We start from the raw sequence: 55,797 nt of genomic DNA, 5'->3' as shown, positions 1-55,797 counted from the left end.
AAAGTGATGAGTGTGCTCAATCTATCTTGTTTTTTTTGTGGGACAAAGTAAATCAGCTGTTCTTTGAAAACTTTGAAAGTATTTTTCAATATATTTTTGCAAATGGCTGGCTAATTGGCATATTGCCAACATCAACATGCCTGTCTGTCTGTCTGTCTATCTATCTATTTATCTATCTATCTATCTATCTACACGGTATCTGCCAATCCTTAAAAAATCAGAAAAAGTCTTAAATACAATTGTTAGAGGCTTTATTCTTTCACAGTGCAATGACAGGTTTCTTTGCGCTGCATGTCCACTCTTAGATTAATACAGAACAGGGTTAGTAGCACAATATGGAAAACATGTTATTTTTATGGTCAAGTCAAATCCAAGTTTCTTTGTGTAACCCTTAATCACAGTTACAGTCTCATAGGGCTTCACAACGCCCACATCCTGGAACAATAAATGGAAACGACACATCCCATCCTTATACCACCAATGAGAGCGAGGAAAAACTCCCACGAACACTTCTTTCGGGACAAAAAATGAAAGAAGACTTGGGCAGGGCCTACCAGGCGTGCAGTGGGTTCCAAGAGTGAGCAAACAAAGATTAAATGAAGCTTAGCGTCAGTTCAATCAGGATGAGCACTTCATTCACAAATCTCCTCTGCTCTTTCATTCACTCCTCCCGCCTAATCAGTTGTTTTTTGGCCCATTTGTGGAGTTCTTCTCCCAGTAATCGAGCATTAGCTTCAAATGGAGTCGAGGCAGGGGCAGAACAGCATTAATTCCCAGTTACCTGTCAAAACAACATCAGCGTTTAGCTGAAATTTGGTGTAATTATTTACCAATTCACATTACATTAATTCACAAGTCATGTGAGTGCACCAATCTAAATCTGTCCTATTGTAGATTTCACCTTTGCAAATTTCTCAGTAACTCTATTGATAAAGGTTATCAGAGTGAATTAGCACTGGAAAATAGTATATGATTCTTCATAATGAATGATATGCTTATTCAATTTATGAGTGACTTTTACCAATATTACTACATTCCAAGGGATTCTCTACATTGTTGGCCGTGGGTGCCCGGTACCCACAGCACCCATTCAGATTCTGCTTATGAGTCTATGCCGAAGTTTTGATCAATGTTTGATCCAATAAATGAATTCGTAAACATAGTCTCTCCCGTTTGAAATGGTAACAAAATAAACCCAAACAAAATAAACAGAATATGAACGCTGGGGTGAACGCAGGGGGCATCGACGCCAACTCGGTCACCATCGTCACTGTCGTCATCAAGGTCATCATATGAACGACACCCGGTGCAGACGGAGATAGGAGACGCACCCACACACACACACACACACACACACACACAGCAGACGAACTCAGTCACTTACTCACACAAACAGACATGCACCAACATGATTGAGCAGGTGCACCCAGACTTGGAAAGAAAGACACGCAAACTAAATTCCCATCAGCAAGAACCTGAATTCATGCTAAGAAACTCGTCTAACCTTACTGTACAAAGAGACTGAGTCACTCCCGGTAATTGCTGGCCAATTGATAGTGAAAATGAAGAGGTGTTAAGCTTGGATTTAAAGATAATAAGTTAGCAGAAGCACATTGAAGTCACACCTGGCATGAATTGGGAGGCAGTGTAGGGCGGAAATGATAGGTGTTATGTGGTCAAATTTTCTATCTATCTGTGTATGCAATGCAAGGTTACCCCTTGTACTTTTGTGTGTGTGTGTGTGTGTGTGTGTGCGTGTGTCTACCCATTCAGCAGAGCATCACTAAATTGAAACACACGACAGTTGTTCATTATTGAACAAGGAGACTGTGTGTGAGTTAAAGCGACATACTTTTAATGAACCATGTGTTCACACTAATAGAATATTGATGAATCGGTAAAAGATTGATAAGAGTTTCACATTTATTGACATAGCTTTTACTCACTCACTGTCCGGCCCTTTCTATCTAATAATAGTGTATTCAAGTCAATGAGGTGTCGCTGGCATGTCTTCGCTCACTTCAGTCATGTAATATTTACAAAAGTAAAAATAAAACGTAGATTACCATTCTCACATTCACACCTGAGTGCCTCTGTCTTTGCCATTAGCAAGAGTGCATTTATGTTACACAGTGAATCACATTTGCGAGTTGTACATTTTTTACACTGTATTGTAGATTGGGCGTTCGCATAGTGTTATTCATTCTTCTCTTCTCTTCTCTTCTCTTCTCTTCTCTTCTCTTCTCTTCTCTTCTCTTCTCTTCTCTTCTCTTCTCTTCCCCAGGCTCAGCGAACTCCTCCCAGACCACCACGAGCCCAGCAGCAGCAGCAGCAGCAGGACGTCCGAGTGTCCTCCCAGTCCCGACCGGTCCAGCCCCCCAGACCCACACGTCCCCTCCCGGCTTCCCAGCCTTTGGCGGGGCGTCCCGGGGGAGGCCGGCCCCTCAACCAGCCGGGGAACAAAGTGCTGGATAACGCCTCATCTCCCTCCAGACCGCCGCCCAGACCGGCCCCTCCGCTGGCTGCAGCTGGGGCTGCGGGTGTGGGTGTGGGTGTGGGTGGGGCCGGGAGGAATCAGGCTGAGGTCTCCTCCAGCCAGCACAGCTCCCCCTACAGGCAGCCTCAGGGATTGCAGTGGAAGGGGAGAGCCGGCCAGCCGCAGAGCCAGCCTCCCTACCCAAAACCCCAGGCCTCGTTTCTCCACGTACACTCCCAGCTCCACCCTCAGTCCCAACCTACCTCCTCCCAGAACCAGAGGGCCACGCAGGCCCAGCACAGCGCCAGGCAGGGCTCAGGTGCTGCGGTCGGGGCAGGGGAAGCGCCCGGGCAGGAGGAGGGCAGGACTCAGTTCAGTTTCTCCTTTGGCCGGCTGTACAGCCTCAAGGGCCTGAAGGACAAGATGAGCAAACCCCCGCCGCAGAGCAAGAGGAGCAGCGGCAACTCTCCAGCACAGGGACGCAAGAGCACAGGCTAGTCTGCTGCCTCAGTGACCATCTGAACTCTGACCAATGAACCATGACTTGTGGGATTGTCTCATCTAAAGTAGGGTGCACTGTTTTCAACATGGGAATTTGCAGTTTTCTGGATTAAACCAATATGTTTTTGCTCATGGCTGGCCAAAACAAATTGTGCCTGGATTAGTGTATGACTGTAAAACCAATCATCTTTATCTATTTTATCGACCAGGACACATTAGACTGATATGTGACTGCACAGTCAATATCTTGTCACATAACCACTGGTCCTGAAATGGAGCTGACTTGAAAGAAGGAAGCCCTAGATAGGAGGTGAGGTTTCTTTCTCCTAACTTAAAAATGCATGACTTTCTCTTGACTCAAGACTTATTTCTTTAAGACTTAAGGCCCTCAGCCATACATAAGAATATGAATAGACTGGGAACTCTTTCACACAGAATTACCAGGTGCCTGTATGACCTATCCTAAAGGCCAAAGCTTTCAGGATAGGTTACCTCTGATGTCATCAAAGGCCTGGACATCTGGAGTCAAACCCTACACGCCTCTCATAAACCATTTCAGTAAGTTTACTAAGGATACACATGAACCATCAGCATGTGCAGCTAATTGGCTTTGTCAATGTCTGTTTGTGATTCTCACAATTTTGCATTCTGTTGACAGTCAAAACAGCAACATAAGTAAAAGTTCACATGGCTCAACATCATGAAAGGCAGGCAAAAATACAAAAAATAAATGTTTATATTTGGTTCACATGGATTGAATGGGAGTGTTTACCCCGCTGTTGTATTATGTCATGTTTTTTCCTCCTCTGTGAGCATCTATGCAATGAAAAAAAAAGTGGTTTCGGTACTAATGAGAATGTAACAATGTTCTTCCAGTTTTTGTGACGCAATAGATCTTTTGTCTGATGGGTGGGCTTTGTGTTATTTTGTATTCTCCCATTGTTTGCTGTATATCGGAAGACTAAGGGAGTCCAGTTATTGATTTATTCTTTGTTTACACAAAATCCCATTTAGATTCAAAATGCCTACTCAGTTTTACCTGGAAGACAAAGTCACAGCGACTATGCCCCCAAACCAAAGCATACGTTATCTGCAAAGTAGCACAATAAACAGAATTGTTGCTGTAAAGACAGATACAAATGTCCTGGAGATTGTAATAAGGGTGTGCAACAGTGTATGAGATGATGCCCTTGTTTTCCTCTGAAGAAAAAGGGGGAATATGCACCGACTTGCCATTTGCAGGACAAATAAACTCATCAGTGAGATCAATGAAATGAATGCTAATCTGTTACAGTGAAAGTTGAGCCTAGGACAGAATTCACATGTGATTCCTATGATGGTGGACAATAAAATCAACATTTATGAATGTAAACAACTCTCTCACAAAACTACAAAGTAATTGCTGGTTCTGTGATTTTGTTTTAGGGTAGATTTCCCCCCCCTCTCTTCCCAGGAGATTTATTTTGATGTTTAAGCTGTTTATTTCAGCAAAGTAGGATCCGTGTCATTCAATTCAAAGACCCAAATTCTCTTCATAAAACATAGATTATGAATGATGAATCGTTGCCCCTTTGGAGTTGTGAACGGCTGCTGTGCATGCTAACTAGCGCACTTGCAACCCGACGCCACCCGGCCCTCGGAGCACCGCCCGAAACGAGACGGAGCGCTAAACATCTGATAGATTTATCTCGGTGTATTTCATGTAGTGTCTCTCCTGTCTAGAAAACGGAGAGACGGAGAGAGAGAGAGAGAGACGAGCGCAGATCCGGTACGGTCCCGCGGCGCTCCTTGCGGTTCCGCGAGCTCCGGTTAGCGTTCAAAACACGTCGCGAACGTGCAAATATCAGCCGTGATCCGTGTCAGACATGGTTGTGAATTGTGACCGAAAAGTTCTACCTTTTTTGGTGGCGATGTATTTCCAACAGTAAACAGCACATCCAAAATGAACCCAAAGGAGGTTTTTCCTCAGATGTTGACGTCGGTATTCAAACACTGAGCAGATGGAGTCGTTCTTTCTGAATACGGGAAAGAAAATCATTTTAGAGTCAATCCTGCTCATGAAAGAACTGACATGATTTCAATGAAATTATTTCCTCAAGTGCAGTAAACCATGATGTTTGGTAGCGACTGACTGACTGACCCGAATTTGCATCTTTATCTTGATGCAACAAGGGGAAGAGAGAACGGAATGAGAGATTTCTCATTAACGCTGAAATAGGCAATAAAGGAGTAAAGGACTGCAGGGTAGGAGGGTGTACAAACACACACACACACACTAAACCACACATGCTGCCTTAGCTTCATCATCTTTCTCATTCTCCCCTCTTGCATTGCCCAGTGACAGTAGCTTACTGCCTCAGTGAAGAAAAACAGCAGTGAAGCACTGTGTGACCTATTTAAAGGGAATCTTTGACATTTTTCAATAGAAATCTGATCATTTTCTCCACCAAACACTTGCTACAATGTGAGGAAAATAGTTTTCTGTGTTAGCGCGTCAGGTAACCAAACAACAGCGTCATTGTTAGCATTCCCTGGTGACTAGCGATAGCATCAGCTACAAACTAGGCTTCCCACGTTTTGATAAGACCTTTGTGTTGAAGGAATAACCATTAACCAAGTATGTAACGATTAATACTCAATGATGCAAAACCTGTGAGTCAAACACCAAGAATATGTCATGGTTTGACGGCCTAATTTTGGGGACAAATGTTCATTAAAACCTCCAAATGCTACTTCGTGAAACCAAACAACGAAATTGTAGATATGACTATAGTGACAGATGGAAAGACTAATTCATGAACACAAATTCATATAGTCATATAGATGCCAGATGAGAAATGGTTTCTGAATAGTTTTCTGGGTCACGCACCCAAATTTAGCATGAGTCAGACACTGTCAAACGTACACACACACACACATACACACAACAAGGAAAGGATGGGGAGAGGGAGAGATGAAGCAGTGATTGAGATGCAGAAAGCAGAGAGACGGAGAGAAAGCGAGAAACAGAAAATCCATTCTTCTTATCTGAAGTGACTGAGAGGCAAAAGGCAGGGAGCAGAAAGTAGGGGAGGAAAGAAGTAAGACGGAGAGAGAGATATAGAGAGACAGAGATATACAGCGAGAGACCCAGGGACATAAAATCTGCCAGAGCACTCGCTGCAGAAACGGAGTAAGGCTGATTGGTACAAACAAAAGGACAAACTAGTAAAATTCTTCACACGCTGGTGATTGGTCGATTCACCTGTGAATTTTTCATTTGAACGATACTTTAAAGTGAATAAGTCAAATTGGTTTGCCAATGGAACTGAATCGAAATTTCAAAGACAGTTATCTGCCTGGGTTGGTAATGACTTAAATGGTGGTAGGCTGCTCTCTCAAAATGGACGTAATCAACCACTAAAACTCCTTTTTCATTCGTTCATTGACATCATTACGTGACACCCAATCAGCACACTACTCCAGTTGCTAGCGTACGGGTTAGCAGCTCAGTTAGCAGCTCAGTTGGACTGAAGGAACCGGAGTTGTTGGCTACAAAACAGTCATTTTTACAAAGAATAATCAAACGAACCACTCCTGAATCGATTCACTACTGTTGGAAAGCCCAAAAGAATCGAGTTAGTTAAAGGAATCGGTCGTCCCACTTCTGTCGTACACCAGGCACCAGTGCGTGATCGTCTGCAAATGGTTGAAAATATCACATGCCTTGTAGGAAAATGTCTCCATTTCCTTTTCCGGTTACTTGAAGGCAACCTGACTTTTTGGAGCAAATCTGGGCATTTGTGGTTCAGTCAGGTAGCTGGAGAAAACTGGCCCGCTCCGGACAGCATTAGTATTATTAGAGGCCTGGAAATGTAATTTATACTGGAGTGATTCAGTGATTTCTGTCCTGTTCCCGATCAGCTTATTTGTGATTATTACAGAGCGTGCGTCACCGCTGGTGTAGTAGTTACCAAGCAAAACACCTATACTGTTTTTCAGTGAACTCCTAGATCCTCTGCCAAATCGATGTATGTGGTTCATAAATTACAAATGCTTTGCGCAGTTGTTCGACTGTGGTTCAATTTTGGGCAAGTTTGCCTTCGTTGTAAGTATACCACCACCAAGAGAGAGACAGAGAGAGAGAGAGAGAAAGAGAGACAGTCTACATCTGCATTGTGAAAGTGGGCCAGTCTAACACAGACAGAGACACCTGTTCTGTCAAACCTGTACAGAACGTGAGTCATGTAATATTTCTTCAGCCCGAACTCAGCAGAAAACACACAGGAGGAGACTTCATTAGTACTTCTCTGCTCAATATCTGCATACGCACACACACACACACACACTTAATGCAAATCTCCCATCCAGTGAAACGCACCCACACACACACATAGCCTTCATGGAAGTCTTTATTTGGAAGTGTGAAGGAAGTCTGATGGCTTTATTTTTGTGGATGATTAGACTGTAGGATAGTGGTGGCTCTGTCTCAGAATAGCACACCACACACACACACACACACACAGACACAAATTTAAATAGAAACTATCTCTTCTCCCTTAGGCCATTTATATGGAGATGAGAGACTTGGGTACCAGGCGGGGACACACACACACACACACACACACACACACACAGAGTGCCACCAGGGCTCATCGTAACATCATCCATTCAGCTGAGCCCTCCAAGCTCATCATAAATGATAATGCCAGACTTCCAGTCAGCCTCAGGGGTAGCAATAGAGACAAGGATGACACAATGGGCCCACTAAAGCAGCCTGGCGCACACACACACACACACACACACACACACAACACACACACACACAAAGCGGTGACTCAGCCCTCTTCTGGGTCTCTTCTGATCCGTGGACAGCCCTTTGGGTACCTCAACTGCCTACCAGCTCACACACACACACACACACAGATAGACAGGGACCCTGCAGATACACAGATATGGAGAAAGGAGACAGAAGAAGAGAGCTGTGGGTGACAGGCAGTATAGAGAGACAGATATTGCAAACAGGGTGAGAGAGAAGGTGTCTGCGTGTGTGTGTGTGTGTGACGTGGGGGCGGGGGTTAGACAAGACATCCTCTGATGTCAACAACTTCTGACACATGACGTGAGCCGTTCCTTAATTAGAGCGTTTTCATGCTAAGTCGGGAACTGCGCTGTTAGCCCGCGTGGCGCCGATGAAAGAACACACGTGTCTGTTGACATTTTCTTCATGTGACACCGGCTGACGATGAACGGCGATGATATTAACTTTCATTTTCACTCGCTTCTGTACTTGTCTTCTCTGTAACGTCCGTGCAGCAGCTTAATCTGCCTCTGCTGTGATAAAGTGTGGCTGAATTGGCGTATTGTAGCGCAAAGCTGGTGTCCTTTAAACAGCTGGAGACCGGCTTCTGATGGCTAAAAATAAAATAAAACTATGAACAGTTCCTTTCAGCAATAGAGCAATAGTGGAAAACTAGTGCACTTTTCCATGGAGTGAATGCAGTGGGAATTCATCAGTTGTCACAGCAAGAAGCATGTGGGTTTGTGTCCCGGGAGTGGAGGGGGAGCAAACTTGTCACATCCATGTCTGATGTCTTCTTTATTTAGTTTGTTTTTTGTAAACTGGGACAGCAGTTCATTTCAAGCTAGGTTTGTATTTCAAAAATGCTGAAATAATGCACATAACCTCCAAAAGAGGCTGAAAATACATAACATAAAGAGAGAGACTAGAGACTTGCCATGTAGTTGATTGTTTCTGTATTAAAGGGTAAGTTTGGTGATTTTGGACCTATATATAATCTGTCTCTTACATACCTGTAGTACTTGGACCCACAGAGAATATTGGCTCCAGAGTCAGCTGTCGGTTGAAAGCTCCTTTGGGTTTGTCAAAATATCTCCGAACAAGCCATCTGCTGGGTCCACAGGGGAGTTGAGAGTAAACATGACACAGTTCCGCCATTATGCACACTTTCTTGTTTTTTTGGGAGATATTTTGACAAACCCCATTTGGAATCATTGTTAGCAGCAAGAAGCAACGGGGCTCGCAGTTTCAACCGACAGCTGACTCTGGAGCCAATATTCTCTGTGGGTCCAAGTACTACAGGTATATAAGAGAGAGATTATATATAGGCCCAAAATTGCCAAATTTATTGAAATTTATGCCAACATTTCGGTCTGCAGACCTTCTTCAGGATGTACAGAATACTATAGTGAGTGTCATTAAATATCCATGTGACAGGGAGTGATACATTGAAATCACCATAACATCAACTACACATGGGGTGGTTCCTCTATGAATAAATCTCTAAATTCAAGTAGACGTATGTACAAATGCATTCACATAGATAATTCCTACACTGTTCTACCAAATATCCCATGAGAATTAAAACATCCCTGTTCTCATTAAATAGGGTAACTGCACAATCAATTATCAATAGATTTTCGATTCAGAAAAATTCAAAAAGTGACAGATACCGTCAACTACATGGCAAGTCTCGAGTGTTTTTCTTTATTTCATGTATTTGTAAAGCAACAAAAAACGACTCGATCTTTTTTCTTTTTTTTTTTTTCCTGGACCAGGGGAAAGGCCGCTGAAACTAAAGCGCTAAAACTCGGGGCGGCAGTGTGTTTGTTCACCGGCAGCAGGAACACAGGTTCTCCTCACCTGGCTGCACACTCTTGTCTGCTCTCCCCCGGGAGTAAAATGTACAAAGCGCATGTAGATTCAAATGCTGACTACTACACAGCGGCTCCTGCAGCGCAACACACAACACACCCGTGGTCTTGTATACACTCGAGGCCCCCACGGTTCATAATTCTACCTGACAGAGTGTCCAATAAACTTTAGAGGGAGAATACAAATGCGGCGCAGGAGCAGACTCCCTGTTCGGGTGGGAAAAAAAAAAAAAAAAGAGCACAATCCCTGCTGTAGTAAATAAAATGGATTGGGAAAAACACAGTGAGGGAGCAGAGAAAAGGGTGTGAAAGGTGCTTTGCATATTTCACAGGTCAATCGGATGCGTGCAGGCTTGCAGCGGCTTCTAATTGAGGGAGTTCGGTGCCAGCTTCAAATGTCAAACGTCTTATCTGATGTACGATATAATTGTTATCTGTTGCGTTTGCTGTTTTTTGAGGCAGGAGGGAAATTCCAATGAACTCTGTTGCTGACACAGGCAAAGTATTGAACCTGGGAATGAATCTTGTTTTTGAGATCTGTCTTTTCTACAATACAGCCGGAATTGGATCGTTTTCCCTTCGACTCCATTCAGAGAGTGGATTCCGTCAAAATCAAAGAACACAAAATACATATGTTTTTGTATTTATTCAACTTAAGTTCTTAGCTCTTCAGCAAATTATTGAGAATTAACTGTCTTGTCGGGATTAAGGAAATGTCGTTTTTTTTATTTTAGTCGTTTCATTCTGTATTGACTGAGTTCAAGGGGAATAAACGTCATCCAGGGTGAAAAAAAGAGGTCACAATACTTAAAACACATAAAGACTAACAACGATAAAAGGAGATAATAGTCTGATTGTGGGGAATAAAGATGAGAGATTCACCATTATGTTGAAATATTGAACTACTGGTGACATAAGCATATAAAACTCCAAAACCTCCTATATCATTTCATCCCCTTCATACCATTATTCACAATAGAGTGTTAGGCTGGATTGCACCAATATGGCTTTACTTTGATCTAAGATTAGTGACAATCACTATTATTTTTAGTAAAATGGGGTTTAACACAAGTAAACATACATTTAAGATTAATTGAAGCTGTATTGCACAATTTAAATTCATCCTAGTAAAATAAATCAAAGAATTGTTTCAACCTAAATCTAAATGATATGAACCAAGATAGTGGGTTATTATTATCCACCCTACACTACTTTGTGCTATTAAATTTGAATACCTTTTTTTATACTGTTTGATCACTTCAGTTCAGTTTTGGAGGACAAGAAAACAGACAACACGCCGTCAACAACAAGGATGATGTGTGGCTTCAGCTGGCAGACGACTTTAATGGATCAGCAGGAGTGGAGGAGAGGAGAGGCAGAGAGAGTTCTATCTCTGTCGGAGGAAGATGAAAGCAGAGGCATTTTCATAAAACTCAGCCGGGTTGAGTCTCTCAGTTTCCTCCATCCACTTCAAAAATGCTGCCGTCTTGAAAGTTACACCACCAGAAGTTAGCCCCTGCTCAAAGTTAATCTAGGTTTAACATCAAAACTAAACTGAGATTTAAAAGAAGGTTTTGGTGCAATAGAATTTACTGATAAAACATGATTTAATCCAGTTTCAAATGAATCTTTGTTGGTGGAACCCAGCTGTCTTTCTGCACAGTATTGCCTCTTGAATCCTTTTAACTCAATAGGGTGACTGGCCTCTCAGCCCCCGGCTAACATTGTACTGGCACTTTGTAAACTGGGTTACACCTGACTTTAGACCGTGGATAGTAAACTCTGCTCTGACATATAGAGACCGGCCCTGGGCTAACTGGCCCAGCTTGAAAAGCTTATGATTTATTGTCTTTGTTTTATTGCAAATCTAGGGAGCAAAGATGATCTTTCAAAGCTCAAGTGCTTTGAGGAAACCCAGTCCCAAGTCAGCAAGGATCCTATCAGCACTCACTGCAACCAGACAGACAGACAGAGAGACAGAGACAGACAGAGAGAGAGAGAGAGACAGACAGACAGACAGACAGACAGACAGAGAGAGAGACAGAGACAGACAGAGAGAGAGAGAGAGAGAGACAGACAGACAGGCAGACAGACAGACAGAGAGAGAGACAGAGAAAAAGAAAGAAACAGATCCACAGACAGAGATAAAAACAGAGACAGAGAGAGAGCCACGATTTAGATCTGTTCAGACAGAGCAGCAGGGAGGGACTTGGAAAGGAGAACTTAAGGCCAACACACACACACACACACACACACACACACACACACACACACAAACGCAGCCTCGTGTATGCACACATGCAAGGTTAGGCACACACACAAATGCATGGTGACACACGTACACGTATACACATAAATGCACACATAATATACAACATATGCACGCGCGAGGAGTATGCCTGCAACGTGTATGGACACACACACACACACACACACACACCAGTCTCAGCCCCACACCCTCCTCTGGCATGCAGCTGATTGTTGGAGTGGCATTTAATTAATCCTGTCAGAAAAGGTTAAGAAAAAGCAGAGAGAAGGGAGGGAACAAAATTAAGGACATAGAGGAAGGGAGAGACTTTGTGCGGCAACTGAAAAACAATTAAGTTCCCAGTGGTGTTCACTAAAGCATCGCATTGCACACAGTGTACTTCTCTATACACAACACAACTCACGAAGTTTTTGCATGCAAAATGTGTAATGTGACGCATATGAAGGCTGGTGTGGGTGAGTGATGATGATATAATAAGCTTGACATATGATCTAATTCATAGTGTGGTGGATATTGTAGATGTATTACAATATTTTCTAATCATTTTAAGTGTTTATTTTCACTTGAATGTACTATACTGACATTTCAGTCTCTGGCTGTATGTGGGTTAGGGTTGAACCTGGGTGGGGAAAGTGAATGGCAATCCACTCCCTTTGCAACTGTTATCAAGCCCTTGAGCAAGGTATTTAACCCCTAACTGCTCCAGCAGAGTGGATCAGTTGCCAACAGGAGAAGACTTGTTGCACTGGTGTGTGTGTATGTGTGTAACAGGGTGTTGCAGGAAAAAGAACATGCCTGCTCAGTCAGTCCTCCATGGATGAATGAGGGTTTAGAAAATGTCTTTGCATGTGAGGTCTGACATGCAAGTAAATCATTGGCTTACAGGACAATATAATGAACTGATCCCTGCACAGTGAAAAACATCCCCACCCCCTGATTCTCAGTTTGACTGGGACTGTGATGGGTGGAGACAGACACCTTTTTTTTTTCCGTGTTTTCTGTGTCCACAGGAGCTCAGACACCTGGATTTGGTGCTGAGGTCACTGGAGGGACACTTTAAAAGGGCAATAGGTAAGAATTTGACTGGCCCAGAAGTTTAAACAATGTTGTTGCAATTCCTGCTGGTTGCCAATAGAGGTCGATAAAAGCAATATAAGCTTCATGCCCCTTTAAAGGAATAGTTCACCCCAAAATGAAAATTCAGTCATTTTATGCTCATCCCATGTCAGTTGAAACTTTTGAAACATTGAAGTTTGTAGGACGACCAAACACAGAGCCAGTTTTAGAGCATGGTTCCATCTCGGCCTTCTCCCAAACTATTGAAGTTAATGGGGCCATCTGTTTTCAGCTCCAAAAAAGGCAGAAGATTTCAGTCAGATTTCTCCAAGCAGCTCATGCAGCATAATCCAAGTGTTTTGCAGCCAAACGATTGCACTGTACAATCTGTACAACCTACAGTGACAAGCAGAGGACTGTAGGGTATAGGACCAGGGCACTGTCAGTGAGGACAATATCAGAGAAAATGAGGCCAATATTAGACTTTTGGACCCTCAGTGCAAACGTTTGGCTACAAAACACTTGGATTATGCTGCACAAGCTGTTTGGAGAAAATTCATGGACATTTTATACTTTTTTTTTGGAGCTCTAACAAGATCTCCCTTTAACTTCAATAGTTTGGGATAAGGCTGAGATGGAACTACATGTGCTAACTCATTGTGTGTTTGATGGTTCAACGAACTTCAATGGAGTTTCAACTGACATGGGGGTGAGAAAATAATGACTGCATTTTCATTTTGGGGTGAACTATTCCTTTAAGATCATTTGTAATAAGAAACGCTTCCAGTCTCTCTTCATGTCCGTTAGCATTGCAGAGTTACAAATTACAAACTACAAGTTGACATGGTTAATACTGATGATGGATATACATATACATATTTGAGGTGCAGGTGTCCGAGAGATGACCTTCATTGTAATGTGTTTGTGGCGGTCAGGAGTCAATGATAGTGAGTGAGTGAGTGCAGAGCGGAGCAGCGGAGACAAAGACAGGACACACAACAATGACCGGTGCTTTCCTGTGGAACAATACTACCCTTCCTAACAACTGCTCAGGGCCACTAAATCACTGTACACACACACACACACACAAAGACACACACTTCCCCTCACTCTGAAACGTCTCGATACTCACTACTTAGACTCTATCGCCATCTGCAGGCCTTCAAGTGTCATGGACTCTTAGACCCAGTAGTGAACATCTGGGTTTTCTGAAATTGCAAAAACACAACTTTACTTATACAGCACTTACCTAAAAGTAGTGTAAAGAAGGGAATCTAAAAAAAAAAGTAAAATACACAATGGGGAGATAAAAATAGGAAACACAATGAAAAGATAATAGGATAAAAGAAGAATAAATAAATATGTAAAATGAAACGAGATTAATAAAACAAACAAGACAACAATACAAAATTAAAAGTGGGCAAGAAAATAGAAAGATAGCAAGGTATAAGAAGCAATTTAAAAGGATACTGAATCAGCTAGTTCTTTAGGCAGGGCATAGTACTAATACTCATACTAATAATCAGATTTGGATATACAGTGATGAAGTATGAAGCAGCATTCATATAGATTCAGTAAGTTTGATACTGATAGATGTTCTTGATGCAAACGATGTGACATTAGGGCAGAATTCATTCTATTTGTGATAGAACCTGTTGGAAAAAGATCTATATGTATAATTACTGTTGTGCAAAAAATAAGATATGAAGTAAATAAGTTGTTATCTTCCATCAGGGCAACAATGGACATGTGTTTTAACTAACACTTTATTGTGCTATGCTCTAGGGTGAAATATAAATAATATTTTTTTTCCCACATTAAATCAAAATCAAAGAGTCCTGAAATAAAGGACAATTTTAAAGATACACAAACAGCATAATGTAACCTATGTTTTTCTTCTCTATCAAGATGTTTTCTCTCTATTTCCTGGTGGCCAAGAGACACACAAAGGTAAAAGAGAAGAGTCACACTTCTAACTAAAAACAGAAGCACCAGGTTCTCAATCTCGGTTTCTAAAGTCATTTTGCACAGCAGCCTCCCTCAGAGGAACACAGACAGGAACATTTGGTATCCGTCTTCCATGTTGGCTCTTAGGGGATCGGATCGCATAGTCTGGCTTGCAGGAGCAGTGGATGATGCTCTTCTCTTCTGGGGGAAAACATTGACAAGGATGTTCAGATATCAAGGGACAACAGACAGTCACACAGTCAGTCACCAGAGAGACACTTCACTACATTTCAAAACACTGAAAAGTTTTTTTTTTTTCCACATTTCTCTGAATTTTGACTCTTAGACTTTGACTAAAAAGAACAATTAATCACTGAGAGTCTTCCTTTTCCGGTTCATTTGTTTACACTGTTGTTGGCATAATTAAAACTGCCTATGTAGTTTATGTATGTAGTGTATTTTGTGCATTGCATATTCTGTTCATGCATATTAGCAGCAGCAGCAGCAGCAGGGATCTGATGCAGGACAAACCCACCTAAACTCAGTAAATACCTAAATCTTTATTACATAAATTCATAGTACACTTTTTACTAAATAGTACCAAATAGATGTCAGTTACATAAAAATACATTATTTTAAGGAAAAAAGCATAAAATAGCCTAATGTTTTTCTGAAAATATAATTGATTTTTGTTTGTCTTATGATGATTACCCACTGGATCTGTTTCTACAAGTATCCCCGAGGGATAGCTAGATCAAAAAAGACAAAGTGTTGTGTTTCCCTTGAGAGATGTACGGAGGATTCGTTCATTAGGAAAGGAACAGATGAGCGGAGAAAGTCGGGCACTAAACTCATCAGAAACCTGATTAAATGGGAAAACTTTAAGCTGAGTGGGTGTTTAGGATGTACTGCAGCTAAGGCAATTGAAAAGCCACAATTTTGGCACTGACAAAAAAACAATCCTGTCTCTTCAAAGTGGTTGAATGGCATTAAGAAACTCTCTAACCTTGGATTACTTTTCTGCAGGAGGGAGAGGAATCTGTATAAGATGATATATTTTGAGTCAGTATAAGATGTGAAGAGGTTTGAGAGACTTAGAATGCACAAAAAAATGTGTAATAAAATGTGTAATATAGTGTAATAACACAATAATAACACGTTAAACCCCATCTGCAGCTTGTATTCAGTTGCATTCAGATGTAGAGGCTCGTGTGATATTTCAGTTATTACGACTTTTTAATGCATCAGTTTTACCAGTCATTAAAATATTTATGCTAATCACCACCCATTAACTGTAATGAGTCTTTTTTTTTTGTATTTAAGTATTTAAGAAGAGAAATCTCAGCTACTTTATTAGTTGACAACTGCCTCCTCTGGCACACATTCAAGTAGATTTTGCAGAGGATTTTCACACTCAAAGAAGGCATCTCTCTCTCTCTTATACACACACACACACACACACACACACACACACACACACACACACACTCCTTGAGCAGCTGGCTGGTCAACCACAGAATCAGTGTCTGGCTTCTATGCTCGTAATTTAGCCAGCCACTGTGAGTCACAAACGGTGTCAGAGGAAGAGTGACATCCACAGAGCGACAGTCTGACACTCTTGACTAGTCTCGTTTCTTTTTTCTCACACTGGTTCGGACTTTTCTTTTCAGGTCAGCACTTTGAATCACAAAGCGCTCGGTGCCCATTTCCTCTTCATTGCGTATTCTGCTCTGTCTGTGCCCTAAATGCATGTCCTTGAGCTCTAATAGACCAGTTTGCCTTCTCAAGTCATTTACTCTAGTATTTGGTCTTAAAAACTTCATTTTCTTCAAACAAGTCAAAAACTCACGCCCCAATGCGGTGACTTTTTTTTCCCACTTGTTTCCAGTGCAAATCACCTTTTTTCAGGAATTCTCTCGAATCTGGTGACATCATGATTCCAGTGCTCTGCCTTGTTTCAAGATATTGGATAGTGTTATACTGTGTAAGATGCTGTCTGAGCTGCATCCACAATCTTGTCAAGTCAAAGTCAAAAAAATCTTTATTATCCCAGTTGTGAAATTTGGTTTGCAGCTACGATCACATAAAACACACTGAGGACATTAAAAAACGTTTAACAAAGAACATTTGAAGGACACCCTACGCCTCTCTGAGGAAGCTGCCTCTATAATCTTGGTTGATGTAGCTGTGATATCTGCTTGTCATGATGCAGGACCTGAAGGCCCAGTCTGGGCAGCCATCTACTCATAACAAAGATCCTCAAGGAAGTCCAGAGGTTGGGAAAGGAATTTAGGACAATGAATATAGTAGCTGTGAATGAAACTCAACATCTAATACCAGTGTAAGGCACCGGAATGAGTTTCCGGCTCAGGTAAATTGGGGTGGCTACAGCCAATAGACAGGAGAAGAGTAGAAAAGCAGGATTGTGTCTGTAAAGTTGCAGTGGCAGTGAACGAGTGGCACTCTCTCCTTTCTCAACAGCCAGTGTCAGTGTATATTCAGCAAGGCACTCAATCCACAAGTGTTCCAGAGGAGCTGCTCCCATGTGTGAAGCTGTATGAGTGTGAGGCAGGGCAATGTTACAGAAGTCATACTGCCAATTAACAGACGACTTTGAGGAACTCTCTTCTATATCTAGGGTCTGATAGTTCCCAAAAGCAGTTTCTCATCACAATCACAAAGCAATAAACCACGAGAAAACACTGGAAACACTGTACCTTTTATAGATCATTTATTTATTTATAATCAGTGCTGAAAATAAATACAAAACATTTTTGGAACACATCTGGTACGGTGACAAAGACCTGCTTCAGTCAAGTTCTGATAGCCAGATAAAGTTTCACTATTTACTATTCCAGCTTTAGTTGCAGCTGCAGTTAGTAACTTTGCATCTCCAACATCTGTATCTGTATCACATGGCCTGTTATCCAAGTGTCTGTCGATCAAGGATTTTCCAAATGATTAAGGACCAGCTTCCACTCCTAACCTTACAGCAGAGCTGCAAGGACATTTTAATAAGCAATATTTGTGTTTAAACATGGACACATGGTGCTACCGCAAATTTCTAATTTAAAAAGATTCAATCGTCTTTCGCAAAAAAAAAAAGTTAATTTATGCATTTCTTCAATCCAGAGTCCTCCAGCTGGAAGGGACGTGCTTGTGGCACGAATATTTATATGAAGAGGCCTTGACAAAAGCCTTGGTTTGCTATGCACTTTCACTGCTGGAATATGCACATGATGTTATACAGATGACCAATGAATACATATTCCACAAGTGCAGTACCACACTACAGATAGAGGGAACACTTTGTCTTCACTTTGTTTTTGTTTGAGTGGAAATTTCAGCATGAAACTTCAAATTAACGCATTGCTTCTGAATGACATTTTTCATGTGTTCATTTCAGTCCAACTTCAGCAATAAGAGATGAAATGGCAGCTCTGGCCCCAGATCAGCATCTATGGGCACGTCTATGGCAACTACGCAGACATATGGCCGGCCGGTAGGACTATAAACTAACGAGCACTACACAGCACAGTGGCTTAAATATCAGTAGCACATTTCAGACACAGCGTAAAGAAACAAGAGTATTGACACAGGCTTGGACTCTCCCTCACGTTAAGACCCTGTATATGCACATGCAGGTGCACACGGAAGCACACACACATATACATGAACATGCACTCTCACAAACTCAACCCGAGTTAAATAGCCGGGAACCCGCATATATCTGGATTAATTACTAGCGCCACTATGAGTTAGTTATGTTAGCTGAGACACAGTTGTGTATAGGAGTGGGGAAGGCCTGTGTGTATGTGTGTGTGTGTGTGTGTGTGTGTGTAGAAGGCACTGGCTCTCTTTTATAGTACAATCTCCTTTACTAATGCATCAGAAAAAGACATTCATCTGCACATCCTGTTCTAACATATAGATTTAATGTCAACATGAACCATTCTATGGAAACACAATGTACTCAGACACTAAATGACCTCTCTACATAACTTGTAAAAAAATATAGACGAGATGGAGAGGTAAGTAAAGAAGAGAGAGAGGGTTTTATATTGATTGGAGGAGAGGGCAGTCATTGGCTTTTTAGTCTGGAGGGGAAGGGGTCTGGATAGGTGGGCAGTAGTCCATTCAGGTCCATTGAGGACACAGGTAGATCAGTGTGTGTGTGTCTGTGTGTGTATTCAGTCACGTTTTATACTAAGCTACAAGTTTATCTTGTGTGTGTGTGTGAGTGTGGGTGTGTGTTTTCAGTCATCTTCTATGTTAAGCTACAATCATAGGAAAGGGTTAGTATTTAAATTTCTTCAGACATCCACCCTTACATTGTGATACAAGTAGGACATGGATATTGGTGTGTGTGTGTGTGTGTGTGTGTGTTCATGAAGTCATCCACTAAACTGCAAAACCCGTAGCACAAGTCGATTGGCATGTAAGCTTCTGTGTGTATGTGTGTTGGTTCAGTCATCCACCACTATGCTGCGGAAGAGTTATGACAAGGCAATTGGCGTGTACGTTTCAGTGTGTGTGTGTGTATGTGTGTGTGTGTGTGTGAGGACTCGTTCAGTCATCCACTCCTATGTTGCGGAACAGGTAGGACATGGACTCTCCGTTGTGGATGCGGCGGATTGCCTCAGAGAGGATCATGCTGATGTCAACCGTCTTGATCTTTGGACACTGCAGCTTCTGCAGCTCGTGGGGAATGGTGTTGGTCACCACCACCTGGGAGACGGAGGGAGGGAAGAGAGGGAGAGAGAGAGAGAGAGAGGAAAGATGAGAGTGAAGGGGGGAGATGACAGCAATGAGGGGAGGGTGAGGAAGGAGGAGACAAAGAGTCAGGAAGAGGGGGAGAGGGAGGAAAGATGTAAGGAGAGAGAGAGGGAGGACGAGGAGAGGCATGTTGATGAGGAAGCGAGAAAGGGGGAGGGAGAAAAGGGAGGAGTGGGGCGATGGTGGGTAAAGAAGGAGAGAAAAGAAAGATAAGGAAAGAGGGATAAAAAGAGATGGAGAGAAAGCATGAGCCGGACATTAGAATGCTGTTAATGTTACAAAATATTTAAAAGTATACACACACACACACACACACACACACACTCCTACCTCATCAATAGCGGACTCCTCTATGAACCTGGGGGCGTCGGAGGAGAGGATGCCGTGCGTTGCCATGACGAAGATCTTGTACGCTCCCCTCTCCTTCAGCGTCTCTGCTGCCGCCACGAAGCTGTCTACATCATCGATGATGTCATCCTGCAGGACGAACACAGACCCGTCTAAAGCACACTTATCATCTTCAGGGGCCCAGACAGTAAAGGGAGCATGGCGCCCTCTAGTGACACCTTGTCACCCCAGACACTGATTATGATTTTGTCATTAATCCACTGAAGAGATGTGTGCGTAGCTTTCTCTCACCACTATGATAGCGATGCGGCCTCCTACATCTCCTACCACAGTGATGGGGGGCTTCTCTTTAGGGATCAACACTGGAATAAAGAAGAGAGAGAGTGAGAGAGAGAAAGAGAGAGAGAGAGAGCGAGAGAGAGAAGCTCAGATAATGCATTTTCATGTTTTCACTGAACCTCTGGGGGTCACTGAGTCATAATATTGGGCTGTGAAAATTCCCCACTACTGCCTCTAGGTGGCAGCGTCATCATAACTGATGCAATGGGCTAAAATTAAAGCTGAACCAGGATTTATGGTCTGATTCATGATTCGTTTTTCTAGCTGGATGTGCAGCTTTAGTGAGGAGCAGCTGCTCAAACAATATAAGGGAAACACCACTGTATTCCATGTATTATTAGTAATACATGTATTATTAGTAATACATGGAATCAGTTATTATTAGCTCCGGTAGAATCAAAAAAGTCTGTATATTCACATTACATACATGACATGTTGCATGACAACCAACCATTTGCACTGGTTTCATTGCATATCTTAGGATCTGTGTGTGTGTGCGTGTGCGTGTGCGTGTGTGTGTGTGTGTACGCTCAATACGGCCAGTTAATGGATTTTTCCATTTGTCAGCAGTTGAGGACTACTTTTGCAGAGTCTTATTAAATTTAGGAAATTGTTGATTGATTTTAAATATGTGGACTATGATAATGTGCAGCTTAACTACATTGTATCTCAGTGCCGATGTGTGTCGGTCACATGGTATGTCTTTGCTGGTGTGTGTGTGTGTGTGTGTGTGTGTCTATACATTACATGGTATCTCCATGCTGGGGTGAATGGCTCCGGTGGTCTTGACGGTGGGCGGGGAGTGTCGGCCGTCCACCATGTCCGACTCGGCGTCCTGAGCCTCGCCGTGGATCACCGCTATGCCCAGACGCAGGCGCTCTGCAAACGACTGGGCCCTGCACACACAGACAGAGAGACTCGTAGAAAACTGCAAGTACAGTGGCTGAGTAAAAAAAGAAGAGAAGGATCCTAGTTTTTGTCTTTACGTTGAGAGGGTGTCACTTTCTCAAAACCCACATCTTTGGAAAACAAAGACCAAAATGATTATTTTCCATCACTTTTAAAAGGGTAAAGTTAGGTGTAAGGTCCCAGTGAGATAGGGAGGAAGAGTAGAGAGGAAGGAAGGGAAGGATGGGAAAGGACAGAGTGGTGAGAGTAGGGGAAAAAAGAGAAACAGGGGGAGAGAGAGATTAGGGTTAAGTTTAGGTTCATCATTCAATTATTACTTGAACTTTATGAGTTACAGCTTTGCAGCTCAGCAAAGCAACAACCAGCTGAAAGTAATTATATTATATACAGTGTATGTACTGTATATAAATTAGTATATACAGTGAGTGAGAGCCTACCTTTTGGCAGACGCTGGGGATTTGGCCACGATCACAGCATTTCTATAGTCAGGGATCTGGAGGTTCATGGAAAAGAAAACAACAAATGAATAGACAGATTCACTTCCAATTTAATGTGTGGTAGTAGAGGAGGTGTATGCACAACTGTAGTTGTGCTCCCAACCTGAATTTAAGACATAGAGGTGGATTACCAAGATGATCACTACAAAGTACTGCTCTGTTGATGTTCCAAAAGCACAGATTTGTGTGTACAAATTGTGTTTGTGTATGTGTCTAGGGTCAGAGAGATAACCGGACACCAATATAATCTGACAGATTCATGCATCGACCTAATATTGCTGATTATGATAAATCCATGACTAAAACTACTAATTTTAATTTGTATGCTGTTTAAAGGAAAAAATTGCTCTCAGATACTCTAGCCCTTCCTTTTTAATTCAAAGAAGCTGACACCAAAACCTGAAAAACTCCACTGTAATTGCGCTGGAAATGTCCTGACACAACGTCACATCATCTACATTTGGTCAGTTATCCGGGGGAATAAGAACAATGTTAATGTTTTAGGGTGGATATTTCCTTCAAGTACAAAAGAACATAACAACCAATCCAGTCATCTGGATTTTACTTTGAAAATTTAACTATGTGAGCAAGCAAAGGCTAGGAAGCAGATGTTGAAATCCTTTCTTGTGTGGGTCCTATTTGTGTGTGTGTGTGTGTGTGTGTGTGTGTGTGTGTGTGTGTGTGTGTGTGTGTGTGTGTGTGTACCTCCTCCTGTATGTACTGAAGCAGGAAGGGCGAGGCTCTCAGATTGTCCACTGGGATGTTGAAGAAGCCTTGGATCTCCTTCTGATGGAGGTCCATGGTGATCAGATGGGTCAGACCTACACAAACATGTTGTGTTGGACTGAATTAATGCAGGCAGTTACCAAGGCTGCATGGTTACATTTGCCTTCATACCTTCACTAGCTACCATGGCATAGTTACCATGATGGACACACACACTTTTCAGATTAGCCCTGCGATCATGTCGTCCTATTTCACCAATTCACATTCCTTGTATGCTTAACACTTTGTGAATAAAACTTCTGCGACTTTGTAAACAAACGAGACCATGGGGAAGACTAGCCTGTCTCTCATGCCAGTGGTATTGTTAGTGCTGGTGTTTTGGAAAATTAAGACCACATTGCCCATAAATCCTGTTGCTTCCTGTTGCAGAGGATCTTTGCTTCTTCAGTCAAAGGTTTTCTTTCACTTTACTGAAGAGGGAAAACATGTCACCCCCCCTTACCAGCTTTGGCACATCATGGAGGCGATGAGCTTGGAGACAATGGAGCCCCTCTTCCTCATCTTACACTGCTTGCTGTAGGGGAAGTAGGGGAGGACGCCCGTGATGCTCCTGGCACATGAAGTCCTGCACGCATACACCATGATCAGCATCTCCATTATGGTGGTGTTCACATCCCTGGTACAGAGGGAGGGATGGAGAGGGGAGAGAGAGAGAGAGAGAGGTAGGAGAACAGGGAGGGGAGGAAAGATAGCAGAGAGAAGAGGAGGGAGAGAAAGAGGGAGCAACGGGAGAGATAAGAGGGAAGGAAAAAAGGGGAAGTGAAGGGATGAGCAGAGGGAGGGAAAAGATGGAGAGAAGGAGTAGAGAAGGGAAGGAAAAGAGAGGAGAAGAGGGAGAGAAGGGGATTAACACGAGGAGTGAGATAAGTCACAAGTGTCAGGGGAGAATTGTGTGTTGATTATTTGAAATTTTCAATTGTGTGTGTGTGTGTGTGTGTGTGTGTGTGTGTGTGTTCTTTCGTACTTGGACACAGTCTGGATGACAAAGACATCTTTGCCTCGTACCGACTCTTGGATCTGTACCCGCGTTTCTATGGAAACAAAGAGGACGTGAGAACCTGAGAGAAGCAAGCAAAAACACACACACACACACACACACACACACTCAAACGCACATGCACACACCCCTACCACACAACAAAGCCTGCAAAGCCTGTCAGCTTCATTAGTGGGCTATCTAAACCCTTTATGCCTCTGACACCAGCAAACCCATGCGTGCACAGACACACACACACACACATGCACACACACATGCACACACACAGTGAAACTGTAGAAACTGGCATTCCAAAAATGTGCCTCCCACATAAAAGAGTGATTATAAAACAAAATGCTTCCCAGCAGAGCCAAATATACAGCAGAAACACAGAGAGGGAACAACAGAGACAGACAGGACTGCTGTCAACCCCGGTGTTTGTTGTGAAAACCTGTCCAGGTCTCATGGGTATGTTCTCAACTAGGCCGTGTAAAACTTTGTTTCAACCCAACGACCCCACATTTCACGGTTCATCTTATTGGTTTTCTTTTCCCTTTAATCATTTGTGAAGCGTAACATACTACATAATCCATGACTACATACTGTGCATATTTTGTAATGTGTGTGTGTGTGTGTGTGTGTGTGTGTGTGTGTGTTTGTGTGTGTGTGTGTGTGTGTGTGTGTGTGTGGGGGGGGGGGGGGGGGGGGGCGCAGTGGGAATCAAACCCATAACCCTGGCAGTGTTAGTGTCAGGCTCTATCCATACAGAACCAACCACACAGTGTAAAACTGCTTTGAAAAGAGCATGAGAAATATTTGCATTAGCATTATCATTTACTAAAGGTGCTTGCAGACAGCAGGCGCAATCCCACAGGCTCAGCTACATGTACATTTGTGTGGTATCCTAGGAACGAAACCAAAACGGAGACAGGGAAGAGGCTCTCTCACAAATTGTAAACAAAAATGAACACCCAATTTTTTTTCTTATTTAGGTCTTGGTACACCGGTATAGAGGCGTCATACAATTCAGGGTATTGAGTTTTGCCTCGAACTCGATGGCTTCTGCTAGTGAGGTAAATGAAAAGACCATCAGATAATTGAAATCCAGCCTCCCTCTGATAACAAAAAAAAAAAAGTGATGCTGGTCTAACGCTGGAGGTTAAAGGTCAGGAGTCATCTTACCTCTGTTAGGTTCCTGGTACACCTGCACCTTGCCAAGCTCCACCCCTAACCGCCTGAGGGAGGGAGGGAGGGGGGCAGAGAGAGAGCTTCAGATAAGTTAACATGCTGTGCTTTCTCTCTCTCTCTCTCTCACACACACACACACACACACACACATACATACATACACAGAGCCTGGAAACCTCTGTACCTCTGTCTGAGAAGCAAGGCCAAATACTCTCTTTGTTCTATAAACATTCACAGATTATAAACATCCACTGACTCCAATGTCCTTGAAGAGTCCAGGACCATACCATGTTCAGTTCCAGCAGGTTTTGCAGTTTAACAATGTACAAAGTTAGATATTACATCATGAAACTTGGACAATGCTGTATCTAATTGCAACTATATATATTTATTTTTGGGAGGGCTGAGCAGTGATGAATTTTCATTGTATTCGCCTTTTTCTAGCTGTGGGTGCAATTTTCAGACATGGGGCCCCAACATGGTTAAACAGATGTAAAGGAAACATATCATTGCTGTCACATGAGACTTTGTTTGTCTAAAATGTCAAACTTTCAGGAGCTACGAAAAGTCTTTTTGAGTTTATCCAAAGGAGTTTGAAAGGGTTTTATAATCTCAAGGAAAGTAGAATTTTCGAAACTCCAACAAATCAATAAAACTGGAGGTTTTCACATGAGCAGCGATATATTGGTTCTCAGAATGCACAGCAGTCACACTTCATACTTACATTAATAAATAACAATTATACTTATTTTACGCTTATTCTGAATGGTATAATTTCAACAACATAATTGTTCCCCTTGGAAAAAAATCTTTTTCTAATTCTTTGCATTGTATTGTTGCGCATTTTCATTATTACTAAGCTACTTGCAGTCACAGTGATTCATGAATGTCCACTTGTTTGCACTTATCACGAGTCACTCTGTCTAAGAATGTTAAACGTACATATATATATGAAAAGTAAATGAAATCCTCAGGTTGGTAACAGTTTTCTGCAGGAATAAAGATTGGCTGTCAGGAAGCACACAGCATAGTAGCCAAGTTTGGTGTGTTCTGTAAATTATTCCCTTTCTCTGCATTTTACTGGTGTTCTACTTCAAAATGCCTACTAAATAGTATGCATTTCCAAGTGTGAGAAACAACCAGTGTGGAGCTCAGCTGTTTGCACTCCTTTCCTTACTGAGATAAGAGGAGGTGGCATGTGGGTTTGTTTACTCCAAAATAACCAGTTGTGCGTGTGTGTCTTTGTCTGTGCGTGTTAGTTTCTCAGTAACTGGGTCCAGTATTCATTCTACTCCTCTTGCCAAGCTCTCATTGTGTTACCTAGTGTGTGTGTGTGTGTGTGTGTGTGTAACATGTCCATCCACGCCTCCTGTACTCACTCGGCGATCCTCTTGCCCAGCTCGCGGCTGGAGGGGTGTGAGTTGGCGGTGAAGATGACCAGGCCTCCCTTAGTGTGGTTCATGTCTGTGGGGTCTCTGCCGCTGCTCTCCCCACACTCAGGCAGTGGATCCCGGGGCACCCACGCTGCGCTGAGCCCTTCCTGCAGTGGAGGCAAAGGGGCAGAGACAGATTGACTGATCCTATTCTTGACTGATTCTATTTCTGTGAAAACCAAGGAGATGGACCCACTTCAGCTTATTTTAGTTCCTTAGAAACCAATGTGTCAACTATTTGGCTTGCTGAGGCATCCCTATGGCAGCGGAAGTGAAGATCAAACAGGAAACACAACATTTTTTCTTAGTTCTTGAGAACAACTGATAATAATAAAATGGTGAAGGAGAATCCAGAAAATTCATCAGCCATACTTAAAAGAATAGGGGTGAATGAGGTGAGCCCTCACTATCGCAGTGTGGGGGGTGGGGGTGTTAATAATAATAAATAAAATAGGTTATATAGGTTCCCCTAGTGAATGAAAATGGACAATTAAGAAGAACTCAAAGATGAAAGTCTGCAGCTAGCACAAATACCCACAAACTACAAAGACCTGTCTGGTAAAAGCACCATGTTTCGCTATGTGTCCTAACTGTGAGCGTAATGAAAGTGAGAACACACCAAGTGCTTTGCCTGAAATGGCAGTTTACATCCACACTGATAACAAGCCACAAGCCTGTTCAAGCCGCTGTGTTTCAACCGCTCTCAGTCCTTCTTGGCAGTGTTGGAAAGCAGCACAAACTGCTGTAAAATGCTCTTTAAAACAATCAGTGTCTGAGTCGTCAATTATTTGAGAGAATAGATGGCATTCCCACTATGACAAATATATTATGCATTCAGCTTGTTAACTATGAAACCTACTGGTGAGCGAGTGGGAAAAAACACTACATCCCCAGTCCCAATCACTTTCAAACTATTTACCATTCACTTCAAACAACTGGTGCACAGCCTTCTGTCACCCTCTCTATGAAAACCATAACAGTCTCTCATTCCACGTGGATATTTTGCACCTATTTAGCTTAGGATTGTTACTCATTTCAATGTGATTTTATCTGCCAATGATGACCCTGGTAACAGATGACCAGAGTGGGAAACTGACACCAGCCACCCTGTCAAATGCTGGTTGATTTTAGCTGTGGCTGGTAAATACCAGTAACGTTGGCAAGTAACCAAAACTTGACTGGAGAGTCGTTTTCATTCTAAAAAGTCATATCTGATATAGTGAAAGTGGGTTTTCAATTGTGAATTTAAAATTTCAGTCAGGTGGATAAAAAAAGTGTGTCTTCTGACTGCAGATGACATCGACCTAGTTTTCTCTTTGTTGTAAGAAAGGCTTAGGTAGCAGTACTGCAAAGCACTGTGTGTGTGTGTGTGTGTGTGTGTGTGTGGTGTGTGTGTGTTTTGCTAGAAAGGGGAGGGGTTGACGAACATAACACAAGCAGCAACAACAAAACGGGCTGTACTACGATACCACATGCAACCATATGCAAAGCTGAAGATAACGTGCTGCTTGAAACAATAAAGAAATGGTTTGTGGAAAGAATAGATACCGTACTTACTACTGAGTAAGGCATTTATTAGGTTTCACATTTTCTTTTAGGTGGCCATAAAACGTCTTGGTGGGCCGCCTATGTTTTTAAATGGGTTGGGGAAATACAGCATCATAACTCAGTGCTGAACAGTCACGACGTTAGCTTCCCAGCGTTGCTAGGCTAGCTGCACTACATGGGATTATGCCGTTACGATGCTCAGATATTATCCGTGCATGGTGAACAAATTTGTCAGGAAGTTAAACTGTGTGAAGAAATTGTGGTTTTAAATATTTATTATACAAATAACCGAACCACTATCAATTGAAATTAACGTTAACCATTTATAACATCATGATATTAACAGACGAGTGCTAGCGTTAGCTTGCAAGAAATAACGTTACCATGGCTCATGGATGCGCGAACTGATTTATCTTGCCTAGAAAAACAAGTTTCTCTTTGAACCCAGGGGAAAAACATTTCGCGAGTACAGAATAAAATATATTACAATAAAACTCCTCACCAGTTTGCGTTTTGGGTCCGGTTACAACCTGCAACCAACGGTATTTGAATATACTAGCTCCCAGCCCTCCTCAACCTGTTCCTCTCACTCCGACTGTCTGCAATGTACAAATTTAATGGACGTACAGCTTGACCAATCAAAGATCAGAGAATAGATGCGCGGAAAAGAGGGAGGGTCTTATGTTGCATTCGGGTGCTTCTTCTAGACTTGTACACAAGTCAACTTATTGGGACGAGCATTTACTGATTACATTTTTATCATGCCAGAAAAGGGACAACTGAGATTCAAGGTTACAAGTTTGATTATAAATGTAAAACCTTATTTCTTCAGATTTTTTACGAAACCACATATACACCTATTATCTTGTTGAGTTTGTCTCAGGTTATGCATGAACAAGAAAACTGTGTTTGTAGTTCCTCAGAACCTTTTTTAGAGTTGTAAAAGAGTTCAGTCATTTAGTCAGGTATCATGGAACCTGCCTGGATTTACCATTTGCATACAACTTGGCTTAAGGTAAAACCTCCCAGTGGGAAAGTTGGAGGTTACAGAGTTTACTAATTCTCGAGGATTACTTGAACGCAGCCTTTACAGTAATTCTGATTCATTCAAAGGTGACTCGGTGCTGTTTTGTGTACTTGCACTTTTTGGAGTATTTTCTTACCAGTAATTTTACTTTGGTATGTTTTGACCTCAGTATTGTACTTAAATCACATCCATTACATTGTTTGCAGGCTTGCCATAACAGCCATTTCAAATAAACAGACCCTGATGTATAATCCTGTCAGGTTTGAATAGTGTTCTCATATTCAGAACATCTGTATCAGCAGCTGCTACCTAGTCTATCCTGCCTTCCTGTCTTGTGTTTGTGTGTCAGTACGTGTGTGTGTGTGTGTGTGTGTGTGTTTGTGTTAGAAATGGTTTGTAAGTGTCTCAAGATATTTCTCACCCATGATTTCCCTCAACAAAGACTAAATAGAAGTGCTCATTTTTGAGACAGACCATCCATTTGACCTTTGTAAGAACTGAGCCTTGACAGATAAAATGACCATGACCTAGGTTATGTTGATAAGATGATGCTCCTGATATTTATACAGCTTTGGACACATTCACAAACTGGCTGTATCTTTAAAATATCAACTTTTCAGGAACTAAGAAGAACAACCTTGTTTTTAGCTTGAGCACCATGCATTTTTCAGATTTCCAATGGGTTTTGAAAGTCTTATAAGCACCAAGAGCCATAGAATGTATCCAACCCATAAAGCAGCATATAAGTTAAAACAGGAAAATCAGCAAAGTTGGAGGTTATAGTTTTCACATGATGCTAGCTGTACTACATGGAATTAGAAGGTTTTCACATGATAAGAACACGCAATTCCTCTGTAGTAGTTTCTTCATTTTAGAAAGAAAACAGAAGGGTCATCTTAACTGTTACTCTGTTCTTCTCATTAGAAACCCACTAGCTTCATGATCGATTCAACCTGTATGAGTCTCAGTCTCACCGCTCCCTGAGAGATTTCTTGCCCCGCTCCACCAGCAAGTCAGTCAAGTCCTCGGCTATCAGCTCAGATGGGACCTGGTTTTGTTGCTGAAGCCTCAGCAACTGCACCATCAGTTTTTTCTACAACAGAATGGATAACATCAGATGTCCTCATCTAATCTATAAGCATAAGAGACTACCAGAATTTATCAGGTGTTTTGGGCTTGAAACAAAAGTGGTTCTTACTTGTGAAAGATAATACTTCCTCTCCCAGCAGAGCTGTACAGTCTGTTCATATATCGGCACATAGAACAATGCCTTCGAAGGAAATGAAACAATGTCACTCAAAAGCTTCTTATGCTACATTTTAATTACAGCTCAAAATCTTCACAATTTAACTTCAATAAACAATGCTCACATACCTCGATGGGTCTATAGATGACCCTTTCTCCTTCAATCCAGTCCATGGATATTTTGTTACTGGATGACAAATCAAAGGTGCAGAAACAACGACACGATAAAACCAACTACCAAACGCACAACTACAGAGTAGACGCAAAAGCACTCAAACACAGTTGATACTGGTGGCTGAAATTCAGGCTCAGGGTGTTCAGGGAACAAGTTCACTGTGTGTTTCTGTGGGAGACGGAATGGACTTATTGTTGAGTCACTGAGAGTAGAATTCAGCTCTTTATTACTCACAGATTTTGTTATGGGTCAGCTGTTAAGGCAGAGATGACCAGGGAAAATAAATAAATATATAATATATAATATATGGTATCTAATGTATATATATATGTATGGGCAAAATTGACCAAGAAGTAGCCACAGCATTGTTAATTCAATAATCTGACTCCTGCTAATGTCAATTCATGCTGTATGTTCCTGTCAGTTAATAAAATAGGTAAGAAAGAAACAGATGAAACTTTAATGATCCCTGTGGGATAATTGGGTCGTTGCAGCAGCAAATATTAACAGGATGCAGCAGGGGAATTAGAATAGAAACAACAATATAGCAAACGCAGGTACAATAAACATACACAACTGATAATTTCAGTGTTAGAAAATGTTCAGTAAATGTATTTAGAAGTATGGGCAATGCATTAGAGCATTATTAGGGTGTACAAAATAGACAGCAGTACAACTTATTGAGGCAAGGAGAAAATGAGAGCAAAATATGTAGCCTACAATATAAAAACACATCAAAAATATGAAATGTATGCTGTAGAATATGCCAAGAAATGTGATATGCCATTAAAAAAATATCATATGCATGCCATATACATAAACTACCAAAATGTGGACACGTTGGATGCATTTTTCTTCATTTTTACTATTTTAGAATCATAGTAAAGACATCAAAACTATGAAATAACACAAATTGAATTATGCAGTGACCAAAAAAATGTTGAACAAATCAAAACTACCTTATATTTTAGATTCTTTAAAGTAGCCACCCTTTGCCTTGATGGAAAGGCAAAGGCTTTGGAAAGAAATTCATACATAGGCATCAACTCTAATATTTATATATATATTATAACTGCTGTGCAACCAAATCAAACATGGCTAACGGTTTGATTTATCAGGGATTTTGTTCTTTTGCTGATCTTCTGTCTGAAGATAGGAAGCAGCCGCCCTATGATAAACTTGCATTATTCTACATCTTATAATAATACTCAGTACATACATCAAACTTCTCAAAACAAAGGTGCTTAACCTAATTACTATCATCATCTCAGTATAGTAACATGTTAATGGGTTTATTGGCTTGCTAGAAAGTAGATTACATTAAATGACAGTAATTGGCAAGTATTTTCACTCAGATTTTCATATTTTAGTTAACAATTTGGAAGCATTTTATAATGAGGCTTACAACCCAAACACATCAAACTATATCCATGTCAGACAGAAGCCAAAACTTGGTATACAGAAATGTCCTGAGAGGTGTATGTCCTGTAAGTGGCCACATGGGGGCAGTGTGGTGCTGTAGCTGCATCACAGCATCCTTACTTGACTCCTTGTCAAAGGGGAATACCACTGAGTTTCAAGATTCAAATATGTGGTTCCACTACCTCTAAGAAATGTTAATTTGTATTTCTGAATTTCTGCACAGTAGAGTGAATTCCTATAACTGAAAACAGAAAGAGAATAGGTCATGCTAAAACCTAATCTATGATATCACACTAGTGTACAACACCAGTGAGGATGACTTTCACGGGAAAGTGACACATTTATGGCTTGAAATAGAAAGGCATATATCTCATTTAGTTATAAAAACACAAAAATCTGAATCTTATTCATTGCCTATCAATTGCCTATTGTTCAATACCACATCATTTTTTGGGTGGAAATGATGCGGCAACAGTATTTATAGAAATATCATTGAATTGTATGTTTATACCTCCATTCGTTAAATATGCATCTGGGGAGTTCTTCTTCTTGTTCTTCTTTTTGTTGTTGTTGTTCTTTCCTCTGCTTCTAAAGATAGAAGGTGCACTTGTCCTTTAAAACACCTTCAATGTTATGATGTTTACTTTACCTTAAACTATGCCTGTTTGTTTGTGTGTGTGTGTGTGTGTGTGTGTTTGGTTGTGTGTGTGTGTGTGTGTGTGTGTGTGTGTGTGTGTGTGTGTGTGTGCAAATTGCCCACGTCTCTTTGAACCAAAAAAAAGTGGCACAAGTCTGTGTTTGGCGAGGAATCTCACTGTAAAATACTCCCCTCCCTCCCCCACCGCACACACACACACACACACACACACACACACTCACACACAAAGAGGATTCTCTTTTAGTGTAATAGATACTGCAAAGTGGCTCTTTGAATCTACAGTTTCCTCCTCTGGCCATAGATTGAGTCCTGTCTCGACCTCGCTGTTCCCGTCTATACAAACAATGCAAGGAGAGAGGGAGAGAGAGAGAAAGAGAGAGAGGGGGGGGGGGGGGAGTGTTGTGTAGGTAAACTCAATCATATTAAGCATTCATATATTGAGCAGTAACGTTACCACGGCTACAACAGAGACAGATTTATAAATACTATCTCGGTGCCATATGGGCTACTCTTTTGTGTTCTTACATAACTCACTGGATGTGTGGAGGAGGCAGAGAGCAGGATCCAAGCACTGCACACTGCCCACATACATTCACACACACACACACACACACACACACACACACACGGTGGAGAGGAGAGTGGAGATTAAAAGCGGGGGGAGCGTGGATGAGGGAGTGAGGTGGACAGAGAGGGAGGGAGAGGAAGAGCTACATGTTGCTGTCAGAAGTCAGGGTCAAATTCACTGATACATGCTCTCTCTTTCTCTCCTGTCTCATGCCACTATCTGTCTCTCTCTCTCTCTCTGTCTTTCTCTGTGCACGCATAATATGGGCAGCATATGTATACTATGTGCACTTGGTAGTAATTAAGTACCTATTGTTACCGATTCTATACAAAAGATGTAACTGTACTCTTACTTTACCTAAAAAAATGTATTCTGATTACAGATCCTTAAAATTAGAGGATTTCTTCTGGGAATACATTTAAAGTGAAAGCCAGAAACAGCACAAAGCCAGAAAAAACTGTTTGTATGCAAACTTGAAATACATTTAGTGGACTTTTAATTTTTTCTGAACTGTGCCTTTAAACCTCAAATATGGCATAGTAATCTGAAAGTAGTCAGAATATATTACTGAGTTTGGGTATCACTTGGATTAGGTTACTGGTTACAGTTCTGATGGGGTAACTAGTAACTGTAATGGAAAGTGACCATGTATGACTATGTGTGTGTAACTATGTGACTGTGTGTATGCATAATTAGGCCTGCCTGGAGGCCTGGGTGCAGGTCTCTCCTATTAGGTGTCATCATAGTAAAACAATAGAGACCCAATGAGAACAATTGTATATTTAAATGTTGTTTATTTGACTCTGTCTTCCTTGACAGCTGAAATGAATCTCTGCAACTCCACAGCAAGGAGGAAACAGAGAGAGAGAGATGAAAGAGGGGGCGGGAGAGCACCGAGCTCCTGGCCCGCCCCCCGGTTGCAGCACGAGCCATTTAGCGGTGCGAGCTGGGCCAGCTGTAGGGCGCGCGAGCGCGTGTACGTGCCCCCCCTCTCCCTCTACCACCCCCCCCCCACGCGGAGAAAACCATTACGGAATACAGAGCCCGAGAACTGAACCGACCGAGCGCACGCGGAGCGATGGCTGCAGCAGCAGTAGCAGCAGCAGCCCTGGATTCTGTTTACGACACACAGCACGAGAGCAGCGCAACCTCGGGAGAAAAGGAGCCCGCGCGCACCCGATTTTAAACGCACACACATTTACGCACTGTTATTCCCATCTCAGCTCCCGTGTCTCCGTGATTAGGGCCGACTGAGTGAACCCGCGAGGCCACCCACTACATCAGTCCGCCTGACGTCTGCTTCCCCCAGTGAGAATCTTCCATTCCTTTTAATCGTTGTTTTGGAGCGCGAGGCAGCAGCTGCAGGGAGCTTGAGCCGCCTCTCCGGCCGTTACTGCGCGGCTGCCGCTGGCCAGATGAGGAGCGCGAGCGAAGCGCGGAGACGAAACCGTTCATTTCCATCGTCAGACACGCGACGCCAGCGCGCTCTTACTCTGGAATCTGGAACGGCCCAGTAACCCCCGGTCCTCTGCCCATCTAGCTGCACGACGGTCGGTGGGGGAACCCGAGAGCATCCCACCATCCCTCCCAGTCTCTCTCTCTCTCTCTCTCTCTCTCTCTCTCTCTCTCTCTCTCTCTCTCTCTCTCGCCCCCTCTTTCTCTCCCTCCACCCCCCCACATATGCCAGAGCTGTAGGGGTCTCGTCTAGTCAGGGACCAGGGAGGGAGGCTGTTTGGTCGGAGGGGCTGGCCGCGTTAGACGCACCCTCCCCGGGGTGAGGCTGGGCTGAAGCGCCGCTGTGCTGGAGGATGCTGCGGGAATAGAGCGGGACCGAGCGGAAGATGGGGAAGGACCAGGAACTGCTGCAGGCGGTGAAGACCGAGGACCTGCTCACCGTGCAGAAGCTGCTGCAGAGGCCCCGGCCCGGGAAAGCAAGTAAGGCAGCAGTAACACACCTTGGTACCCTCGAAGGGGGGAGGAATAGATTGTCTTGCTGCTATTCTATTCTATTCTATTCTATTCTATTCTATTCTACCGAGAGTGGTACCTAAATGCAGCTAAGGCAATAGTAGCACACCTATTCTATTCTATTCTATTCTATTCTACTCTGTTGATTGATACATAAAAAGCAGCTAAGGCAATAATAAAGCACCTGTTCTGTTCTATTCTATTCTGTTCTATTCTATTCTATTCTACTGTACTCTATTTTATTCTATTCTATTCTATTCAGAGACTATGCTAGTGGAAGGCAAGTATGGCCTTGATATCACACCTAATTAATTGCTATTCTATTCTATTCTCTAAAGCAGGGAATTAGGGAAAAACTCCTTGGTGGTTTTGCATAAACCTGAATATAATAGAGGAATTGACCAATTGGTTTGGGTTAAGGAGTAATTTCCCACATGCTGCTGCTGGCTGTAGCTACTATTAACTGGCTGTGTGTGTGTGTGTGTCTGTGTGTGTGTGAGAGAGAGAGACAGAGAGAGAGAGAGAGGGAGGGGTTGCATGCATCGGGGTGTATCAGGGAACATCAGTGGCGTGATTGGAGAGTGACGTCCCGTTGTGAGACCCCCATCTGAGTACACTGCAGCAGAGAGAGAGAGAGAGAGTGAGAGAGAGAGAGAGAGGGAGAGAGAGAGAGAGAGGGAGAGAGGAAGAGAGAGAGAGAGAGAGTTGTCTTTTTGATCGAGGGATTTGCGCGACCCCGTCAGACAAGCTGGGGATGACGCCGGTGGCCTTCTGATTGTCAAGGTTCAACATCACCTTCACACACACACACACACACACACACACACAGGCACATACACATACACGCACACACACACACATACATACACAGAGAGAACAAGGTCTAACCACCCACCCATGGACATACAGTATGTACCCCTATGATAAAAGTGTGTGTGTGTGTGTGTGTGTGTGTGTGCAAGAAAACCCCAAACACTTTCTTTCATGTAGACCAGACATTTCACTTCCAGTGCTGTCAACTGGGTGGAGGAAAATCCAATTTTCACACTATTCTATTCTATTCTATTCTATTCTATTCTATTCTGTTCTGTTCTATTCTATTCTATTCTATTCTATTCTATTCTATTCTATTCTATTCTACTCTGCTTTCCCCTATCAGTATGACTCTGCTATTATAATTGTTTATTTTCTACAGGCGATGTAGCGCTACCCCAGCCAACACTGTTTCGCTTCCACAGCCCACTCTAACGTGTGGGCAGAACAGAGCGAAGAGAGAGAGAGATAGAGATAGAGATGGAGAGAGAGAAGAGAAGAGAGCAGCTGCAGATAGATAGGTCTACAGAGGCTAGTAGCATCCCTAATGATATTTCTGCTAATATAACAACTGGCAGATACACTCACAAACAGACAAGGGACGTTAAAGGGGCCCTATCATAGAAATTCTAAATTTCCTCTATATGCATATATGATCAAAAGTGTTTAATGCAGACCTTGTTAAAATTTTATTTTGTTTGAGTGGTTAAATTTAAAGTTCTTGCATTTTCAAAAATCCATCCTTTTTTTCGGACTCCAGTCAACTGGACTCGGACGCACCATTGACTGTTCTGCCTGTGAGGACTTAGTCTTTAAATCCAGTCAATAAATAGCCTTTTAACTAAATCCCATTTGCAAAACATCATGAAGAACATTATTCTTATCTTGAGCCGTAGTTTATTGGAACGCGAAATCATAAAAATTGAATAATAGGTCTTGCTCTTTCATTTATGCATTTTAATTTAACCCTTTATGTCAACAGGCAGGTGAATTCAAGAACAAATTCCAAAGTGCTCTATCATCCTCCTGTGGTTTTTTTCTGAAGGCAGTAGGACAAAAGTGAGTGATATTCCGTGGGAAACAGAACTAGAGAGAACACAGAACAAGAATGAACGAATCATTTCTGTTCTCTCAGTGGGAGAAAATATTCCCGTGAGATTGAATCCTGGAACAAAATAACCCACTACTCCTAACCACAATAACTTCTCTGGGTAGTATTGATCTGTATTTTGATATTGGATTTTTATGACTAGGCTATAAATCAGAGTCTAGGTTTAAAGTCAGGTATTTCAGTGTGCTTGCTTCAGTTATTCAGCAAATTTCTGATGTTGGGGTGGGACATAGCATGGAGAAGGACTGTTCAAAAGTGGCCGAGTTGGATGAGACAATCTTGGCATATGACTGAACTGGATGCTGCAGCACTCACCTTCTCCAAAACCTAATCTTGAGCTGTCAAAAATCCCAGATTCTTCAAAATGAATAAATTCCAGCCACCTGGACGAAACCTTAGGAAAAGGACACAGGGTTTTCAGAAATCTTTTCAAAAATCTGGGCTGGTATTATTGGTTGGAATGTGTGTGTGTACGCCTACTATTACGGCATGAAGTTACCACTATGCCGTCTTCCAGTAAAAGTAATATGATTTTGATATAAAAATCCAAGAAAATAAAAATGATGTACATTTGTTGGCATTTATTGTTAAACAGGTGTACGTTATGATACGGAGAATGAGCCAACAAGGTGATAAAGTCACGTTTCACCTCGCTGTGACAGTGTTTTGCACTGAGCCAACTTGTAGACTACCATGCCACAGATGGCAAAGCACAGACTGCAGCACATGTGAGCTGTCCCCAAAACACAGGTTGTAAGAATCAGTGGGGCGCGCTGCATGCAGGCGGGCGCCAAAACAGAGTCTGCAGGCTCCAGTCTAGTGCGGTAAATATAGGCTAAAGCACAGTCGGTATATGGATACACACACATTCGGGTAGGGCCTCGAAACAGAATGTAGGCTACAGCGGGGCGCAGCACAAAAACAGAGTCGGATTCAGTGGAGTGCGTAACATACAGGAGCACATCAAAACAGACTGTGAAGTGCACTCCAACTGGCAGTCCCCCCAGGCTACAACAGAGTCTGTAGACTGCTGCTTAGTATATCAGATATAGTGGAGTTCAGCACATACAGGTAGGCCCTTAAACAGATTTTATAGGCGACAGTGGAGACATGCACCAAATTAGAGTCTGTAGGCCTCAGTGGATTGCAGCAGACACAGACAGCAGCTAAAACAGGGTAGTGCAGCACATATTGTATTGACTGTATAATACATTCATAAATTCAATCTAAACTGTAGGGATGGGACGATACATCAAAATTCAATATATCGCAATGCAAAATTGTGGGGCAGAAAAAAGAATGGTGATATTAGCTCCATTTTATTCTGCTGTAGTAATCACAAATGAGACGGCTTGACCATCACAATTTCACAAGCTGTCCATCCAAATTATATTGTTTGCACTTTGTAATGAGATTTTTAAATTGTTGTTTACCTTCTAGCGAGCCAGTGCCATTGCCAGAAAGATTTGTGTCCCATCCCGTTTAAACTGCAAGCATCTGTTTAACCTGTAAACCCTGTCAATACTTGACATAGTGAGAATCTTTTCGAGCAAATAGGAGCTCTGTATTAGCATGACTTCAATATAGCATCTATATTTGATGTATTCTTATTTATATATTCTTTGCTGCTGCAATAAGCCAATTTCCCCCACTGGGATTGTTAACGTTTCGTCTCATCTTATCTCAGACAGGCACCTAAACAGAGTCTGGAATCCACCAAAACAAAACCTCCGGGCTCCATCAGAGTTTATAGAGAGAGTTTGCCTTGCAGAGTGTGTAGTGAGACACGTTTGGACGATCAATCATTCGTCTGACATCAATGACACAGGCGGTCATCACTCCTCAATAAACATTTAATCACTCATCATCATCACATCGTTGGCCCATTGGAACGCTTTATGGTTCCATCCTGGTGTTTGCCCCCCCTGCTATAACTTACACTGATGCCCGCTTGCAGGCACCATCCACTACAACTGACTGCGTTTGAAGGCAGGATCAAGGTCTGCTATTGCATCACTCTCCCTCTCTTGTCGCCTCTCTCTATGTCTCTCTCTTTCTCGACTGCAACCCCCTGCATTTCCAACATTACCATTTATTTAATTTTTTTGTATAAGTGACAGCTAATTGGAACCCCGACTATAGAAACTGCTTTGTGAACCCGGGCCCAAACTGTTTAAAAAGCCTTCTGAAATTGAAAAAAAGGAAAATCAACCATATGTTTCTCAGCTCCTGAACAGCGTGTGAGTGTTTTGGGAATCGCCTGCAAAGTGTCTGCAAGATATTGATATTACGTGAGGTGGACTGTGACCATTTTCTGTGAAAAAAAAAAAACAGAAACACAGAGGCAATAATGACAGAGTGGAGTTAAAGAGCCCCAGACAAACAGCAGGGGACTCTAACACTAGACTGATGTTAACACAGACCTGTTTGTCATCTAGCATTAAACACAAAGCTCTCAGGACAGCTGTGTGTGTGTGTGTGTGTGTGTGTGTGTGTGTGTGCACGCGTGTGTGTGTGTGTGTGGTGTGTGGAGGGAAATGTGTGTGGTGAGGGTTGGTAAGAGGTGTATATGTATGTGTGGGAGGTGGTACGGTTGGACGTGGTGTGTGTGTGTGTGTGTGTGTGTATATATGTGTGTGTGTGTGTGTGTCTAGTGGGTCTGGCAAAGGCTCTGCCCTGCTGCAAGTCATTTACTCCTACTCAAGCCAGACATACAGTCTGCACACACACACACACACACACACACACACACACACACACACACGCACACACGCAGACAGCTGAATGAGGAGATTCATGCAGACACATCTGGCACCATCTGGAGAGCCATCATCAGTTTGCTGTCACTCAACTTCGCTGCTGCACATGGCACTGGTTGAGGGGGTCATGTGTGTGTGTGTGTGTGTGTGTGTGTGTGGGGCAGACCTTGAGCTTGAGTGTGACCTGAGGTCTGTGTTTGTTAATGGGCTGTTTCAGTGTTTGTGTGTCAAGGTGGGTGGGGCGATCAGTATTTGTCGATTGATGGTTGTTGTTTGTGTGCTCATTGAAGGCTGTGTGTGTGTGTGTGTGTGTGTGTGTGTGTGTGTGGGCTAGGCTGAGGAATGAGAGTTGTCTTGTGTGTCTGTTGCATCAGCGAAATGATTAGCACTCACCCTCTGGCACAGTCTCTTCTCTCTCTCTCTTCCTCTCTCTCTCTCTCCCTCTCTCTCTCTCTCTCTCTCTCTCTCCCTCTCTCTCTCTCTCTCTCTCTCTCAGAAACTAACAAATGATTCCATTACTGCGTAACACTATCTACCTCCCCCCTTTTCTTTCTTTTCAGCCAGGAGAGATACTTATGCTCACACACCATGCCACGACTATACCTCCCTCTCTCTCTTTCTCTCTCTCTCTCTCTCCCACTCTCTCTCTCTCCCTCTCTCCGTCTCAGTGTGTTGATGTGCGAGGCTGGCAGAGGAGTTGAGCAGATGATTGCATCCACACCAGTGCACATTCACAAAGGAGCAGGCAGGCAGGCAGGGAGCCTCACATACTGTCAGCCTCAGTCTTCATACTGGTTAACTGTGCTCTGTCTGTCTGCATGTATATGCCACACTGACAGCAATATGGTGGAAAGAGGCTAGCTTGTATGTATTTGCCATACTGACTATTACATATTATACAGAATTTATATGCCGTACTACTACTATAGGAGCCAGTATGCTAGCTCTTTTCCTACTGTTATAATAATACTCCTGCCTATTGCTGCTGTCATGTGAAAAAAACTCATAACTGCAATTTTTGTGATTTTCATATCACTCATATTCGAATTCTAAACTCAAAAATACACAGTGGTCAAGCTAAAAACAAGGTTCTTCTGTGTAGTTCCTGAAAAGTTTACATTTGGGAGATACAAGCATAAGTCCAGGATAAACTGCGGCTCATGCTTCTGTTATATCGAGGATGACAACTAGATATACGCTATGCTCCGGTCAGCAGTTCTCGCTAGTAAGTGAGGCGGTGTGTGTGTTGATGCGATCATCAGGGAAGCACAGCTCCAACCTGCTAGTCCTTCATGCTAGATTGCTGTTATCAGTATGCTATATTGGACATCAGGGACGCCGCTAGTGGGCCCTTCAGACAGGCAAGGTGATGCTGTAGTAAATGAGATGCATTTATGGATGGTGGGGGGATGCTAAGTGTCACATCTTGTCATGGGAGCCTAGAAGATAACATAATATGATAGGGTAAGTTGGTGGTGGGGGGGGATTATTCCAACGCACTGTGTTTTGTCTGTGCAGCATATTCACAACAACTATGCCAGGAGAATGAGGAGAGCTATAGGGCTTCATACTAATTCTGCCAATTTGTTCGGGTACCTTGCATTCACACCTCCAGTATACCGGAGTCCACAGCTACAGTGCTGTCATGTCAGCAGTAATGGAAAAGCCAGCGCCAGCCAGAATTTGAATAAGGACTAATGGAGACAAATGGCCATGCTATAGGCTAGTGCTCAAAATCCCCAAATCCATCCCGCGTACGCCAGAAGCTATACTGAAGATAATACATATGCAGTTGGGTGGAATGAGGTATGCTGCTGTGTGGTTATTCCATATAGAGGATACCAGGTCCATAGTGCCAGGCTGACGCTAGGACTGGGTGAAAGAGATGAAATTAATATCATGATATGACTATATGTTCATGATAATCATAAGAAATAATTTTGATATTGATATATAATGATATCTGCCAATGTTAAAGAATCAAATTGATGTTGATTGCATTGAACTGCATGGTAGTCTAAAGTATGATAAACATTCCCTAGTTTGTTTCAGATCTCATTTTGCGAGAGATTTTAATGAGTATTCGCTTCTTAATTAATTTAATTCATTAATTTAGATCAGTGGTTCTCAACATGGGGTCCGGGGACCACCAGGGGTCCTTGAGGGAGTTCCAGGGGGTCCCCATGCATTGATGAATTATTAAACTTCACCATTATTTCATTTACAAGAAGTTTACAAAATGACTATTTTGATCATAGTTTGACTGTTATCTCTCTATCTACAATACAGATAGTTATGGAATTCTGGACAAAATCATATCTAACAATAATTCAAAATATTCTCAGATTTATATCCGAGAGACCTCATCAAATGGGGGTCCATGGCCTTAATGTGGACTAAATTAGGGTCCTTGATATGAAAAAGGTTGAGAATCACTGATTTAAACAAATTGTGTATGATGACAACGCAATATAATTTATTAATCACAATATTATTCTATTCTAACTATTATTCTAGTTTCCCAGCCTTAGTGATGCTAGCACTTTTTGTTAGAGACTTACATTAGTCTGCTATAGCAGGTTGTCCTGCTGTAGCGACTTTTGCAAAAGCTGAACACATTTCACTGAGAAAACTGAAGGAGTGCTGGATTTGCATAGAATACAGTGATATATCATTTTTTGAGTCGGTTATGGGGAAAGTAAATCAAGTGCGCCCCAACAAAATATTTGATTACATATACAGTATATATACACACGCAGAAGACAGCAACAGCGAATATATTGAATATTAGTCCCATGGCATTATCCAGTCTGAGCTTTATCTTAAAAATTCCAGCCAAACCCGGTCCAATCCGGCATGTATCAGCCAGGATAATATTGAGAGTCTAGTATTGGCTGGCTGAGTTCCCTGCATTTGCTCCAAAACATCATCACTCACTTCTACCGCTGACTGCTTCCATGATTGAATTACAGAACAGATGGGGGGGGGGAGAGAGAGAGAGAGAGATGAGAGAGAGAGAGAGAGAGGGATGGATGGATGGATATTTTGCTTTGAGGAAAATGGGGATTGACGAGAGGAGTTGTGGAAGTGAGAAGGCAGAAACCGAGAGAGAGAGAAAGAGGGAGAGAGAGAGAGATATCTTTTAGTCAGAAGAGGAGGGGAAGATGTTTTTTGATGAGGGAGCGAGACAGATGGAGGAGGGGTGATGAAAGACTGAAAATGATGAAAGAGAGAACAAGGTGATGAAACAGAGGGAGAGTTGAAGGGCGTCATTTCCACCGCACTTTTTATTCGGATTGTCTGTCTACGGCTATGCACACACGTGTAATGGATCTCACACACACACACACACACACACACACACACACACACAGCTCATCTGCGCGGTGCACTGCACCAAAAATAACAGAGACATTGTTTAATGGGTCAGTGGCGGGGTCAGGGAGATGAGGAGAGCAGAGGAGAGGTGAGGAGAGGAGGAGAGAGGAAAGGAGAGAAAAGGAAAGGAAAGGAGAGGAGAAGAAAGGAGATAGGAGAGAAGAAGAGGAAAGGAAAAGGAAAGGAAATGGGTAAGAGAAAGGGCGAGAGGAGAGCAGAGAAGAACGAGGGGGACGAGGGGAGAACGAGAGAAGCGAATGATGGGATGGGAGACCGGGAGGAGAGGAGAGATGAGAGGAGGATGGAGGGGGAGGAGAGCAGATAGGAAGGAGGAGGAAGAGGAGGAGGAGGAGAGAAGAGCTGGATGAAGGAGGGACAGAAATAAACAAATAAGAGAGATAGATATTTAATGGCGGGTGTCTAACAGCTAAGGACATCATTTGCCATTTACCAACTCTATTCTATTCTATTCTATTCTATTCTATTCTATTCTATTCTATTCTATGGCTACAGTGCAGATTAACAGGAAGACAAGGGCCGGGGGACTAAGTGGTTTAGTCTGGATATAAAGACCACCCAGACACAGGAGAGGGGGGGTGGGGTGGGGGGTGTGAGGCGACCTCCATGCTCAATCAGCACCCGATTATAGAGGTGGCATGAACCACCTACGGGCTCACACACACACACACACACACACAGAATTCTTCCCCCACCATCATACGCTGTCCTAGCCCTGGCACAGAATGGTACAGACTCTGTCGGCATCTCTCGGCGTGTGTGTGTGTGTGTGTGTGTGTTTGTGTGTGTGTGTGTGTGTGTCTTTGTTATAACTGTTGAGGTAGAAGGCAAGGGATGTAGACAGAAGACAACAGTTGTCACAAAGACACACACACACACACACAGCATGGGATGAGAGTGGAAAGACAGAGGTGGGAGAGGGAGAGATGGAGAGAGAGAGAGAGAGAGAGAGAGATATGGAAAGGGACAGAAACAGAGTGATGAAAAGAGAGACAGCTGAGCCATGGCATTTGGGAATTTTATGTAACTCTTACAGTAGCTCTGTGTATGTGTAGGTGTGTGTGAGCACGCAGAGGTGTGTGTGTGTGTGTGTGTGTGTGTGTGTGTGTGTGTGTGTGCATTCTCAAGAGCTACTGCAGAGTGTGACTGTGCTCCTGCATTGCCTCGTAGGATTTTTCCACTCAACGCCCTGAATTCATAACATTGTGTGTATTCTTGCTGCTTCAGATTCATGTTTGAGCAGCTAATAAAGGCAGGAAATTATACATTTTTCAAGGCTCGGGCCCCTGAACTTAAACCAACATGGCCTGGACAAGGTTCTACTGTAGTCTACATGAGAGGTTCTTCAAAATGCTCCGCCCCAGACCCACAGTGAATACATTTAGTGTCGCCTTGGGTCTTCAGACTCATGAATACGGCTACTCTTGTTGCGTGAGTGGCCACTAAAAACAGATTTATGACACATTTTGAGTGCTGACTCATAGCTTGGGAAAACTTGTTGTACACTGACACACCCTAAAGCCAGGCTCTTTGATCCCTGCAATTATATTTATGTGGGAATTTTATTGCATATATATGTGAAGTTGCTATTTGATACTTTAACCCTTCTGTTTATTAAGAAGTAAGCAAACAGAATATCTGTTATAGCTTTTTTCTATTCTATTGTAGTCTAGTACAGATTACCAGGAATCAGATTTGACCCCTAACCTTTATACTATGTGTAAATAGTGAGCGTGGTATCAATGCTACTAAGTGGAAAGCATAACAAGTGCGTTTTTAGTCATTTCTACCGCAGACCTGAATTCGGCTGTTGCATAATGGCTGATACTGTGCCGAGCTGTCAAGCGGGCGTCACTCTAAAAGGGATTCAGGCTGTTTCCCCAAACGGTTGCCATGACAGCCGTATGAATGAAAACGCTGGATTTGAAAAATGATTCTCCCGTATAACAGCTGTGTGATTCCCTCTGCACCGAGCTGTATGAAAACAGGTAGCGGCGGACTAATGCTACTGTATGTAGTAACATCACCATCTGGTGGAGCGATATATCTGAATGACCTCTTCATACATAGTGTGTGTGTGTGTGTGTATGTGTGTGTGTGTCTTGATACATGAGTGAGTGACCAGAGACCAGAAGGAACTGGCCATTACGCCAGATGTTCAGTCTAGTCTAACGTGTGTGTGTGGGAGTATATATGTGCGTGTGTGCGTGTGTGTGTGTGTGTGTCCATACATGGTACATGTGTGATCCAGTAGCTGAGCAGATGTTTAGTGTTGGAACACTGCCCACACAGCAGCAGATTTGCAACAGACTCCATATACCTGACCTCTAATGCATGCTTTTTCATGTGTGCATATGTGCTTGTGTGTGTGTGTGTGTGTGTGTGTGTGTGTGTGTGTGTGCATGCACATGCGTGTGCAAGTCCAGCATGAGCAATCCTTCTTCTGCATCGTGTTTCTCAAAGTCAGGTCACTGATTGAAGGACATTAAACTGTATTTTGACCCAGATAGGACTCTTTTTTTTTCTATTTCTGTACCTCTCTCTCTCTCTCTCTCTCTCTCTCTCTCTCTCTCTCTCTCTCTTTTCTCTCTTTTCTCTTTTCCACTCTCTCTGCTTTCCATCTCATAAAACTCAACACGCGTGAAATCGCCCCTCTCCTACTGTATTTGAACCTTCCTCAGCCTCTTTGAACATACCCACCTACCTCCTCAGTTATAGTAGAGACCCCCCCCCCCCCCCCCCCCCCCCTTACATCTGTCCTGCATTAGCACTGCAGGATTTTACAAACAAGTCCTCTCTGGTTGGAGCATCAGTGCGGGCAGCAGGCAGGTTAGACGTATATTCCTTATAATGACATTTTCACCTAAAGATAGTGTGGGTTTTATCTCTCAGGTTGAAACAGAGAAACTAGTGCAAGGCTTTTATTACCATTAGATGAGCTGACTGTAATATTCTGTTCTCTGGTCTTCCTGATAACATTATTGGTCGCCTGCAATTTATTCAGCATGCAGCACCGCAGGTTAAAAAACAAACCAAAACAAAACACACCATATTACACCAATTTTAAAATCACTCCACTGGTTCCCAGTCAGCCCCGGAATCAATTTTTAAATTAGCGTAATTAGTATAATTAGTTTGTCAATCTCTTAACAGCTGGCACCTCTGTATGTATCTGATGTGCTGTTTCCATATGAACCATATAGATATCATAATAGATAAACAGCTGGTTTGAAACACACTGAAACTCTACTGTTATGGACTTGTACTCTTTATACTCAACTGTTTTTATGTCTCTTTTTTTGTTGTTCATGTTCGCAAAGCTTGCAAAACATTATTGTATGAAGTGTGCTCTGTGCATAAATTTTAGATGATTTCCTTGTTGAAGGAGAGGAGAGTGTTACTCCCTCACTTTCTCACTTCTCCACTTTTCCTGAAAAGCATGAAATGTTGCAAAGGTGACTCGAAGCGTGCGGAGCGGCCGTGTTTACACCGTGAATTATTCGAACCCGGAGGGATCACAGAGCGGGACTTAGTGTTGACTTAACGTTACATCTGCATCCCCCGTGTTTTATCCCAAACCCCCCCCCAAAAAAAAAAAAAAAACGAGGCGGCGGCGCTACCAGATCTGAAAAAAGGTGAATGAAAGTCCACGGGAGTAAACAAGTTTTGTGAAGTGGAGAGCGGGGACGGAGCGGCCCGCCCTTCACGCGAACTCATAAATATTTCAGGCCGTTCCTCGTGCCGTCTCTCTCTCTGGCCGTGAGGAGAACCTCCCCCCGCTGATTCGGAGGCAGATATCTGGGTCAGGTTTATTTTCCAGGAAGCTCGGACTCTCCCCCGGAGTATGTGGCGGTTAGAGATGACCGGATCCCGCCGTGGAAACGCCGTAGAGCAAGGCACCGGCCTCCGAGGCTGACAGCTGAAGTGTTTGGACTTGACGCCTCCTGGATGTGCTGCTGCTTCCCCTCACACCTCCCTCTCATGGCCGCCGATGTAAACAGTGGAGCGTGTGAAACTCCCCTGGGTGTTACAGTGTTAAAGGCTCATCGGAAAGCTCTGTCTATATGCTGTATGTGCAGTATAATATTTGTTCAAGGGAGGAAGAGAGAAAGAAAGAAAGAAAGATATTAAAACAAACAAACACAGGGGAAGAAACAAAGATGAGGAATCAGGGTAAAGGATGAAAAGAGAATGAAAGAAAGACCGAAATTAAGAAAGAAAGAAAGAAAGAAAGAATACAGAAAGAAAGAAAGACAGAAAGAAAGAAAGAAAATATATTAAACAAACAAACAAACAAACACGGGAAGAAAGAATGGTGAGGAATCAGGGTAAAGGATAAAAAGAAAGACAGAAAGACAGAAATTAAGAAAGAAAGACAGAAAAAAAGACAGAAAGAAAGAAAGAAAGATATTAAAGCAAACAAACACATGGGAAGAAAGAATGAAAGAAAGAGGAGTGAGGGTGAAGGATGAAAAAGATTAAGAAGTACGTAAAAAAGGGGCAAACAGACAAAAAGAAAGAAAAAAGCACAAGAAACAAAAAAGGAAGAGAAAGAAAGTGGAGGAGAAAGTGGGAAGGATGAACATATAAGCAAGAAAGCAGGAAAGAAAAAAGCAAACAAAGAAACTGAAAGAAAGAAAGAAAGAAAGAAAGAAGTGGGAGGAGGGGGAAGGATGAAAAAGGATTAAGAAATAAAGAGAAACAAACAAAAGGAGAGAAGGAAAAAGAAACTGAAAGAAAGAAAGAAACAAACAAACAAACAAAGGAAGAAGCAAACAAAGGAAGGAGGAGAGGGGAAAGGTTGAAAAGAGACAGAGAGAAAGAGAAACAAACAATAGGAGAGAGGAGGGAGGAAAGGAAGAAAGAAGGAAAGAAAGAAAGAATGGAGGAGGAGGAGGGAGGGGAAAGGACGAGGAAAGAGTGGAAAGACTTGTTGTGAGTGGAAGTAGCCGCTGGTGTTTTGGTGTGTCACCGCTCTGTCTCTGAGCTCAAGCAGCTCTCTGTTGGCCCGCCAAGTCACCACAGACCCCATGCTGCAACATGTGACCCGCCACACACACACACACACACACACACACACACACACACACACACACACACACACACACCCCGAGAACAACTCTGATTAATCACCCTGCACTTATTCCAGTCTCATCAAGTTCTGGGATTGATTCCTTCCCCCTGCATTCATTTAATTTTTCATAACTCACAGTCTCCAGTAGCCCTCCCTCCATCCATCTCTGTCTCTCTCTCTCTCTCTCTCTCTCTCTCTCTCTCTCTCTCTCTCTCTCTCTCTCTCTCTCTCTCTCTCGCATTTTGAATAAAAACATCCACCCAATGCCATATATTACGCTCCTTTTCTTAGTCCCACCTGGTGTTTTTCTGATTATTGCAAACAGAAGCCCTTGACTTTCTGGCAGCTTTCTCAAAAAAAAAAAATATATATGATGCAATTTGCAGTTTTACCTGTTTTTGCTGTAAAATTGCAGGAACTGGAAAAAAAAAAGAAAAGAAACGGTACTAAAGTGGCACCCAAAAATGTGACTTTTACAACTACCTCCCTTTAACAAAGAGTCACCACTTCACAGGCCTTTCTGCATCTCACAGAAACTACTGGAAACTACTTTGGCGCTCAGCCTTTATTTTTTTTCATTGTCTGGATTGAAAAAACATGGACACAAAGGAAAAAAACACTGCGTCTCCATTCCAGCCTCCGGTAAATATATCTTCAATTTCGGCAGCAGCACAATAAGCGGCCAATAAAAAGCCGTCCGTTTGAGTGAGTTTTGAGGACGCCGGGCTTTGTTCAAACCAAAGACACAAATTGGGAAACGATAAGAGCGCGGGTTAAATGAAAAAAAACAAAGTGCGCTCAAATCCTCGCACCTGTCGCGCTGAATGAAAACATCCTCCGTCTCTAAAATCTCTGCGATGATTGGGTCCGAAATTGCAAGCGCTCTGTGGTAATTGGGCGAAAAAAAAAAAAAAAAAAAAAAAAAAAAATTCCTGGAGCGTCTGTCTTTCCTTCCATCTTTCATCTCTCTTTCCGTTTTCCCTCTCTCTACTTTACGGCTCCATCTCCCACCCTCCTCCTCCCCTCCCCTCATCCGTCTCCCTCTGCCCAATGAATCAGTCTGGCTGGCAGTGTGCTGCTGTCAGGGAGTCGGTGAGGGCGATTAGTCATGTTGAACTGGGCCAGGATCTGGATGGAGAGAGCGGAAAAGGGAGGGGGATTCTGGAAGATTCCACGCTGCTGCAGAGGGCCGAGGCAACAGCTGCCCACCTTCCCCCTTTTTTTTTTTTTTTTTTTTTTTTGATTGCATTATATTTCATAGTTTCACCGTAGAGAGAAAGACAGGAAGGATGAGAGAGGGTGGGTGTGTGTGTGTGTGTGTGTGTGTGTGTGTGTGTGACAAAGGTCCCACACCAGATTCGAACCCGTGTCGCCGGGACGCCCCGACATCTGTCCTTCCTGTCTGCCTCAGAGAATAGCATGTGTGTGTGTGTTTGTACATGTGACCGCAGCATGGTGTGTGTGTGTGTGTGTGTGTGCTTGTGTGTGCATATCTGGGACAGTGCGGCCTTGTGTTTGTATGCGTGTGCACATGCGTGTCTTTGTGTACACGTGTGTGAGCATCTCTGTGTGTGTGTGTGTGTGTGTGTGCATGTGATGGCTTTTTTGTGCCTGATGGATCAAAGCGCGGTCAGGCCAGATTCAGAACAGAAACTGGGGCAAGGGGAGTCTTATTTGAGATCAAAACCAGAATCCAGAATAGCGGACTTAAACTTTCATCATTGATATACAGTCAAAAAACCCACAAAGGTATCGGAGACAAAATCAAAACAAATTCGGTCCGGATCTAAATCCACGGGATTCAAAAGACTCGGAACTAAAGAGCAGACTTCAGCTCTGCGTCCCGTGTGTGTGTGTGTGTGTCAGGAGTGTTTCGAGCGGTACCGACATCCGTGTTGGGTTAACTCGTCCCCTTTAACCCCTCCCACAGTAGGTGTGTGTCGTCCCGGGCCAATCGGACGGTTGTTTTTTGCAGCATGTCAGCCAATGGGGGCGAAGTAGTGGCGTCCCGGAGCCAATGGGGAGAATGTTTTCTGTATGTTCTGGCTAACGGGCCGCTTGTATGCAGCTGTTCAACACATGCAGAACATGTGGTTTGGCTCTGTGTGTGTGTGTGTGTGTGTGTATATGAAGTGTGTGTGTGTGTGTGTGTGTGTGTATGACTGGAGTCGGTGCCAAACCCACCGTGGCCCCTCCTGGTTCTCTGCGCTCCTCTGTTTTCCTTCCCTCTGTCCTTCCTTCCTTTCCTCACCTTCCTGTTCTCTCTCTCTTTCTCTCTCTCACTCTCTCTCTCCCTCTCTCCCGGTTCCTGCCTGGAACCGTCACCATGGCAACAAGCGCGGAATGCCGGCCAGGAAAATTCTGGAACGCCGTCAATTATTCCGATTCAACGCAGTGGGTTCCAGTCAGACACTTAGCCTTGCGCTGCTGTGTCTGCCCTCGTGTGTGTGTGTGTGTGTGTGTTTGTGTGTGTGCGTGTGTGTGTTTCATCATGGGATTATAATCTAATAGTACAGATTAACATAGCAGACCTACCGACCCACTGGCCATTGTTCGTTTATTTTTCTCTTTCATCATTTCATCCCTCTGTTTAGTAAATTCTCCCTCGTTCCACATTCTCTCTCTCTCTCTTTCTTCTCGTTTTCTTTCTCATTTTCATCCTTTATTCTCCGTCTCCCCCTCTCCTCTCTCGTTCCCGTCTTTGTCTCTTGCCTTCCTCTCACCCCTCTCCTCTTCCCTCTCATCCCTTCTCATCTTTCCACTCGTCCCATTCTGTCGTTCCTGGCTCCACCTCTCCCTCCCTCCCTCCCTCCTCTCCCATCCCTTTCATCTCTGCATCCATCGTCCATCCTTTTCATCCCTCCCTCCCTCCCTCTCTTCCTTCCTGATCTCTCTCTCTACTGTATGCCTCTCACCCTGCCCTCCTTTCCTTCTTTCCTTCCCTCCTTACTTTCCTCTCTCTCATCCCTCCCTCCCTTTTTCTCATCTCTCGTTCATCCAAATCTCTCTCTCCCAACCCTTGTGGGATTGGATAAGAGAAATTCCCCTTTTCACACGCTGTCTTCCTAATCACTCTTTATCTCGACGCTTACTAGTAGCTTTATCTGTTTCGCCTCTTCTCTTCCTCCCCTTTCTCCCTCTCTTTCTCTCTCTTTCTCACCCCCACCCTCTCACCCCCCAGTTGGTGAACCCGGGGCCCCCTCTTCCAGGGCCCGGTGCCAACATAGGGGGGGATGGTGCAGAGTGGGTCGCAAAGGGGAATTTCTCTTGAGTCGAATTCACTGCAGTAGTAGTTCAGAGCTCATATTCACTCCTTCATTAGTTTAGGTCCTATTTTTTCAGCCATGCAATGACAGGTTTCAGGTTAGGAGTACAATATGCAAAATCTGTTTTACTAACCACAATTGGATATCATGATCCTTAGCAATTAATTTCCTGTTGTCTTTTTTCTTATACTGGCCGTTTATAGTTTCAGAACTTTCATTAGTTATGTTCAATCAGAAATAGGCTGGTTTTGCCACCATTGTATCTATAGTTTGGTTTTAAATTGAATTCCAGGTAGCATTATTAAGATTCTTAAAAATCTTCAAAATCAATTTTGCTCTCTGAAACCTGCAGATATTCTGATAGAAGTTATAAAAATACACGTACAATGTAAAAACATCTACATGTCCAAAAATACAAATACAATGATAGAAACACAGAGAGAAGGGATGCAAATCACAAGAGACGTATTAAAACCTTGCACCTGATAAACCCACAATTCATTCATTCATTCATCCATCTATTCATTCATTCATTCATTCATTCATTCATTCATTCACTCAGTCAGCCAGTCACTTCTTCAAATGCAGGGTTTCTCCCCTGAACCACTACCTATAAAGGAGGCCCAGTGCAGGTCCAGAGCAGGTTTGTAGAGGCCAATAATGTAATAACTGAGGGCAGAATCATGTAATATTCCATCAGGGCTAAATGTGAATTTGATAACATAATATAACTACATAATCAGGTTTCCACTTGGCAGCAGCCAACCAAGGCCAGTCAGCAATGTTAGCAACTTTTAAAGTAACAATCCACCATATTTTCATATGAATAAAAGTCAATTTTGCTCTCTTTCACCAATTGATACAACACAATATTGACCTGTAGCCCGTTCATGAAAGCTTTTGTATTTGCTGTAACAGCCGGTGTTGGGTTGGTCTTTCCTGGGAAAAATCCTCGTATCAGTGGTTTATTTGGAATAAGAAGAAGAATAATAAGAACTAGGTAGTTAGTATGAGCAGTGATAGCCGCCATGGCTGAACAGACAAAGAAAAGAGAAACTCATACTGCATCGACAGGAAATCCAAGGAAAAATATGTCACAGATGGCCGCTTAAAGCCACTTTTCTAACGTCTAGGAGGTGTTGTGCAGTAAATGAGCCCAACGAGGCTTTAATACACTGGGGGAAACCTGTTAAGTGTCATAGGAATGCTGATCTGAGATTAGTGTGACTCTTAACACTCACTGTGGAGCTTACATGCTCATAGGGTTTGGCGGAAGAATTCATCAGATATTGTGATTCTCATGTAGTGTGTTGACATTTTGTGTTGTAACAGTTTCTATTTCACATTTCGAAACTACAGTGAGAAGAAAATGTCATCTTCAGGGCAATATTTTGTGAACAAAAAAATGATAAACGGTCCAGGAGAGACAGAACAAGCAGTGACACAGAGAAACAGACAGATAGATAGACAGGCACAGCACAGACTGTAGTACTAGACTATCTGTATAAGACAGACACTAGCTGCAGACACAGGTACAATAAGGCTATTGTTCTCCATGTAACACTATCACACACACACTCCCCTCTCCCATAGTCCACACACTCTCTCCCTCTCCCTCTCTCTCTCTCTCACACACACACACACACACACTCTCTCTCACACACATATACAGTGCGTCAGGATTCGGAACTTGTGAAATCACACCGGCGCGCTCACCGCACTGCAAAAACTGGGACAGCTCAGTTATGACAACCACACACGCGCACACACACACACACACACACACACCTTCTCTCAGACTCCATCCAAAGCTCTTCATTGGTCCGAGTGCGTGAATGGGCGAGATACAAAGAGACATTTAATAGGTTGACAATTCAAAGAGAGGGAGAGAGAGGGAGAAAGAGGGATGAAAGAAAGAGAAGCAGTTGGGTGCCGGGTTTCAAAGATCTCAGTCTGCTCTTTAAACTGCTCAGGATATATGGGTTTAAAAGCCCGCTTCCTGAACTTTCACTGCTCAAAAACCCAATTGAGAAAGTCGGTCTCTCATCTTTGGATTCCTGGCTCTTTCAAACATGTGACTGTTTTTCTGCTCTAAAAAACATTGCAAAAAGTCTCCAAATTATGCAAAAAAAAAGCTATTTCATTGCGTTTATAGTGGTTTTTGATGCACTAATGTCCCCAAGACAAACTCTTCTACATTTATTGTACTTGGCAGATAAAGCGTTTCTGATTGAGAGGAAAAAACAACATGTTGAAGTGCTCAAGTTAAAGCGATACAGGTTTTTTCAAGGCCGATGCTGATTGGATTGAAGCTGCAGACAACCAATATTTTGTACCAATATTAGAAATCTTGAAATTTGACCATTTTCATGCCAAAGAAATCCCCAAAAATGACAAGGGTTCAGTGTTTCCCTTCGAATGTTATCCTTGGCAGAGTGGAAAAGCCTCTGAAACAGCATGTAGACCATCATGGGACACTAAAACTCTCCATCGAATCCTATACTAATTTTAACCAGGCTTTGAGGTTTTGTATTTGTGTGTTTATTTGCTCTTGTATGAGGCTGATTGGAGGTCAGATAGTATTGAAACCACCTGGAATGCCTCGACAGTTTCCCCTTCATCCCTTTGAAGGAGAAACATTCCCCTCTGCCTCGCTTTTGCTCTCATTCCCTCTCTTTTTTTTCTTTACCCTTCTAACTCTCTTGTAACTCTCTCTCTCTCTCTCTCTCTCTCTCTCTCTCTCTCTCTCTCTCTGGGTTAATCTATAGTAGTAATTTAGGGGGCTGCTACTGCTGACACTGCATGATATCAGTTCATTACATGCCCCACTGGACTCTGCACACACACGGACACACACACACACACACACACACACACACACACATCTACACACACTGAGCCTAACCAGGCAACACATCTCTTCCCCTTCTCCTCTCCTCTACTCTCCTCTCCCCTCCCCTCCTCTCCTCTCCTCTCCTCTCCTCTCCTCTCTCATTGATGGACAGCTCCTTTATATATAGCGAGAGGGAACTTTGGTCTGGTGAAAGTGGGATGAGTGGTTTGGTTTTTCTGGTATTTGCCAAGCAAACATCAACAGTATTTAGCTACTGTCAAAACTATGAATTATCCTGAAATGGAAAGATGGAAGTTCAAGTTTCCCAGGAATAAAGCAGCAGGCCAAGAAGTGGGTGTGTCTTTAATAAAGATGACATCCTAACACCGGTAAATTCAGATTTGCCTTAATTTACTCACATATCAACTTCAGGCAAGTATTAAGACACTGCCTTGCCCAGAAATGACCAAATGGAAAACATTCTGAAACATTGCAGCAAGTAAATCAGTGCAGGTACTGCTGCAGAATTATTGCAATTTCCAATTCACAAGATGCTGAAATAGTTTAGAGGGAAGTGTGTCTTAGACTCCTTCCTGGATAAGATATTTGAGTGCTGTGCAGAATCCCTGACTTCAAATCAAGTCGCACATTGGAGAAAATCTTTCACTTTATTCCAACTGAGAAAATCGCAGACATGAGCATCTCATCTCTGTCCACACAACGCATTTTGTGAGCATTTTTTTTTTTTAAAGTGCAGTAAAACTAATAATCTAGAAAAGGCTTTGTCCACATGCTTTGCAGTTCATATCCCAATCCCAATATTCAGAAAAAAGAGAAAAAAAACAAAAAACGGATTTGTCAGGATCATGCAGCCGTAGTGTCAGAAAAAAATCCCACAGTAGTAGGATTAGTAGGATTATTTTCATTATTGATTCATCTATTGATTATTTTTTTGATTAATAATTAAATAAAATCAAAAATAATGCCCATCACAAGTTACCAGAGCCCAAAGTGATTCTTAAAATTGCTTACTTAGTCTGACCAGAAGCCAAAAAAAACCCAAAGTATTATATGAAACAAATTTTTGGTGTTGTTACTTGATAAAAATGACTAAAAACTTAACCAATTATCCAAATTTTCTATCATCTAGCACTAGCAGCTCTAATACTCATCAACAGACAATTTGGGAAAGCAGCTTTGTTCCCTCCTGTGCAGCTGCTGGGAGGAGTGACGCAGTGAACCAGCCTGCATGCTCAGTCATCCTCCCCTGGATAAATAAAGGTTATGAAAACATGAATGCAAATGTGCAGGCGTGCTGTATATGTGTGCGCTCAGCACATTTTGTGCACATCTCCAGGACTGTTTTGTTTGCAGCGAGTATTAGATGACTTCATGTGGAGAGTGGAGAGGCAGAGATAGAGGAAGACACAGAGAGTGCAAGCCAATCCGATAAGGCGGAGCCGCCTCTGAGTGTTATTAGAGAGAGAGAACGAGAGACAGAAACAGAGAGATAAAGGGAGGTGGACACAGATTGCGAGAGACTGAGAGAAAGGGAGAGAGAGAGAGAGAGCAAGAGATTGAGAGAGATAGAAAGTGAAATATATAGAGAGAGGGAGAGAGAAACAGAGGGAGACAGAATCAGAGACATGGCGAAAACCAGATGTATAGAAACAGGCAGACAGAGAGACTGAGAGAGAGAGAGAGAGAGAGAGAGAGAGATTTAGAGAGATAGAAAGTGAAATATATAGAGAGGGAGAGAGAAACAGAGGGAGACAGAAT

At 42.8% G+C, this 55,797-nt stretch overlaps 1 protein-coding gene across 1 annotated transcript; it reads right to left on the bottom strand.

Annotated features, from left to right (window-relative positions):
* Positions 1-17,626: 17,626 nt before the first annotated feature.
* Positions 17,627-28,293, bottom strand: prpsap2 (phosphoribosyl pyrophosphate synthetase-associated protein 2). Its single transcript, XM_071513444.1, has 11 exons — positions 28,206-28,293; positions 26,102-26,262; positions 24,717-24,769; positions 23,523-23,589; positions 23,001-23,174; positions 22,478-22,616; positions 21,713-21,768; positions 21,114-21,262; positions 20,319-20,389; positions 20,010-20,156; positions 17,627-19,631 (listed from the first exon to the last, which is right to left on the bottom strand). The coding sequence occupies exons 2-11, from the start codon at positions 26,182-26,184 to the stop codon at positions 19,473-19,475; spliced, it is 1,098 nt and encodes a 365-aa protein (XP_071369545.1). The 5' UTR covers positions 26,185-26,262; positions 28,206-28,293; the 3' UTR covers positions 17,627-19,472.
* Between the last annotated feature and the right edge of the window lie 27,504 nt (positions 28,294-55,797).

Source organism: Centroberyx affinis, unplaced genomic scaffold, assembly GCF_046629955.1.
Source record: "Centroberyx affinis isolate AG114_WGS23_722 - 3 ecotype Tasmania unplaced genomic scaffold, CSIRO-AGI_Caff_v1 ptg007175l_1, whole genome shotgun sequence".
In the NCBI taxonomy this organism is placed as follows: Eukaryota; Metazoa; Chordata; class Actinopteri; order Beryciformes; family Berycidae; genus Centroberyx; species Centroberyx affinis.
Note: the sequence above shows the minus strand (reverse complement) of the source record. Positions and strands in the feature narration are given on the sequence as shown.

What these genes read in the sequence shown, in the direction of transcription:
- prpsap2 (XM_071513444.1), bottom strand. Translation starts at nt 26,184, where the DNA reads ATGAACCACACTAAGGGAGGCCTGGTCATCTTCACCGCCAACTCACAC. An exon ending in GTACCAGGAACCTAACAGAG is followed by an intron (nt 23,590 to 24,716) that starts GTAAGATGACTC and finishes TTGTTTCCATAG; the next exon opens with AAACGCGGGTACAGATCCAA. An exon ending in TCCATGATGTGCCAAAGCTG is followed by an intron (nt 22,617 to 23,000) that starts GTAAGGGGGGGT and finishes GCATTAATTCAG; the next exon opens with TCCAACACAACATGTTTGTG.